Here is a 60,948-nt window from a genome sequence, read left to right on the forward strand (position 1 = left end):
AGAAAGTTCCCAGCAGACGCTGGGGCCTGGAGAGATGGCTCAGCAGTTAACAGTGCTGGATGCTCTTCCAGAGGACCTGGGTTCAGTCTCCAACACCTATATGGCAGCTCACAACTGCCGGTAACTCCAGTCTCAGGAGATCTGACATTCTCTTCTGGCCTTTCTGAACAATGTATGTAGGTGGTATATGGACATAGGTGCAGGCAAAACACACATACACGGTTAAAAAGATCATAACACAAAATAAAAAACATAAAGAAGAAAAAACCCACTGTGCTGGTTGGTCTTGCTTGACATACAAACTAGAGTTATCTGGAAGGAGAGAGCCTCAATTAAGGTCCAGCTGCGAGGCATTTTCTTAATTAGTTATTGACAGGGACAGACCCAGCCCATTGTGGGTGGCTCCACCCCTGGGCTAGTGGTCCTAGGTTCTATAAGAAAGCAGGCTGAGCCAGGCGATGGTGGCGCATGCCTTTAATCCCAGCACTCGGGAGGCAGAGGCAGGCGGATCTCTGTGAGTTCGAGGCTAGCCTGGTCTACAAGAGCTAGTTCCAGGACAGGCTCCAAAGCCACAGAGAAACCCTGTCTCGAAAAACAAAAAACAAAAGCAGGCTGAGTAAACCATGGGAAGCAAGCCAGTAAGCCACACCCCTCCATGACCTCTGTATCAGCTCCTGCCTCTAGATTCCTGTCCTGTTTGAGTTTTTGTCCTGGCTTCCTTCAGTGTGGAAGTGTAAGCCAAATAAACCCTTTCCCTCCCAGCTTGCTTTTGGTCATAGTGTTTCGTGGCAGCAACAGAAACCCCAACTAAGACATGCGCCTTTCATGACTCCCAGCGAGGCTTTCCCAGATCACTTCCTAGGCTTCATCTAAGCAGGTGTCACCACACTGGCTTGTCCCATTCAGCAGAGTGGCGGCCTCGCTCCAACCCCTGCTCCTATCAAGACCTCTTTCCTCTAGACAGGGGAGAATTCCTAGAGGTAGGGGAAGTGGGTATGACGCTTTGTTTCCCTTGGCTCTGAGAGAACCTTCCTTTAGCTCTTGCAGGAACTCAGAAACTTTGAATGGATATCTTAGTGGGTCAGGAGTGAGTAGGGAATTGGGATCTGTGGCCTGGGCCTAACCTGGGCTTGGGCACCTACAGGGATTCCAGGCCTCCATCCCTTCAACACTGGGTCCTGGCCTGACTCTGGGTGAGAGGTGAAGAGGGCATGCTCTGACTTCAGGCAGGAGGACCAACTGGGAGGTTTGGCCCAGACTTCCTGGGGACAGCCTATCAGGCTCAAGCTTGTTGGGATCACTACCTCCTCTGCAGGGTAGTGGTGGGATCTGACCCTAGGGATGTTTGGAAATAAGATGCCCTGCCAAGCACTGGTCTCCGTGCCCTGGATATTGGGCTGCAAGCGTCCTCGGAGAATAGCTGTGCCTCTACCGTCCTCATAGGGGAACTGTGTTTATACTGTTCCAGACTGGCTCACAGTCCAGCCTCCCAGAATGCCCTACTGAGTTCCCCAGCTCCTTCATCTCTGCTCCTTCAAACTGGGCATTATTTTCTGCAGCTAGTTGAACCCCTGCCCTAAAGTGTGGGGAGACAGGGAGCGCCTGAGCCCAGCAGAGCAGGCTCACCAAAGGATTTTTCAAACTGCAGAGACAATGAATCAGAGGAAGCCTTTGAACTTTGACTGAACTTGTTGGGGTTAGAGTTGCCCGAATTTGGCCAGATGGTCTTACAATCTCTTTAAACAGTAACATTCCATTGAGGGAGAGACTATTGCTACCACAAGTCAAAATTTTAAAAATGCCTGCATCAGGGCTGGTGGGGCTGAGTGAGGCAGGGCCCATTAGATCATAGGGGATGCAGCAGGAGACCAGAGGATGGCTCTGACTTTATCAGAGAAGAGGCCACGTGTGGCTGGCTTGGGCTTTCTAGTGTACACATCTCTGTTCCTAGCATACATTTGTTGCTCTTGGATATATAGCTGACCTGGCTGAGCCTTGGGTGACCTGTGGAATGGGGTGACAGTTTCTCACAGGGCAGTTGAGAGGCTCCATAAGTGAATATATGTTTGTCTAAAGAAAGACTATTAATCGGAGGGGTGACAGGCAGCTCATCCTCACAACTGTCATCATTACTGTGGTCAGCCCCTCACCACAGTGTGCCCTCCCCTGACCTCTCACAGTACGGAGGGAGCAATGTCAGTTGGAGCTAAGGTGCCTGGGGTTTCACAGCATATGCCCCCTGAAGCAGACACTGTCTAGGACACTCACTAGTCACCCGCCTCTTTTGCTTTGTGTGGCTGCCTCCCCAATCTTGCTGTTGGTAAGAAGTATGCATGCTGTCGGCGCTGTGCTGAGAACATGGTCTGGGATGGATCAGTTACGATATATGCAACCCCACTATGCGGTCATGGGCATCAGCAACATGGTGAGCACCTTGGGAGGCCATAGGGTACCCCAGCCTGGGTGGAGTAAAGAAGGTGCAGGTGCAGGAGGCTGTCCTGGAGGAGGCTGTGTCTGATCCTATGAAAGGCTGCCCAGAGTGGCACATGGAGGAGGGACAGCAAGAATACAAAGTGACCTTGTACAACCACGGGAAGGTTGGGCTTCCTGCTTGGCCAGGAGCCAGCAGGGTAGACACTTATGTCCCCTTTTCTGCTCACCATCAGCTGTCTGGCCATAGCACCCAGTCTGGGTAGGCGAAGATGGTTCTCACATCTGTCCCCTTCTTCCCTAGCCCAGCCAGACCACAACTTCCTGTCTTTCTCGTTCAGAGGATGAGACCGAGTGAGGCCACCAGGCTGTGCAGACTCTGACCCTGGCTTGAAGCATGGGCCAGGACATCACCGGTCACAGTCGGCTGCAGAGCTTGGCTTCTTGGTTTCTTTGAGCAAAAATTCTGCCTAGGGACATGGATTTCTGAGCAGGGCATGAACTGGAGGGAGACAGCCCTGCACCCAGGACCCTCCTGAGCCATTATGTTCTTAGGTCTGACTAAGGGAGGGGTGACAGCCTTTCCTTTCCCATCTTGATGGCCGTGCCTCATTGGTTAGTTCTTTTCTAGGTCCTTTCTCGGGGGTCAGGGTGTGGGGCAGCTGCTTGGTGGGGAAGCCGCATTGTTTGAAACACAATAGAAGTCCAGAAATAGTCCCGGCTCCTGGCTCAGCTTTTTTTTTTCTGATAAAATGTTTCATATTTACAAAAAAACATTTCTAGCATGCTGCTGTGAACCCCGTGCCCCACCCACTGGTGGGACAGAGCACATAGAGACTTCCTCTACCCCTCCGCAGGGCTCTGACACACTGAACTTGGTGCGACTCATTAGCCACTTCCTCCTTTCCTACTTTAGCATGCCCTTTCTACTCCTGGATGTGGCTAGATATGGCACTGTAGAGCTTCGTCGTGACTATGTTCTTACCCAGAGTGAGGCTGCTGAATCCTGCTTCCAGGTACCCAGGGCACAGGTGGGGCACACTCAACGGACAATGGAATTTCACCTTTATTCTCTTATTTGTACCCTCCAATGGTGTACCCATTCATGTAGGCCATTTAGGGCTAGGTGCCAGCAGGAACTGACAATCACAGAGCTTGGGCCGTGGATGGGGGTCTCACAGCCTGTGGGCACAGCACAGTCACATTGGCACAGGTTGTTTGTTTGTTTGTTTTGAAGCAGGGTCTCACATAGCCCTGATTGGGCTGGAACCCAAGTGGGTGCTCTGATCTGCCCATCCCTACCTCCCAAGACAATGGGACTAGTCTAGAGGGGACTACAGGAATGTGTCACTGTGCCTGCCACTAGGGCTCAAACCCAAGGCTTCTTGGATGCTAATAAGCACTCTACCGACTAAGCTACATCCTCATCCCACCTTGGTACAGATAGACCCTCCTCCCACATTCAGCCCCACTGCTTGCCTAATCTCCATTCACAATGTAGCTCGCTCTGGCTAGCCTGGAACTCACAGCAAACTGTCTAACTCTGCCTCTCAAGAACTTGGGTTAAAAGCATAAGCCACCATGCCCAGCCTATATTTTTTAAAAAAAAAAATTAAAAATAACCCATTCTAATCATGGAAGAAACTGTAATAAAGGTTGTATTCCCACACACAGGTTGTATGCTCCTTATCCAAAAGTGCCTCAGTAGATTTAGCCCTGGCCTGATTCTAGCCCCAGCCCCCTTCTCCAAATAAAAACAAAACAAACAAACAAACAAAACAACAACAACAAACCAACTTTGAGAGCTGTGTTTGTCCGCTGAAGAACAGAAGGCTGGAGCAGACTCCCCATCGGGGCTGATCTCGAATGTGTGTGTCTGTGTCAGAGAAATGACTGTATATTCTAAACACGTATCCCTTCTCACACGTATGCCTAGCAGTGAGGGAACAGAGGCGCAGCTCCACACTGCGGCCCTTAGCAGCCTGAGGCACCCCCTGAACTTTGGAGTCAGGCCAAATCAGAGTTTTTGCACTTGTCAGTTTATAATAAAATAGAGTAGGATTTTGTTTTGTTAAATATATTTTATTTTCTCTTCCATGCCCCTTCGTAATATTTTAATATCAGGGTTGAAGAAGTGGCTCAGTGGTTACAAGCACTTGCTACTCTTGCAGAGGACCCAGGTTTGGTTCCAGCACACACATGCTTTAAAACCACGTGTAACTCGAGCTCTAGGGAATCTGGTGTCCTCTTCCGGCCTCCACGGGCACTTGCACTTATCCAGTGCACCTACATACATGCAAGGAAAACACTTGTGCATAGAACATAAAAATAAACCTTAAAAAATTTAATTTGTATTATTTTAAATTGTGTGTGTGTCTGTGTGTCTGTGTGTAGGTATGTACATGTGAGTGTTGTCGGGGTTTCTGTCCTGCCTGGTTCCCGCAATCGTTAAGTCCCCAAGAAATAACACAGAGGTCTATATTAATAATAAACTGACTGACCCATTAGCTCAGGCTTCTTATTAACTCTTATAACTTATATTAACCCATTACTCTTATCTATGTTAGCCACATGGTTTGGTACCTTTTTCAGCGGGGTAGGTCACATATTCCTTCAGAATATAGACAATTGTCTCGCACCATGTGAGTGCAGGGGCCCACAGAGGTCAGAGGAATTGGATCCTACTGGAGTGGTAGTGTGAGCCATTTGATATAACTGCTGGGGATTGAACTCCCGCCCTGTGGAAGAACAGTATGTCTTCCAGTATGAGTTGTCTCTCTAGCTCCAAAGTAAGTCTTTTTTTTTTCGAGATAGGGTCTCACTACATAGCTCTGACTGTCCTGGAACTCATTAGGTAGACCAGTGTGGCCTTAAGCTCACAGAGATCCATCTGCCTCCTGAGTGCTGCACACAGCTTTAGGTGTGTGCCATCACTGCCCGGCTAAAATAAGTAAATCTTATTTTTGTTTTTGTTTTTTTTTTGGGGGGGGGCAGGGTTTCTCTTTGGAACTAGCTCTTGTAGACCAGGCTAGCCTCAAACTCACAGAGATCTGCCTGCCTCTGCCTCCTGAGTGATGGGCTTAAAGGTGTGTGTCACCACTGTCTGGCTTTAAATAAAGTAAATCTTAAACAAGGATATTTTAATGTAGGCTTAAGCAAGAGGTTATAAGAGAAGGGACAGAAGGTAAGACATCCCTAGTGGAGATTCAGGCTCCTCAAGCGAGAGTCACAGTCAGTTGCCTTCACACAGCACTGACCGCATGGGGCACTTCAGTGGCTCTTCAGGTGACATCTATAAGGTTGCTAGGAACACCCTCTCTTTTCCCTCTGTGTCTTCTGATGAGTGAGGTAAGTGGGGTGGCTCTGTGGCTGTCTGGGATGGAATGAGAGTTTGATAAAGTGGAACCAGGAACCACTAGGGTTTGCACAGTCGCTTGGCAGTGCTTCTCCTGTCAATTCGCATTTTGGTGAGATTCTTGGAAAGTTTCAAAGGTGCGGCTGGGGAAGGAGAGTGGCTTTAAGCAGTGGATTGTGCTGGGTTCCTGCTTCTCTGCTGACCTGGGTTCCAGGGTGAGGGGCTCCTTTCCTTCCTCATGTCAACGGTTTCTCCTGTGTCTCTATCCTGCCTCAGAATGGCTGCAAAAAACTTCCTCTTGGTCTGGAAGTGGTCTTTGCACTGTCTTGGCAGTATCTTTTGACACATAAAAACTTCCTATTTGAGCCGGGCGGTGGTGGCGCACGCCTTTAATCCCAGCACTTGGGAGGCAGAGGCAGGCGGATCTCTGAGTTCGAGGCTAGCCTGGTCTACAAGAGCTAGTTCCAGGACAGGCTCTAGAAACTACAGGGAAACCCTGTCTCGAAAAACAAAACAAAACAAAACAAAGAAAAAAAACTTCCTATTTGGATAACTGGCTAATTTCTTTCTCTTTTTGAGATAAGTTCTTACTATGTCACTTTGGCCGACCTGGAACTAAGAGCAGAAAGACCACACATTTAGAGATCTGCCTACCTCTGCCTCCTGAGGTCTGGATTAAAGGTGCATGCCATCATGCCTGTCTGTGCTTAGAGATCCTTAATGCTACTTCTAGGTCATTTTCAGGACTGTGCACAACATGACACCATAACCTGTGTGTCCTGAAGTGCTTGGGAATGGAAGGGAACTCTTGTGATGCTGGTACACTGTAAGCAAGGGCTTTACCACGGAGCCACAACCCTTGCTTTACCACAAAGCCGCAGCTCTAGCCCCATGGCAGGTTTCCTGTGGGTACTTGGAAAGTACCTGCAGCACGGGCCATGGGGATTTTTATTATTATTATTATTTTTAAATTTATTTAGGCAGGATCTTGCTGTGTAGCTTCAGCTGGCCAGAAATTAATTTATAATCTTCTGCCTCACCTCCAGATCATTGAGATTATAGGAGCAAACCACTAGTCCTGGATTGCCATGGGAGTTTAATTTAAAAAAAAAAAGCACAGAGCTAGGAGCCCTGGGAGATGTATGTGGCTGGCTCTCTGGTGTGGGATGAGGGAGGCCCATAGAAGAGAGACTGTGGAGCCTGGCCTTGGCCTTTCCACCCCAGTCTGACACTCCCCTCCTCAAATCCTTCCACCCCTTGGAGGAAACAGGACAGACATCAGACCTGCTCTGCCCTGAGCCTTACAGAGTCCCTGCCAACCGAATCCTGGCCTCCACCCTGGCCAAGTTTCCACAAACAGGAAGCAGAGGCTCAGGGATGCTGGTCTACCTATCGCACACACAGTTGACACAATAGCAGGGGCCAGACAACAGTCAGGGCCCTGAAAACAAACCAGCGACCTGAGGACCTGAGCAGGACCCTTGGTGGATCTCTGTGAGGTCTGCCCCCTCAGGGCTTGTGCCTAGTGGAGGTCATCTGAGATGAGGGCCTGGAGCAGTCAAATAGTCCTTTTGATGACGTTTAACAACTTGTTTGGGCTCCTGGGCAAGAATGAGGGCCAAAGAGGTCAGGCAACCTATAGGCTGGTTAGGCTCCTTCTATGACCTGCTGTGGTCACCAGGTCCTGCTGGGCTAGGGACCTAGAATTCCTGCTCCCCTTCTCCAGCCAGCCTGCCCAGGTTTTGCTTCCAAGATTTGCTCAGTTACTGATCCTTCTCTCTAGGCCGGTAACAGATATTTGACATTACCAGTAGCATTTTAGTGTTTTTCTTTTTTCTTTTTTTATGAAAGCCCTGGAAAAGTCCCTTGGTCTCCTTTCCCCTTGGGTTTAAAAGATTCCCATGACAGGGCACACAGGAGAAGGTCAGCTAGGAGGAAGGGCTGGGATCTTAGACCATACCAAGCTGCCCAGGCAGGCAGGCTGCGCTTTCTTCTGAATCCAGTCTGAAGCTGGACGAGGCTCAGGGTCAGTAAGAGAAAGATTTAGCGGGAAGCTAGGGGGGCCCAAAAGGCTTCTGACCCTATTCTCTCCAGCAGCGTTCACCTTGCCCCGTTTCCTGCTAAATTTAACCCAGGCTCCTGCGGCGGCCTGCGGTTAACCATGCAATTTTTGACCAGGAGTGGATCTTTACACTCTCTTCCGACAATTCCTTCAGCTGTCCACAGGGTCCACTCCGCGTCCCGGCACCGGAGAGCTTCCTGGAGGTGGCGGGAGGTTGGGCTTTTGTCCCTTACTTGTTGCAGGGTAGAACTGGACCGCTGGACTGAAGAGCTTCGGGGGCTGGATGACGTGGCCGGGCACCTGGGGACACCGCCCATTCCTTCCTGTGTTGCGGGGACAGAAGGAGGGACCGAGCCCACAGAGGGGCTGCGCACGCGCCGGACGCGCCGCTCTGCTTAGGAAATGACTGAGCCAGAAGCCCCGGCAGAGTCGGACCCGCCCCTGAAGAGGTCCCACCCACCCAGGTCCGGCCAGACACGCCCCTAGCGAAGTCCCGCCCCTGCCAAATCACAGGCAAGGCTTACTCCAGCATTACAAGCCCCGCGCCTCCTCTCTAGGCCCCGCCCACATAAAAAATCCTCACAGACCACGCCTCTCCTCCCCATCGACCCGCCCCGTTCCCTCTACGACCCGCCCCGCTCCGCGGACGCTGCTCGCTGGCTACCAGCCTAAGGGAGGAGAGGAGCCTCGGGCGGGCTCTGGCGCGACCCGACTGCAAAGGCACTCGGTTGGGGTCTGAGTTGCGGGCGCGGGCGCCATCAAAGTCGGAGTCGGGACCGGGCAGCCAAGGGCTCGGAGCGTAGTGCTCCGGGCGGGTGGCGGGGAGCTTATGGCGGAGCCCACGGCGCGACACCTGTCGCTGCCCTCGGGACTGCTGGAGCTTTGCGCGTTGCTGGGCGCCTCTCAGGACAGCCTCCGCGGCCTGGAGCAGGTAAGGAGCAGAAGGGGAAACTGAGGCGGGGTGGAGGTCAGAGCGGCGCCCGCCGGGTGAGCACGGGGCTGGCCTCGGTGGCTACGCACCCCTGTGGTGCGGATGCCTCAGGGTCGAGCCCCAGCTGTAGTGGGGTGAGCGCTGGCTCAGGCCAGGGGAGATAGGCAGCTGGCCATCCTTCCCTCCCTCCGCGCCCACCAACCTCTCGGGGCGGGGACCAGCTGGACTAGTTAGTACCTAGAGTTTGTGGTGGTGCAGACATGCTTCTGTGCATTGAAGCGTTGAAGCGTTCCTCCGCCCTCAGGATGCCACCATCTGGGGCGAGGTGCTGGCCCAGCGGGGACCCGAGGAGTTCATGGTCAACTAGACCAGGTCCTTTCCGAGTAGCGACTAAATGGTTCCCTTCATCGCAGAGCGCCACTGCCTCCTAAGTAGTGGATTCTGTACTGTGCACTGAATAGTGAGGTTTCAGGTGTTAGAATCAACCACTAGCTTTGAATATTCCGCTTTTAGTAGAGCTAGCTGCATAGCCGTTTTCTTCACTTGCCGTGCAGCCCCTCCTCCCTTCCCTCCAGCAGCCAAAGAACGGGCTTATCTTCCTGTCTCCCCAAACAGAGTCTTCTGAACACCTCATTCTCCTTACTTCTGTTCTGTATTTTCCCATTTTCTTAATTCTGAAACCCAAGTTGTTTTCTCCCAATCCATTGGTGCCTCTCTTTTTCCTTTGATCCAGCATGATTGTGAACTGTCATTTTCTCCAGAGATTTTCCTAGTGTCCCGTTAAGTGTCTAGATAAATCCTCTGAGTGTTTACACGTGACAACATGGAAAAGCATAAAGACATGCATTCTGATTGACAGTTGACTATCCGGGGAAAATGAATAGTGGAGGCAAAATGGATGTCACCAAGGAGAGTTACATGTTAATAAAAGTAACCAAATGAGTGTTAAACCATTTGACAAATGACCCATCAGTGGCATTAATCCACATGGAAATGATTCAGAGTGTCCCTCCTACAATTCTCATCCCTCCATCCCTTCTAAAGCCAGTTTGTCCTCTGTGCAGCTCCACTGTCTTTCTGCCTCTCGTTTACCAAACGGAACTGCCTTCTTTTTCTTAGTATCGGAAATAACCTGGTTTCACTTGTGGTCTTCTGGGTATCCATGCCTCTGCTTCCTGTGTCTCGCAGTGTACTTCTTGCCTGCTCAGTATGAGGCAATGCCTTCGAGAATGGGCTGAGTCAGCCTGGGTATTCACAGTGGTACTTTCCTGAATTAGGCAGGTGGTGATAGCCCCCAGGTTAAGTGAGAGGGGGAGGTTTCCTTTTAGTTTTCCCCATAGTGTACTCTTGCAAGATTTCAAAGAGAGCAACAAAACAAAACAAAACAGGATTAAAAAAAAACAACAACAACAGTCCAGGATTAGGGGGAACAAAGAGAGTTGAGAGGTGGGCTGAACTTTGGGGTAATTTCACTTTATATCAACATTAGTGTTATAGTTAGCTAGTTTAATTTTTGTAGCAATTCTCTTTTGAATGTGCAAGGCTTTAAAATAATTTTTAAATTTGCTTTTTAAGATTGTCATTTAACAGCCTGGTGGTGGGGGCACTAGCCTTTAATCCCAGCACTCGGGAGGCAGGTCTCTGAGTTTGAGGCCAGCCTGGTCTACACAGTGAATTCTAGTACAGCCAGGAGTACTCAGAAAAACCCTGTCTTGAAAAACAAAACAAGAATTGGAGAGATGGCTCAGCAGTTAAGAGCACTGGATGCTCTTCCAGAGGACCTGGGTTCAATTCCCAGCACCCACATGGCAGCTCACAACTGTCAGTAACTCCATTTCTAGGGAATCCGACACCCTCATACAGATATTTACAGGCAAAATGCCAGTGTACATTAAATAAATAAGTAAATAAATAAATAAATCAAAAACAGCAAAAAAAAAAAAAAAACCCAAAAAATTGGCACTTCACTAGGTGTGGTGACTTGCTTTTGTAATCCTAACCCTTGGGAGACTGAGGCAGGAGGATTGCTGTGAGTCCTAAGTAGGCCAGCCTAGGCTACCAAGTGAGACCCTGTCTTACAAAACAAAACAAACAAAAACCTTTAGAGCCTGGTGGCACAAATCTGTAATCCTAGCACTTGGAGAGTGGAAGCAGGAGGATCAGGAAGGAGCTCGGGCTAGCCTTGACTACATGGTAGATTCAGCAGCTAGCCTGAGCTATGAGAGACCCTGTCTCAAAAATTAAGTTATCATTTTTCTGTGGTTTGGGTATTCCTATTTGGTGACACATGAAAACAGAAGACAAGAAGTCTGAGAACTATCCAGTTTAAGGTCAAGGGACATAGTGCCCTGCTTGTTTCTTAGAGGGAGTCCTAACTCTGTTTCATTTCTTGGGTGGGGGTGGGGGACTAGTCATTTTGTTGGAAATCCTGCCAAGTGTTTCAGGGTTGAGCAGTCCCCCTGTGAATCACTGTGTTTGGTTTTGATTTCCTCCACCCCCTGGCCGAGGATGGAGCCCTGCTGGTTGTTGGAATGTGAGAGGATCCACTATCAACTCAGCCGAGGGTGGATGACTTGCTCACACTGCCTTCTGCACCATTCCAGTGGAGTGGCTTTCTGCTCTGTGGGCAACAGTACCAATGAAGCTTCCTGGACGATGAGGGTGTCCTTCATCTGCACTGTCCTACATTGTGGTCATTGGCCCCACGTGGCCACCCAACCCTGGAAGTATGGCCAACACACTGAGGGACTGGATTTCACATTTATTTATTTGAATTTAAAAAGAAAAACTTAAATATTTTCCTTTATTTCGTGTGCATGGGTGTTTTGCTTGTATGTATGTATGTATGTATGTATGTGCATCATGTGTATGCAGTGCCTGCAGAGGCCAGAGAGAACATCAGATTTCCTGGAACTGGAGTTCTAATTGATTGTGAGCTGCCATCTAGATCCTGGAATCTGAACCTGGGTGCTGGGTCCCCTGGAAGAACAGCCAGTGAGTGCTCTTAACTGTGGAGCCATCTTTCCTGCCTAGTTTTAATTCATTTAGATTTCAGTGGACTCCTGCTGGTGACTGTGTTGGGTAGTAGCATCTGTGAATTTCCTTTATTTCTCTAGTGAGAGCCAATCCTTCAGGGAGAAGAAACACTCCTTTGTAACATGACTTAGAAATAAATCTGTCACCCGTGAGTAAGGCGGCTCTGGGTTTTTGCTTTTTAATTAGCTTTGAAAGAGATGGTCATTGGATAGAGATTTAATAAACAGGAATGCGGGCAATAAGCCTCTGTCTGGCTCAGTTTGGGCTGGCAGAGGTTAGGCTCTGTGACACTGGCTGTCTTCTTATCCTTGCAGTGAGAGCAGCCACACCATGTATCACCAGATAGCTTACATACAGTATACTCTTGATGGCTGGACCTTCCATTTGAAGGAATATATATATATATATATATATATATATATATATATGTATACACACACACATATATATATGTATATGTATACACACACACACACACACACACACACACACACACACACACACACACACACATATATATATATATATATATATATATATATATATATTGGGAGACAGGGTTTCCCTGTGTAGCCCTGCCTGTCTGTCCTGGAACTCGCTCTGTAGACTGGACTGGCCTCAGACTCAGAGATTCACCTGCCTCTGCCTCCTGAGTGCTGGGATTAAGTGGCATGCACCACTATCACCTGACTGTGGAATTTATTCCAACTGAGGAACCAGATGTGTGCAGCTGTTTCAGTGACTCTGTTCATTCGTTGTCTCCCTCACTCCCAGTAGGATGAGATGTTTACAGTGATCCAGATGTCTTCAGAGGGATTGGGTAGATGCATTATTGGGTGTTCACTCGGTTAATACTATATAACTGTGACGAAAGCTGACTAACCTCACCACAAAGTTAAACATCAAGGCAACAGTTAGAATTGAGAAACTACATTATGAAAACGTGTCTCAAGCTTGTGTGTTAAGAATGTAAGGAAGTACCCTAGGCTCTGCAGAAAAGCCTGGAATTACAGAGAAGGCTTTCCTAGTCTAGTGTATCCCTCAAGGTGTTCATTGCTATTTTTTTTTGAATGGTAAAATATCTTGTTAATCCAATCAGAAAGACCAAAAAGTTTTTCATGGATAATGGCTGCCGAGACAGTATGATTTTTAAAAAATAATTTATTTTTATTTGCATTAGTGTTTTGCCTGCATGTATGTCTGTGTGAGGGTGTCATGGGTGATGGGAATAATGTGAGGGTGTCATGGGTGACTGGAAGAACAGTCAGTGCTCTTAACCCCTGAGCCATCTCTCCAGCCCCCAAGACCGTAGGATTTTTTTTTTTTTTTGAGACAGGATCTCTCCAAGTAACTCTGGCTGTCCTGGAACTTGCCATGCAGACCAGACTGGCCTTGAACTTACAGAGATCCTCCTGCTTCTGCCTCTTGGGTCCTGAGATTAAAGGGGTGAACCATTGTGCTGACAGTCTAGAGTCATTGCAGAGATGAGAACCTCATTTGAAAAATGCCTCCATAAGATCTGGGTGTAGGCAAGCCTATAGGGCATTTTCTTAATTACTGATTGATTGGGGAGAGCCCAGCCCACTGTGGGTAGAGCCATCCCTGGACTGGTGGTCCTGGGTTCTGTAAGAAAGCGGATTGAACAAGCCATGAGAGCAACACCCCTCATGGACTCTTCATCAGCCCTTGGCTCCAAGTTCCTGTCCTGTTTGATTTCCTGTCCTCAGTTCCTTTGATGATGAACTATGATGGGGAAGCATAATCCAAACAAACCCTTTCCTTCCCTTGCTCATAGTGTTTTATCACTGCAGCAGTAGCCTTAACTAAGACACCAACCATGCCTGACTGAGCACATTATTCAAATTATTTTTCAGATCTATTTTTTAATGTTTATGGGTGTTTTGTCTGTGTGTACATCTGTGTACCAGATGTGTACAGTGCTCAAGGAGGACTAAGAGGGTGTTAGGTCCCCTGGGACTGGAGTTAGAGATGATTGTTTGCTTCCCCGGTGGGTGCTGGGAATTGAACATGCAACTTCTGGAACGGCAGCCAGTGTGCTTAACTGCTGAGCCATCTCTGCAGACATCTGAGCGCACCACTTTACGAGACTTAAGAGAGGATGACACAAGGCATCGGCTTTGGTGTGATGACAATCCAGACTGACTGGAGGCTCAGAGTTTATCCGGTGCCAGAAATACAAACCCAGGGAAAGCATCCCCTGGGAGCCGTTGGCGCTGGATGAGGTCACAGAACTGTATCATATCCTCTGACTTTCCTACCCTCACAACCTCGATGATGGAGTAGTGTCAGTGGGGCAGAGAAACCCAAAGCACTGGGAAGTCGAGGTCTGCAAGGAGACTCTGGGGGAGGTGGTGACCCTGGAGGGGAGGTCTAGGAGGAGGCCTTGTGGGCACTCTGGTGGGACAGGTCTGCAGCAGCTCACCCTCTGGCTCCTGTCTAGTAAATGAGTGAGCACTGAGGGTCTTTCTGGTGAGGAGGTGGAGCAGGCAGGAAGTTGGAGTGTGTCAGGTCATTGAAGAGCATCAGAGTCAGATGCAGAGGTCTGGAATACTTCAAGACCCCTGAGAGGATAAGCTATGGATGGCATCGGTGTACCTTGGCCTGGGGCATGGGCTATCATTTTGCTCAGGGGTACACAATACTGTGATACATGTCCACGCGTGATCTGCACCTGAGAAGGGATAATGATGGTGACATTCAGACACTTGAGTGGGGTTCAGGGACAGCTAGGTGTGTGCAGGGCCTCTGCCTCTCTCCAGGTCCCTGGTGTGTTTGGGAGATCTGGTGGCTCCCTGAAGAGTCTGAATGTGGACTGGCGGCAGCCTGGTCACCACCACACCAGGTGGGTGAGCTGTCTTCACCGGTCAGGTAGAGCCATGAGAGGTTTACTTCTGGGGCACGTGAGCCCACTCTGAGACACAGGCTGTCAGGTGCTGGTTTGCAGATGTGACGCCACGGATGGCAGTGAGCCCTGCTCAGGCTGTGACAAGGTGGAGTTTGCAAATGGCGGGAGGATGATGCAATGTCCACAGGTTGGAATCCTATGTCCCCAAACCCAGACTCTTTCATCCTCAGTAAAGACATCAGGGGGCTTCCACTTCCTGAGGCCTGCCCTCTGCTTTTCTCTGTGTTTCGCTGTGTGTTAGTTCTAAGAGAAGCCATTCTTTAACAGCTAAGAAAAAAGTAAAGAAAAACTGTAGGTGGAAGAAAGGGGTTTTTGGAAATCAGCCGTTCAACTTTGAACCTGAAAGGTGCCCCCCAATCCTCAGTGGGGGCTCAGGGAGGCCAGCTGGAGTGTCTGCACTGGCAGAGCCTGGGAGCTGTCTGCCTCTGCTGCGGTTATACCTTCACATGGAGGGCACTCCAGGAACTGGGAGTTGGCTTAAGGGCTCCAAGCTGGGAAGAGGGCCCTGCGATGAGCCAGGCAGGAGCACTGAGCAGAGGAAGGCTGGATTCAAGGGAGTCCCAGAACACAGTCTCCCATGTTACATGGGGCACATTTTGTTGTTCCTGCACCTGTGATTGACAAGGAGATGATTCTTGGTGTAGGGACGCCTCCCTCTGTCCCTGTAGCCCTAAGGGAAGCAGAGGTGGAGGGTCGTGTTTTAACATCAGCCCTACGGACTCTGGTAGCAGACTTTCCGCCTCTATGACTAGAGACATGGATGTTGCAGTTTTGATTCTTAATCCCACGGGTCTGTGTCCACCAAAGGTGAAGAGGTCAGTGAGAACAGAGAGTTCAGTCTCTTTGCTGACAGAACGTGTTGCTCACAGAACAGCCTTGGGTGGAGGGAGCTCTCATTCCTTCCTCTGATTCCCCCCCACACACACTTTAAAATTTATTTTGTGTGTGCCACATGTGGGGACATTTTAGTGCCGTCATGTGTGTAGAAGTCACATCTTGTGGGAACTGGGTCTCTCCTTCCACCACATGGGTTCTGGTGATGGCCGTTCGCAGGTCCTCAAGCTTGGTAGCAAATGCCTTTACCTGCTGAGCTGTCTTGCTCTCCTACCCCACTTTTTTATGAGTCCTTTAGCTCAGCTGACCTAAGCTCACTGTGTCTCTGAGAATGACCTTGAAGTCAGGTCCTCCTTACTTTTCCTCCCAGGTTGTTGGGGGTCACAGATCTGTGCCACCATGCCTACGCGATCCTCTGGCTTTTACTAAATATTGACCTGCGGTTGTTCCTTTCTTTGCCTGTCATGATCTCATTGCTTTTGGGACAGTGCCCTTCCCAAGGTGTCAATGATTGCCCAATCGCCACCCATGCCTGGCATTCTATACCGGCTTTGCTTCACTGTGCAGTACTGGATGGAGCTCATAGTAAGCAAGTGTTCTACCACTGAGCTACAGCACAGCCTTCCAATTGGGGCTTAAGAGAATTTGGGTGGCCTCTCCAGCTTTTACTGATTCCAGGGAACCATGCGCCCAATGGAGAGAGATGTTGTCCCTTGCACTCTGTCTGCCAAGGCCTTGCCCTCTTCTCTGCTTATCTGCCCAGATTGTCAGAGACTGGGTAGAATGTGAGCAGTGTCCCAGGGGACCTGAGAAGTATCACAGTGACGCAGGTGCTTGTGCATTATGACAAGGTTGAGAGTGTCTCTGTCTGCCCTCTCACCACTCTGGGCAGGGCACACATGAGTGCTCCCAGGGGCTTCCCCTTGACTGAGTCCTTGACCCATGTGCTTGCCTAAGGGCCCCCGCTCAGTCCAGAGAGGAAAATGCAGATGGAGTGGCTTGCTTTCAGCAGCTCAGAGCAGAGCCAGGATTTGAACTTGTGACTGTGTATCACGGAACCCAGCTCTGAACTGTGGTGCTTGGTACCAACAAGATAAGAAGCTTCTGAATTCCTAGCCTGTGGGGCACACATGGGGCCTGGGAAGTTCTGGGAAGAGTCACCTGCTGACCGGAGCCTTCAAGGACAGGGTTCTCTGCTAGAGCCTGTGTGCGTGGAGGAGAAGCAGAGATGTGAACAGGCTGCCCACCTAGAAAGGGTGTCATGAATGAGGGTGGACACATGCAGTCACTTTTTCTTTTTGCATTTAGCTGTGCTAACATGTATGTGGCTACGTGTGTGTTTTTGCCCACACACACTCATGCATATGGAGGTCACAGGTTGATGTTGGATATCTTCCTTGATCACCTTTTCCGCTTTAGCTACTGAGCAGGGTTTCCCACTGAACCTGTAGCTCACTGATTCACCTGACCTGGCTAGCCCGTTTGCCCTAGGAATCCCCTCTCTCTGCCTCTTGAGCTCTGGGACTATGGCTGGGCGCTGGGATCTAAACTCCAGTACTCGTATTTGTACAGCTTTACCCTCCGTACCATCTCCCCAGCCACACTTACAGTGACTCCTGTTTTCCCTCTCTTAGATTGCCCAGAAACGAGGAGCAAAGAACCCCTCTTCCCTCGCCCCTGAAGTTCTGTCTGTGTTCGTGCCTCCTTTCACCGCAAAAGACGATGGCCAGGTGCCTGGGAACAGCTGTACTCTCAGCAAAGCCAGGAGGCGGTCCTTCCGGAAGAAGAGGGAAAAGCCCAGGATGGAGACCTGGAAGAGTCACCCCGTAGACTTGAAGGGGCCCGATTCTGAGGACATTACCATCCCAGGGGGCGTGGACCTCCTTGCCCTGCCCCAGCTGTGCTTCCCAGGTACACTTTGGTGGCAGCCTGTGGTGGGTGTCCTTTTGCTGCCTCCTCACTGAGTGTTCTGCTCCAGAGCTCTCCACACTGGGGGCAACAGAGGGTTAGATAATGGGATTCGGCTTGCTTTTTTCCTTCCTTCCTTCCTTCCTTCCTTCCTTCCTTCCTTCCTTCCTTTTCTTTTCTTCCTTCCTTTTTTTTGTCAGTGTTTTTTGAGGTGGGATCTTTCTCTGTATTCTAGACTGGCTGAAACTCTTAATCCTCCTGCCTCAGCCTCCCAGTTTTGCGATCACAGATATACTCGTGGCACCTAGAAAGTCAGTCTTTTTAACTTCTGGGGAAGTTAAAGCTAGAGAAGCCAGGAGGGCGCCTGCCCCTCCCTCTCTTTCCCCTGCTTCCTGTTTATTAAAACAAGAGGAACAGGTTGCCATTTATCTCTGAGCACACCAGTGCCAATCGAGGAGATGTGTGTCTGGGTCTCATGTCCCTGCTGGCCTTAAGAAACATTAAATGACTTGTGTGGCATGCCCAGTCCAAAGGCTGGATCATGTTCTGTCTCTGGTCCGCCCTCAAGCCCGCTGCCCTTTCCTGGCTGCAAGAGTCATAACCGAGAAATAAATATACAGGTGAATCTGCTGTGCCTAGAAGCAGGGTGTGTGTGGTGGAGGGACTGTCAAAAACTGCAGGCTGGGGAACTTTTGAAGAAAGGAGCTGGCTAGAACAGACCTGGGGGCAGAACGTGGTTTGAGCATCAAAGCCCCTGGCGGTTACTAGGTGAAGTTTATTTATATGTTACCTAGGTCTTTGTTGCAGAAAGCAGCCACCCGGGCTTCCCCCTTCTTTCTGATCTGCCTGCAGGGGGCGTCTGTGTGACTTCGGAACCAAAAGAGGATTACATCCATTTCCTGGTCCTCACGGATGTCTGTGGGAACAGAACCTACGGTGTGGTCGCCCAGTACTACCGACCCCTGCATGTAGGTGGATCTGTTTCTGTCCTCTGAGCTCGGGATGGGCCTTCTTTGTTGTTGTTTATTGTCGTGTAAGAATACGCTTGCTACTTTTCCAGCCATTGCGTGACTCTGAGACATTCGTTCCCAGCACATACAACCTCCGGAACTTTCCATCTCCCAGCTCCGGCTCGCTCAGCTCCCCTCCTCTTGCCCCACCAACCACTCAGCCGCTTTCTGTCTCTGGATTTGTCTTCGGAGCACTCCATGATGTGGAACTGCCTGGTGCTGGTCTTTTTGCAATAGAGTCTGTCACTGAGGGCTGTGCTGTGTGTCCCTTTGTGTTCTAGTCGTATGTCTCTGTTCATCCCAAAGCTGGAGGTCTCCAGGGTGGCTCCCTGGCCCTTGCTGAAAACCCTCCAGTGCTGCATGGTGTGACCCATTGCAGGACACGTCTATACAGACCGGAAGGCTGGAGTTGGTGGAGACCCCTTCCTTACATGTCATTTCTGTAGGAGATGCCAACTTTCGGCAGTCTAGGCCTGTATTGTCAGCACAGGAGGTGACATGTCCTTGCTGCCCTTTGTCCAGGATGAATATTGTTTCTACAATGGCAAGACCCACTGGGAGCCCAGCGTGAGCTCAGCTAGACGCTTTGTGCCGTTCGCCGTGTGCGTGGTGTCTCGGTTCCCATACTACAATTCCCTCAAGGACTGCCTCTCCTGGTATGTTGGGGCCAGTGTTGTTAATAAGCCTTAGGTCTGGTGGGCCATGGTCGGGTGGTCCCAGGAGCACTGTGGGAAGCCTGGGGTTTCCATCAATACATGTGGAATCAGAATGGCAGGAAGAAGGCAGCACTAAGGGCTTCAGTTTTATTATTTTTTTCTTAAAAGAGTGTAGCTGGGTATGGCCGTGCATGCCTTTCTTTATCACAACACTTGGAAGCTGAGGCTGGAGGATTACTTTGAGTTTGAGACCAATCTGTTCTACATAGTGAATTCCAGGCCACGCCTGGGCTACAGAGTAGGACCCTGTCTCAACAACAAATAATAAAAATAAAATAAAATAAAAAGAGATGTATATGAAGAGAAACTCCAGGCCTCATGACCTGAGAGAATCGGCAGGCTGTCATTACTGGATGACTTATTGACATTCACAAATATGTCGAATCCTGGCAGCATCAATAATCCTTTCTGCTGCTATTGGGTGGGAGTTCTGAGGACAAGGGTTAGAGGTGTAGCTCAGCTGGTAGATTGTTTGCCTACCATGCCCAAAGCCCTGGGTTACATCTGCATAAACCCAGCCTGGTAGCTCGTATCATCCCAGCACTGGAGAGGCAGAGGCAGTAACATCAAATGGAATCCTTAGCTACTTAGGGAGTTTGAGACTAGCCTGGGCCACATTTAAAAAGGTCATGGTCTGGGATTGGCGCTACCAGTTTGACTAAAGACAGGTGGCAGGCAGCATGATTTTCCCTTTCCCAAGACAAAAGAGCAGTCCTCAGACTCACTGAGTGGCTAAATGGCACTTGGTGTCTTCTCAGGGACACTTGTTGTAGACTCTACACTTAGGTCACAGAGCGAGACAAAAGCGTGCTGGCCAAGCAGGAATCTCTGTGAATTCCCAGCATGCATATTTGGATTCCAGAGTTTTCATGGTTCACTTTGCAAACAGAGCTGCCTCTTGGGCATAGTTCAGTCTGATGTCTGCTGTAGACAGTGTCGTTGTAGAACAGAGAACTTGGTTGGTAAAGTCTGCCAGCCCAGGGAATGGTGAGGGGCCTTAGGACTGGTCCCTCCTCACCTCCTCACCGACGCTACTTATTCCTTGGAAGCAGACAGCTCTGCTTCTTCCCAGGCCCTGTGCCACAGAGCAGGCGGTGCATTTTACCCTTTGCTGTCGGAAGCTCACGGCTGAGGACAGGTGCTTTCTTATTCTTCCCGGGTCAGTTCTAGGTGCCAATTCAGTGCTTGACTGATCACGTGGTGGCACTCCCTCCTGCTGGGTGCCAGTGCAAGCATGTGACCTCAGAAGGTTCCTGTCGTGCTTTCTGAGTTCCCTCCTTCTGTGGCCATGGCTGCCCTGTCAGAAGTGGAGAACAGCTAGAGAGGAGCAAAGGACAGAAATGCAGACGCGTGCGTTCGTGCGTGTGTGCGTGTGTGTGTGTGTGTGTGTGTGTGTGTGTGTGTATTGGGGGGGTTGAGGACTTGGGGGGTGGCCCACATCTGCCATCTCAGCCCTCCTGGCAAGAGTTCAAGTCATCCTTAACTGGCAAGTTTGAGGCCAGTGTGGGCTACAGGTGATTCTACCTCAACCAACCAGAGTGGCATGTCTAAACAGGCTTTGGATACACAACAGAAAGAACACATTTGTGTTGGGGACAGTAGATTATAGGCAGTTTTACTTTAAAAATTTTACATTGATGTTATTATATTTTTATAATAAATTCAAGTATGGAATATTGGCTTTTCTACATCCTGACATAAGACCTGTGAATAGTTATTATTTGGTATTTATGGACAAGTAGAAGTTCTTTGAACTGTGGTTGTGATAGATGGGTTGTCTTTCCTGGGGGGGGGCTGCCTGACAAGGAGGGACCCCATGAGTACTCAGCCCTATGGACACCACACATCTTCACTCATCCATAACCTCCAGGCTCTTGCCTAGCTCCTTAGGCAGGGTCACTTTCTCTTCTGGTCAGATTTCCCTCCTTTGGGCTAACTTGCCACTGAACCAGTCCCCTCAGGTACCACCATGCGATTATGAAGATGAAGGTTTTTTTGAGGTGCAGTGGGGTAGTGGCAAAGCCTTGCCGTGTCTGTGTGGGTTCCCCACTTATATCCCATGTGACTACGTCCAAGCTCTCCTGCCCCTCAGTCCATTCCCATGGGACAGACCTCTGCCCCCAGGCTATCACAGAATCTCTGTGTGTAGCCTAGGCTGGTTCTCCCTGCCTTAGCCTGAGTGCTGGGATCACAGTCATGGGCTCCACACCTGGCCACCCCTTACATTTTAAAGTTTTACTTTCAAAGCCTGAATGCACCAGGCAGGTGTGATGGTGCAGGCCTTTAATTCAGACACTTGGGAAGCAGAGGCAGGTGGATCTCTGTGAGAGTGAGGCCAGTCTGGTCTCCAGAGTGAGTTTCAGGACAGCCAGGGCTCTGTTGCACAGAGAAGCCCTGTCTCGAAAAACAAAACAAAAACGCACTGTGGAACCTTCCTCGAGCAGTTCAAAGTCTTGTGTTCCTAGTCTTCTCCACTGAAGCATAGCGTGCAAGCAGTTACACACACACTTTCTAGCCCAAATTATTAGCACCCAAAACCAAAGTAGCCGAGGGTGACAATCAGACTGTTGTTTAATTTTGTGGCTTTTCTTTAAATTTCAGTCTCTTGACTCATCTGAAGCTCTGCAAAGACTTTGAAGTTGACAATCACATAAAAGATTTTGCTGCAAGACTGTCGTTAATACCCAGCCCACCACCAGGGCCGCTCCACTTGGTAAATGAGACCCGGAACCAGGCTGAGTCTTTCTGTCATGTGTCGAAGATCGTTGAGTCAGAATACTTTAAACCATTTCCAGTTTCATCCATGTTTAACCTGTTCTCCGGACATCGCTTTCCTGGAGTTCTCATTGAATGGTTTTACATACTCATCTCTACAGGAAAAAGTTCGATATTTGGACTGGGGGTTTGCCTGAGAGGCTTGTGCCCGGTGTGGGATGGGTCTGTTTAGTATTAACTCACAAGATCATTTCTCGCTCTTCAGAAACTATGAGCTCAACTTTCAGCCTAAGGAAGTCCTTTGCTTTTACCTAAAAGCTTTCATTTCATTTATTTGTCTTGGGAATTGGGTGTGGGGCTTTTTTGTCTTTTCTCCTATATATCCAACTGATAAAAGTAGCCAGCCTCCTGGCCTCTGTTCTTAGGAGAGCCATTATGTTGTTTAAACAGCAGGTAGGTATTTCCCCAACTGGGTTCCTGCCCAAGAAATTTTACTAGTGTCTTTCAGGCTGCCAGGAACCCCCAGTGAAGCTGTGTTAGTTACTCTTCTCATGGCTGGAATAAAATGCTGATAGAAACAGCAGCATAAGAGAAGGAGGGCTGCAGGGACTGTCCCATCCCCCTGGGAGCCAGGAAGGCACGGTGCTGTTCCCGGCAGTAAGAGTGTGTGTGGCTGTGGCTTCTTTCATCTTGCTGGGTCAGGAGGCAGAGGCTCTACTGGAACCAGGCCTGGGCTTTGGTGACCAAAGGCCTGCCCATAATTCGATACTTCGGTCATCCAGCCCTCATTTCAAGACAGGGTTTCTCTGTGTAGCCCTGGCTGTCTTGGAACTCTCTATGTAGACCAGGCTGGCCTCGAACTCAGAGATCTACCTGTCTCTGCTTCCTGAGTACTGGAGTACTGGGATTAAAGGCATGCACTGCCACGGCCTGGCTCTCACCACAGTTTCTAATGTGCCCAGTTGTTGAGTGTGGGGCATTTTGATCTCTGTTGTAGACAACACTCTGAATTAACAGTGGTTCTTGATCTTCATAGATATTTAACATGAAGCCGCTGCAAGTTGTGTTTCCTTCTCGAGCCGACCCCGAGAGCCCCATCATCGACCTGGACCTTCACCTGCCCCTGCTGTGCTTCCGACCTGAGAAGGTGTTGCAGGTGTGTGGATGCCAGGAGCATTGCTTGCTAGACAGGATTAAATTGCATTTTATAGTGCAGGCCACGGCTTCGGTGCAGCTCAGGGATGGGGCTTCAGCCTCTCGGTGTGAACCCCAGGACTGCCAAAAATAACGAAACCAGGAACCCATGCACTCAAAGTATTCATGCCCTGTGCCTAAATCCGACACTTGCTGCTGCACACATTCCTGTAAGCAGCCTTAGCTTCGGTTTTGGTAAACAGAGTCAGGGATGAGGCTAAAAGCAACCTCTGGTCCTGGGGGAGGGGAGAGGGGTTTCCCATGTGCAGCCCAAAGCAGCCAGAAGCAAGCGGAAGCCAACAGCGTTCTTGCTCCCCTAGATCCTGACCTGCATCTTGACGGAGCAGCGCATCGTGTTCTTCTCCTCAGACTGGGCCCTGTTGACGCTCATCGCCGAGTGCTTCGTGGTCTACCTCCACCCCCTGCAGTGGCAGCACACCTTTGTGCCCATCCTGTCGGGTCAGATGCTGGACTTCGTCATGGCTCCTACATCTTTCCTCATGGGCTGTCACCTGGACCACTTTGAAGAAGTCAGAAAGGTTAGGGAGGGAGCTCAGACTCGGGGGAATGAACCCTCGTGACTCCGTCGTACAGCTGGTGGGAAACTGTATTCCGAGATACTCTGTGTCTCCCGTGTGCAGCCTGTGCAGTGAGAGGCCAAGGAAGGACGTGCTTGCAGTCCTGGAGTGCATTGTCATTCTGTCTGCAGGCTGCCGTTCTCTGGGCATCACGAGGCACTTGTATACACATGCACAGACAACACAGTCTCTTCCGTCCCTGCACCATGTGCACACACTGTGCGGTCTCATTTGCTCTGTCTCTTGGTCTAGGGATGTGTTTGAAATCAAGACCCCTGCAATTCAAGGACCAGAGTCTTGTGTTAGCCTCCCTTCTGTTAGCTTAGGTTCAGAGTGGTACCTGCGACTTGCAGCAGGCTCAGTGGGGACAGACATCTGGGCACTGGAGTGCTGTGATCTCCAACCTCTGCTGGTAATTAGCTGTGTAACTTGGGTGAACCAGTCCCTCCCTCAGCCCCTTTCCACATCTGTGAAGGGAGGCAGGGGCATGTTCTTGTAGGCAGGGCTGTCACATGACTGACTTGTAGATGGCCACTCTGCTATCACTGCAGCATGCTTCCTGCTTTGTTGTAAGTGCATCCATTGCACGTTGTTAACACATGGCATGCACGTGCATGCAGCAAGCTGCTCACAGTATCAGGAGGGGCACCTGTGGGTCTGGTGTAGAGAGAAAAAGAGAGAAAAGGGATGGGGGAGGAAGTGTTAGTTTGAGAGACAGACTTGCTATAGCTCAGGCGGGTTCAGAACTCACTGTTGCAGCCCTTGAACTTATGATCTCCTAACTCAGCCTCAGGAGTTACGGGTTGTACGTACCACCATGCCCTGCATTTAACTTTTTTCCTGGGCACTTTGGGTATGGACAAAAGCAGCGAAGGGAGCACACCGCACACCGAGCGTGTCTCACCCTCCCAGTGGTCTGCTGTCTGCCTGTTTCAGTTTCCTTGTCCTCCACACGTTTCCTAGAAATTTAAAGGAAATTCCCCGCCCCCCACCCCATAAGCTGCCCCATTTCTCCTGTGAGGGCGGACGGGTGAGCAGGCCTCTGTGTTCTTGCCAAACCCAGTGACTCAGTGTTAAAAAATAGCTTAGGAAAAGGCTGTTCAGACCTCCCCAGGACGGCTAGGGACAGAAAACCTCGCCCTGTGTGCCATGTGGACCAGAAAAAAAAGGGGCAGTACTAGGAGGTTTAAAATGGTGTTTCTTTTTTATGTCATTCATGAAAAGCTGTCTTGTTTGGGCTCCTTGGACAGGAAGCTGTTTTTTTTTCTCTTTTATATATGTATTTACTTAGTAATGCTGGTTAGGAATCTTGCAGGAAACTTGCTGGGTGATTTATTTATTCTGGAAGATTCCAAGAGCAGCATTTTGGGTGTGTTTGGTGTTATGCTTCTCCTGGATGGGATCACAGAGAAGAGCTGGGAGGGTCCCTATACAGTCATAACCCGGCCACATTTTGTGCACAGCTGGCCTCGGCACAGAGGGTAACATTGTGCACCTAGCCAGGGACCCATGTCTGCTCATTCAGACATTGGTATCTTCTAAGTGTCCCTGTCTCTTTCTGCAGGCTTGGGAGTCTTGGGGTCCAGTACCACTAATGCCTAGTACCTGCCCTCAGAGATAAGACTTTAAGAGCCCTGTGATATGCATTTTTTTCAGAAATTCCACCACTGTATTGAGGGCACTCAGCCTTGTAGTCTGGGCCCTGGGTGGCAGAGCTGACTGGACACTGGGCATTGAGTGTGGGGAGTGTATTTGTGGAGTTCTGGAATGTTCCTTCAAGGCGCCGTGAAGTACTCCATGTAGTATTTGTCCTAGGGTGGTGGAAACTTGTCAACTACCTTGGTGACACGACTCAGAGAAGGCCGATGGCCATCTACGTGTGAACCGCTCACTTTTCACAAGGGAGGGGATTCTGACCCCTGGTGCAGTCCAGGACATCCTCCAAGACACTGCTGAGTGGCAGGAACACTGAGTGAGCCACTCCCAGGGTGTCCTTAGAGTGGTCAGAGCCATAGAGACCCAGAGCAGAAGGCCGCGGGCCAACGGAAGGAAGAAGCGGCAAGAGAGCATTGAATGGGGGCAGAGTTTCCGCCTGGGGACGGGTGCAAGTTTGGAGATGGGCAGCAGTGAAGGCTGCAGAGTGGGCAGAACCAACAGTGTCATAAAGTGCACACAGCCACTATTCATTAGACTTCCCCACCACAGAACTCCCAGCATCCTGCACGCCCGCCGAGGTGTTTGCACTGGGCCGGGTGGCGGAACACGGGTACCGTTCTCAGCAAATGCAAACACTGTCGTGGCTTTTTAAAAGTGTGCGCAGACTCAGACTCATACCTCGACCTCTGTCTTCCAGGAGGCGGATGGTTTGGTCCTGATAGACATTGACCACGGGAGCGTCACCTGCTCTACGTCCTCTGACAGCGACGTCGATATCCCTAATGTCCCCCTTGTGCTGGCACAGACCTTCATTCAGAGGTAACGCGGGACGGCTTGTGTTGGAGCACACGTATGTCCCAATTCTCTGTTTGCCACTTCTCAAATTTGTTATCCTCATAGATATTTTTCATACTTGGGTTTTGGACATTATTTTTTGAAATTGTATTACTATTTATTTTTGGTGTTTTGAGATAGGGTCTCATTGTATAGCTCTGGCTGGCCTCTAACTCACAGAGATCTGCCTGCCTTTGTCTCCCGAATGCTGCGATTAAAGGTGTGTGCCACTCTGCCCCGTTGTGAATATTCTTACACAAAAGTGATTTGTCTTTATTCAGATCTTGTCTAAATATGAATCGCGGCCTAACGGAGGCAGGGCACATTGGAAACCCAGGAAGGTTCCAAGAAACTTCTCAATGCTGTGTCCATTGCCCCTGGGCCCTGTGCTGGGGTCTCCTAAGCTCGCTCGCTCATTCATTCATTCATTCATTCATTCATACATTCATTAGGTATATGTGGGACATTATGAAGTGCTTCGATTCAGCTAGAGCTGCACCAGTGACGGCAGCAATGCCCTCTGTGCTGTGATACTCAGGGTGGTCATCTTGAGAGTGACCTCCTCCTGTGTTTTACCTCCTTGCCTTGTTTCTTGACTGTGTGCTGGTTCTTTGGAGTTGGCTCAGTGGGAACGTTCTCCCCAGAGGGCTAATTCACAGATATTCAATGCTCTGAGGGCCCTGAGAGCTCCACAGTGCAGAGGCCCCCATCCTTGGGTGGCTTGGGGGTGCCTGCGCTGGTAAGTCAGGAGGTGGCTGCACTGTGGCATCAGCCTTCCCTGGCCCTGGTCCCAGGCTGGGCAGGTGTCACACACAATACCCTGCTCCCTTGAGTCATACTGTTCCTGCTCTGCTCTAGAACTGTTGTCCTTGGGAGCCATAGGAAATGGTAGCGAGAGAGACCCTGCTGTTCAGTTCATGACTGCAGAGTTACATATTGGCCCTCAGGCAGCAGAAGCAACAGCGGGTCACACTGGGCGTAGCTTGAACATCTAATACCTCAAAGCCTGACTCCACAGTGACACACTTCCTCCAACAAGGCCTCACCTCCTAATGGTGCCACTCCCTATGGGCCAAGCATCCAAACACCACAGCAGTCAAGGCTGGCCTCAACTCCCAGTCTTCCTAGTTCTAACTCTGAGTGCTGAGGTACAGATGTGCACCACCGCTCTCCGGGCCTCTTTGGTCCTTCTGTTGGGGGTCTGGAACCCTGGTCTGGGAGGCCTGAGCATGCTTGCTGGGCTTTCCTGACCTCTCACTCTGGCCTGCTGGGCAGTCTTTTTGCCTGGATGGAGTCCGCTGTGTATTGGTGGAGCGTCCCTAATCAGGAACTCCAAGAGTTAAATACTTCAGAATCTGTCACATTTTGAGTGCTGACTCAGTGCCAGCAGAGGGAAATGCGTCACCTGATCTCCTGTGACAGGTCACATTAAAAACCCAGGTTTACCAACATCCTGTGGGAAAGGGCCTTCATCTGTGTGACTGACGTAAATGAATTCAGTGTTTAGGTTTGGGCACAGCCTGAGATGTCTCACTGGGTGTGGGCAGGTATTCAGAATCTCACACTTGAGACACCTCTGCTCTCAAAGTTGGCTTCTTTCTGTTTTATTTGGGGTGTGGTGGGACTAGAACCCAGGGCCTCAGGACATACTAGGCCAGGCCAGCACTCTAGACACTAAGCCCCACTCTACTAAATAAAGCATTATGGATAAGGAACACTCAACCTAAGTACAGAAGTCAACCCCTGCCCCCATGTCTTCTGTAATTAGAAGGTTTTTGCACTTGTTTGTTTGTTTTTGCTTTTCAGGGTTTCTCTGTAGCTGGAGCCTGTTCTGGAACTAGCTCTTGTAGACCAGGCTGGCCTTGAACTCACAGATCCGCCTGCCTCTGCCTCCTGAGTACTGGAGGTGCCACCATCACCCAGCTGCACTTTTAAAAAAATAGTTTATAGGTATTTTGCCAGCATGTATGTCTGTGTACCCTGTATGTGTCTTGTGCCTAAGGGTGACAGAAGAGGGCACTGGGTCCCCTGAGACTACAGTCACAGACTGTTGTAAGCCACTGTGTGGGTGCTGGAGATTGAACCCCGGGCCTCTGGAAGAGCAGCAAGCCCTCTCACCTACTCAGCCATCTCTACAGCCCCCATCATCAGAAGTTTGAAAGACTCCAAAGTTGGGTTGGAGAGATGGTTCAGCCGTTAAGAGCACTGGTTGCTCTTCCAGAGGACCCGGTTCAATTCCCAGCACCTACATGACAGCTCACCACTGTCTGTAACTCCAGTTCCAGGGAATCCAACACTTTCACATAGGCATTCATTGCAGGCAAAACACCAATGCACGTAAAATACAAATAAATACATTAAAAAGTAATGTTTGAAAAGAAAGGCTCCAAAGTCAAGGTAGGGGAACGTGGGGGGGGGGGGCGGTTTGCCCTTCATGGCTGTGGGAGCTAGGGTCATGGCTATCCTGCAGCCACCTTGGAGTTTGGGTTGGACTCTTGAGTGGGTTCTTACATTCCTCCTGATAAGCAGGGCTACTCCCCTGGCAGGGGGCAAGAGTCATTCCAAGCCAGCCTAGCTATTTGCTTTGGCTGGAGAATCCAAGTGCAGAGGTGTGGGGTTGGGTCTCTGCTCTGGCAGGGCCCACAGAGTGAGCCTGTAGGAGGAAGCATCTCACAGGGGTTCAGTACAGGAACATTGTTTTGTAAACCTGACAGGTCCCTATACTTCTAAGCCTGATCCAGGCCCTTGTGGGGCCTCCTCCTAAAAGACAGAGCATGTGTGTTGAAGGAACAGCAGGACCCACCTACATTACACATCTATTCAGAGATATTTGGCCAGGGAGACATAGGGCAGTGGTCTTTTCTCCCAGATTCCCCTAGAGATGCTGATGAGAAGTGTCCATCACCTTAGGTCAGGGATAAGGGCCCTTTTCTCAGTTGTGCTGTCTGTGTGCGCGTGCATGTGTATGCATGTTTGCGTGCGCGCGCACGCGTGTGTGTGTGTGTGTGTGTGTGTGTGTGTGTGTGTGTGTGTGTGTGTGTGTGTGGGATGAGGTTCTATAGGGAGCGGGTAGCTTCTTATACCCAACCATCCCTGAACAGAAGGCTCAGAACAAGCCACATCACAGGTAACACCATGGTGTGTCCCATGCAGGGAAGTGGCTGGTATTCTGTCCCTGCTGTGCCCTGCTCTGTGTTTGGCGTTAACATGCAGTTGTCATGACTCTGTTAGGTGGGAAGGTCCCAAAAGGCCTCACCAGTCAGGTCAGTTAGGGCGGCACTCCCACTCGTCAGCTCCTCAGGGTGTTAGCAATGAGTCCAGAACATCACCCCAACCTGCACCAGCTGCTTATGGTCCATGTTGGGTCCTGCAATCTTACTATGCTCATGGAGGGCACCCATGAGCCTCTCCTCCACCTCACCCCAGGAGCCCCCACTACCTTGTGTCTTCTCACATTCATAGCTACACCACATGGGATCTGTGTTGTCCCCCTTATCACCTCTCATTATGTAGCCAACTTCTCTTGTTTTCTGTCTCCCCTACTCTGGCACAAGCTGCATGCAGTAGGGCCCACCCTCAGGACCGTGCCTGGCCTACACTGGGCACACGAGGAACATTTGTGGAACAAATGTGTGTTGCTTCTGTCCGTCTAAAATAGCAGGCTTATTTGCTGACGCCCAGAGCCTACCCTTGGGCAAATCTCATATCCTTGAACTGCTGGAGATCGTGCTCAGGGCTAAGTCCCTAAGCCCCTCTCAAAAGCACGGGCTTGTGTGGTAATGGGAAGGCCAGGCCCAATGCTTGGTGGTGGCTCTTGGTGAGTCCCTGTCTGTGCTTGAGGACTTGCAGATGAGCCGGTGGCCAGCTTCCTCCTAGGCCATGAATGATGGCACTTGGGACATGTAATGCAGGGCACAGAGTGGCTTCTGGTCCTACCTGGTCAAGGGATGCTGCTAGATCAAAGGATGCAGTGGTTGACAGTCCTGGCAGCCATGACACAGGAAGTACTTGTTTCCTGGAAGGAGATCTGCTCCTTTTAGTTAGGCCTTCAGGTGATGATATTTGGAGGTGAATGAACTTTTCTTGTCTGGAGTTTGTAACACTCCCCCACACTGTTGACAGACACCAGAGCATCTTCAAGTACCCATCTGCTTTGCTTCTGCTCATGTCACACCCAGCCACTCAGCTTGGTCTGCCCTTTTCCAGAGTCCAGAGCCTCCAGCTGCATCCAGACTTGCACCTGGCCCACCTGAGCTCCAGCACAGACTTGAACGAGGGCCTCGCCCGCCGCCGAGCCTGGCAACAGACGCTCAACTGCAAGATCCAGCATATCACCCTCCAGCTGCTTGTTGGCATCTTCAGGTATTTCAGAGCTCATCACAGCATCTGGGCTTGGCCACTGAGCTCATTCCCCAGCCTTTCCTCGTGACCAGAGCAGATAGTCTCCACCCTGCCCAAGCATCCTCCCAGCCTTGACTCTGTCTCTCTCTCATCACTGGCCACTTGGATGGCAGTTTGCAAGGTGGCTTTCTGAGAGATGCTGCCTGCATACAGAGTCAGTGTCTGTGTGTGCTGGCTGAGGGCTCAGGGTCTGTCAAGGGAGGGTCTGTTCCTGAAGCTAATTACGAGATAGTTGGCCATTTCCGCGGGACTCAGAAACCGGATGGTGCAGCGTCCAAAGCGCTCAGGACAGATGAGTGTGCCGGCTTTACTGCTAGGAAGCTCTTTACCATTGCCCACTGCCTGGTGTGTGCCAGCGCTACCTAAGCCCTGGACTGGCATTTGCCAAGTAGTCGGGTGAAGTTTGTGTGTTGAACGTGACACAGTACAGGAGCCGAGCTGTCACTTAAGGACTTACGTTACAACCTGGGACCCTTTCTTCCAGCTTTTCTCTTTCTCTTGCTGCATCCCTTCCCCCTCTAGCTGCTTGCTCCCTGCATCCCTAGCAAAGGAGGCTCTGAGGCAGGCTCTGGTCTGTTCTGGAGGGGTGTCCGCTCAGGAGGGGTTAACACAAAACCATGGTGTTCTCTGTGCTCTGTTTCCAAACTGAAACTTAAACACTCTGTCTTTTTTAATGTCTTCACATACATAAAGCAAAATTTTTGTTGTTGTTGTTTTTGAGATAGGGTCTCTCTGTGTACTCTGGCTGTCCTGGAACTCCCTGTGTAGACCAGGCTGGCCTCGAACTCACAGAGATCCACCTGCCTCTGCCTCCCGAGTGCTGGGATTAAAGGTGTGCGCCACCATGGCCCAGCTACATAAAGCAAACTTATTAGGGAAACTAATGGGGTGGTGTGTCAGAGATGGACTGTATTATTCCTTTGCTTAGAGTGTGATCCTGTGATGTTTCTTTCCTTCTTTGGAGACAAATCTTTTATGGTTGAGGTGGCCAGATATCTTAATTTTTTAAAGATTTATTTATTTATTATGTATACAGTGTTCTGTCTGCATATACACTTGCAGGCAAGAAGAGGGCACCAGATCTCATTACAGATGGTTGTGAGCCACCATGTGGTTGCTGGGAATTGAACTCAAGACCTCTGGAAGAGCAACCAGTGCTCTTAACCTCTGAGCCATCTCTCCAGCCCCATGGGTGTCTTTATTTATTTATTTTTTTAACAACAACAAAATACCTTCTAGCCGAGTGTAACCCCAGAATTTGGGCAGAGGTAGGAAGATCAGTAGTGCAAGACCGTCCTCTGGGTTTGGGGCCAGTTTGTGGTATATGAGACTATTCTCCCCACTCCCAAACAAAGCAACCAGCAAATGAGATTCCAGACTGTAAAACTCTATATCGCTCGATGAATGGATTTTTACTCACTGGTGGGGAGATACCAGGCACATCCATCTGGCTACACCTGCAGGCCATCGGCTATTTATATGTCCCTGTGGATTGTCAACTGAAGTCCCACAAACTTATCACGTGAGACAGGTTATGCAGCAGAGGAGGAGGGACTTGTCCCGGACAGGCTAGTAGTTGAAGCGTTGGCGGCATCTACATGCCCTCCACCCTCAAACTGACGAGCACCATAGCTGATTATTGAGTCTTAATTGGTGTAAAGAGCTGAGGCTCAAGGAGGAGGCGGCAGCACTGTCTCCCGGCTTCCTCCTAGTTGGAGAAGTGATGGCGATCACATAGTCCATCCTGATGCTGTCGTTCTGGGGAAGCAGTAAGTTGTGAAGAGTGTGTTTCTCGGCATCATTCTGCTGCTAGAAGACAGTGTGCTTTTGCACGTTTGTGGTTCAGCACATGACCCTCCTTCTCTTTGCTAGGGAAGTGAAGAATCACTTGAATTATGAGCACCGCGTGTTCAACAGCGAGGAGTTTCTCAAGACGCGAGCAGCAGGGGACCAGCAGTTTTATAAGCAGGTGAGAGGGTGGGGCTCAGGTGGCACCACCCACTCACTTCTCTGTTGAAACATCTCTCGAAGAAGGCATTTTCGGGATCTTGTCCTGTCTCATCAACTGTATTTGCTTTTTCAGAAAGAATGTTTTTGCCTGGTTTTCATTCCTTGGCGACCTCAGTTTTAAATTAGCTTTGGAGTATAGTCTATTTTAAATAAGAGACAGTTATAGGCATGTGGGTTTGGTGGACTGTGGCACATGTGCAGACGTGGGTGACCATGCCCTCAATCAGAGCATCAGTCCCCTTTCCCTGCCACCATTCTCCGGCCTTGCAGCTTCTGCTCTGTCTATGAGGAGAGCTTGGCCCATCTTCCACTGACACACTGCTGGTCCTTTCTTTCTCTCAGGGACTGACCCAAGCTGTTTCTCAGCAGCTCCCTCAACATTATTCTAGAGTTGGGGTGGAGCCCCCCCCCCCTTTGAGACAGGGTTTCTCTTTGTAACTGCCCTACCTCTGAGGTTCAAGCTGGCCTCAAACTCACAGAGATCTGCCTGCCTCTGCCTCCCAACTGCTGGGATTAAAGACATGCACCATTACTGCCTGGCAAACCCACTGTTTCTGCCCATCCCTTAATGACTGGTTTGTCCATCATACAAAGCGTGCAGGGCTTTGATCTGGTCGGCATCCCTGTGGAGCCCCTGTGGGTTTGTTTTGACACCTTTGAGGTGGGAAGAGTCGTCCGTCTCCAGGGTCTAGGTTACACCATTCACTGGGTAACGTGATGGTGTGACTCCCACATGACTCTCGTGTGCCTCTCTGCCCCTTTTTTGCCCTGCGACCCTCTTAGTGTCTTCTGCTCTCTTATAGTGATCCAGGTCAGTTTGTGGTCCTGCCCATCTGGGACAAGGCTATCCATACTAACTCTAGTTATTCACAGAGTGTTACTGTTCATCTTTTTTACATGGTCTATTTCTTCCCTGCATCTTCCTACACTGTTTTGACTCTGAGCTCCTAGTGTGGATCTTTCTGGATCTTCATCCTCCCTGTAGATCTGGGCACCTTTTACCTCCTTTTCCTGCCTATGTTGGGGGTTGCCTGTAGTCCGAGAATTTCCTTGCCAGATGGCACACCCATACATTTGGGTAGAAACAGCCTCAGTGCTACGGAGTCCTCTGTGGAGTCAGGGCCTTGGGGCTGTGTGGTTCCTGACCTGGCCGAGGCAGCCTGTGTGCTGTGGAATATCCCGAGGTCCCTGGGTCCAGGGACACATACACTACAGGCCCAGCTGTTGTAGTGGCCGGGTGGCCTGGGCTTCTTAGCTTTTGTTTTCCCATGTGCCGGTGCCAAGTACTTAAGAACCTGTTGCGGGCCCAGAGAGATGGCTCAGTGGTTAAGAGCGCATACTGCTTTCTAGTGGGTGCAGTTCTCAATACCCTCCTTGTGAGACTCACCCTAATCTCGGATCCAGGGGGATCTGACCCCTCTGGCCTGTGCCGGCACCTACACTCATGTGCATGTACCCACAGACACATAATTTAAAATAATACAGTTTAAAAAGAAGCCATCGTGAAGCTCCCTGTCATTACAGGCTCCTTCCTAGAGCCTGCGCAGGAGAGGCCATTCCTCAGCGGGGCGGCTGCAGGCTCTGGATGGAGGCCAGAGGACCACAAGCACAGTCTGACAGCTTCTCTCACTCGCATGCAGGTTTTGGATACCTACATGTTCCACTCCTTTCTGAAGGCCCGGCTCAACGGCAGGATGGATGCCTTTGCTCGGATGGACCTTGACACCCAGTCTGAGGAGGACAGGTGCTTCACTTTGTCCCATGTGCATGGCTTTCTGGGGACTGAGGGCTCATGTGTCACAGCTCTTTTAGGACATGCAAATGATCAGTTTGGCAGGATATTGAACAATTAATTCACCGAGAGCCTTCAAATATGCAGCCTCCTCTGTGTGTCCGTTTCATGGGGGCAGCTTTTGTGTGCCTGGCCTAGCATCCTGTACCACACCCTGATCTCTGTCCAGCTTCATTTTTTTCCCATGCTTCCCTACTCAAGAAGCCTATTTTTTCCCCCTGCCTTTTCCTAATTTCATGCAGGTATCAGCCCTGTCCATCTCTGGGATTGAGGGCTCTCCAAGACCCTCTGTTCTTTCCCCTGAGCTGCTTGAGGCTGCATTTAGTGACAGGTTCTCCCCCTGTGCGTGGCTCTGTCCCCTTGCTTGTCACTCTGGGTGTGGTGGCCTCGGAGGCTCACACTTTTCATCTTTGTGCCCACGCAGTGAACTTTTGCTGTTCCCTAGGATAGACAGGATGCTCATCAGTCCCAGGAGACCAACCGTGGAGAAGATGGCCTCTAGGAAGGCTTCGCCTCTGCATATCACCCACAGACGCATGGTGGTCAGCATGCCCAACCTGCAGGATATCTCCCTGCCCGAGCTGCCACCCAGGAACTCGTCGCTTCGGATAATGGACACCTCAAGCTGTAAAAGCAGCAGTCCAGGTGAGTCCTCCTGCATGTACTTTCCCAACACTGCAGTCAGTAGATCGTAGATGGTTCAGAGGGAAGGAATATGCTTAAAATCTTAAACTTTTTTGGTCAGGTGTGGTAGTGAACACCTGTAATCCTAACAACTCAGGAGGCTGGGGCAGGATTGGTGCTTTTGAGTTTGGGGCCAGACTCCTGGATTTCCGGCTACCTTATGTGAGTGTACTCATTGTGAGACTCCTGAAATTCTGCCTCTGTAAAAATAGAAAAAAAAACCAAACCGTTTTCTTTCTTTCTTTCTTTCTTTCTTTCTTTCTTTCTTTCTTTCTTTCTTTCTTTTGTTTTTGTTTTTTTGAGATAGGGTTTCTCTGTGTAACAATCCTAGCTGTCCTGGAACTAGCTCTTGTAGACCAGGCTGGCCCCAAACTCACAGAGATCCACCACCTACCTCTGCCTCTCAAGTGCTGGGATTAAAGGCATGTGCCACCACTGCCTGGCTTATGTGTATTTTAGAAAAGATTATTTTGTGTCCATGCCAGCCTCATTTGTGTGTGTGTGTGTGTGTGTGTGTGTGTGTATGCACGCACGTGCACACATGTTTGTATGTTATACATATAGGATATATGTCTATATTTGCGGATGTGTAATAAAATGCCCCTGTTTAGGTACCAGTCCCTTCCTAAAGGATGCAGGTAGATATTTACAAGCTATGTTGCATTTCTGTAAACTTCCCTGAGGCACACCCTGTTCTGTGTTGTATCATTTACTTGTACGCTAAGCCCCACTGAGTCCTTAATTGGTGGGAGAAACTGCTGGGGGGCCAGGCCCTTGACAGCTGCTGTCCCTCACTCAGGCTGCAGCTAACTTCAGGAAGCTGTGAGTCCCCAGAGAGCTGCTGTCTGCAGAGACAGTATGCAAATGAGAACTCAGAGTTTTAGGAGCTGGGAGCCCTTCTCTAGCAACTTCCTGGCTGTGTGACCCCAAGCAGACCAGTTCCATTTCTGAGCCTGCAATGGATCCCCTGGGCGTGGCAGGTGTGTGCACACTCACTCTGGGACACAGCCTACCTTTTCTGTCCTCCTCTGGAGGATTCCCTAGCCACCCCCCACCCCTGCACATCACAGGCCCCACCCTCCTCCAGCTTCCATAGCTGGGGCACCACCGCCAGCCTTGGGAGCTCCCAGGAGGAGAGGAGCTTCCCGATCAGTGTTTAGTCTCCAGGAGGCTTTGGAGGGAACTGGTTTAATTTCTGCCTGTGGCACTTAAGAGTTCTGTTCTCTTCAGTCCTCACCATCTGCATCTCTGCGGTAGGAGCCCCATGCTACCGCTGCTGTCTGGAGCCACTGTTCAGGGGACAAACACCTGCAAAGGCTGAGCCCTGCATGGCAGATATAACTTAGCTTAGGTTATTTGCTTAGTCTTCAGAGTCCAGTCCCAGCATTTTCACTTCAAAACTATTCATAGTTTTGAAGACATAATTGTCCCAAGGAGAATAGTTGTTACTGAGAACAAAATGGGCTCTTCTTCTCCTTCACCCCAAGGGTATGGGGAATATCTTGAAAGAGGCACATGGGCTTATGTCCAAAGCATGCTGTGACATGATAGGGACCCCTCTGCCTTTTCCAGGACCATAATAATTACATGCATTTTTCCTTTGATTTCTTTTTCCAGTTCTCAAAGTGACCCCGAAGTCAACGTATACATTCAAGATCCCTGAGATCCACTTCCCGCTGCTGAGCCAGTGTGTTCAGACCTACTACACAGACCTCACCACTCTCCTGAGCAAGGCCATGGGCCTGCTGGGCCCTGGTGACTCTCTGCTTCTGGCCAGGTACTTCTACCTGCGGGGCCTTATCCACGCGAGGCAGGGGCAGCTGCTGAGCGCCCTCTTGGATTTCCAGAACCTGTACAAGACCGACATAGGGATCTTCCCAGCCGACCTTGTTAAGAGCATGGTAGAATCCATGTCAGCCTCCGAGTGGGCCCAGGCTGAGCGGACTCCAGAGCTGAGGCGGCTCATCACAGAGGTCTTGGACAAGCCGGGCGAGGCCCCCAAAGCAGATGACGCCGTGAAGAACTTCGAACTGCCCAAGAAGCACATGCAACTGAACGACTTCGTGAAGCGGGTCCAGGAGTCGGGGATCGTGAAAGACACTGTCATCATCCATCGCCTGTTTGAGGCACTGACCATGGGTAAGAGGACCCCACAGCTGCTCCGATGCCCTCTGGGTCTCCGGGTCTCTAGCTACAATTCGATCCACTAAAGATCAAAAGGATAAAAAAGAGCTGTGTCTGCACTGAACACAGACAGCATTTTCCCCCCTTGTCACTGTCCCGTAAGCCAAGGCTATTTGTTTGTTTTTTTGTTTATTTATTTAATTTTATATGCATTGGTGTTATGCCATGGGTGTCAGTCCCCTGGACCTGGGGTTCCAGACAGTTGTGAGCCCCCATGTGGGAATTGAACCCGGGTCCTCTGGAAGAGCAGTCAGTGTGTTTAACCACCAAGTCATCTCTCCACCCCAAGCCAAGGCTTCTCGAACTTGCAGTCACGGCCACTTTCACTGAAGAATCTTCCATGAGACCCAGGTGTTTAGGAATATAAACCAGGTGTGCAAACAAACACTTGCTGGCAATTAGTCATAAAGAAATACGTTTTAATTTAATTATGTTGTATACAATATAAAATTAACCTTGATTAAAGACAAAAGCAAGGCTGGGATGTGGCTCAGTTGGCAGAGTGCCTGCTTAGCACACCTGAACCCCGGTTCCTAGAATAATCATACCTGTTACCCCAGCCCCAGAGATGGGGAGATGATACAATCAGAGGTTCAGAGTTATCCTTGCTTATCCCCCCTTGAGAACAACCCGAAGCTATCTCAAAATCTTTATTTAAAAAAAAAAGCAAATTTCCAAATTAATGAGATGAATATACTTTGTGTGTGTGTGTGTGTGTGTGTGTGTGTGGTTTTTCGAGACAGGGTTTCTCAATGTAGCCTTTGCTGTCCTGGAACTTGCTCTGTAGACCAGGCTGTCCTCAAACTCACGAAGACCCACCTGCTTCTGTCTCCCAAGTGCAAGGGTTAAAGGAATATACCACCATGCCTGGCCAAGAATTAAATTTTGAAGATTAGTCTTGTGGCTCATGCCTTCAGTCTTGGCCCTTGGGAAACTGAGGTAGGAGGAACTATGAGTTTAAGGCCAGCCTTGACAACATAGTGAATTCTAGGTCAGTCTGGACTATAGAGACAGATCCTGTCTTAGAAGAAAAAAAATTAAATCTTGTAAAATCTTTTTTTTAATATTTATTTATTTATTTATTATGTATACAATATTCTGTCTGTGTGTATGTCTGCAGGCCAGAAGAGGGCACCAGACCTCATTACAGATGGTTGTGAGCCACCATGTGGTTGCCGGGAATTGAACTCAGGACCTTTGGAAGAGCAGGCAATGCTCTTAACCACTGAGCCATCTCTCCAGCCCGTAAAATCTTAACTGAATGTTTGATTCTGCAAGGCACAACCCATCTTTGGTGTTTTTAAAGTTGATATTCTGATTTTGTGATCCTCAGTGTTTAGAATTCCGCTTTGCATAAGTACTTAGTAAAAAAAATGGTAGATGTATTTTTAGGTTTGTTTCAGAAATTATTTGAAGTTCTATTCTAATCCCAAGTCAGGAATTAGACTTAATGACTTTCTTTAAATGAAACTCAAATCAGCAACTCCAGCTTAGAAAAGCAATTTTAGAGTAAGCTATTCTAAGACGACGCAGTGCAAAGACCTGCTAGCTTGCTGCTTCCACGTGGAGTCTCCATCTTCCGTAATTAAACCAGTGGGTGTCGGCAAGAGCACACGCCCTTGTATGTTAAAGACATTAGTCAGTCACAGTGTTTCGGGCAACTTTTGCTGGTGTTACGTGACATGACGGCGTACACAGCACGAAGTGCACACATGTTCTGACCCAGAGCTGCAGGTGAAGTTGTATGATACAGCATGGCTGAGGTCTACGTGAGGCTGGCTGTCTCTGCAGTTGCATCTGACCCAGTGGCTGTGCCGTGGCTGCACAGCTGTGCCTCAGAATTCTCTCTCTCCCTCTCTCCCTCTCTCCCTCTCTCTCTCTCTCTCTCTCTCTCACACACACACACACACACACACACACACACACACACAAAGGGGTGGGCAGTGTGCCAGGTGCCAGGGCAGCCCACCTGATTAAGAAGGTCTTGGTACCTTTTACTACAAGGCCCATGTTTCTTGGGTTTAGCTGTGCTGTGTCCCTAGTGAAGCACTGTCCCCAATCCAGGCTCTGCTTTCTGTTTCGCTCAAAATCCATGATGACAAGATGTCTCCCAACAGCACACAGGTGATGTTTTACACTCACGGACTGTGTCCCGCCCGCCATCTCTGGAAGTCTGAAATCCTATTTTATTTCTCACTGATCCATGTTGGCTGTACTGACACGTGCGTCTGTTCTGTCTGTCTGCTGGCCATGCTGGAGGGAGCGTAGCTCATCTGTCATCTTTTTGTTATTGTTTGTTTGTTTGTTTTTCGAGGCAGGTTTCTCTGTGGCTTTGGAACCTGTCCTGGAGCTCACTTTGTAGACCAGGCTGGCCTCGAACTCACAGAGATCCGCCTGTCTCTGCCTCTGGAGTGCTGGGATTAAAGGCGTGCGCCACCACCACCCACTTCATCTGTCATCTTGGAACTGAGAGGTGTCCTGTGACTTCACCTTTCCAGACACTGAAAGGGAGGGCCGTGACATCTGTCCCTCAAGAGTCTGTGTGGGTTGGTTCCTCTGCTGAGAGTTGGAAGCTTGCTTGGGCCGAGTGTCAGCACCCCAACTGTGTGCTGCCCCACCTGTGAGCTCTGCTGCACACTGCCTGGCAGTATGAACCTCATTGTCACAGTGATCTTCCTGTCTAATGTGAGCTAGCACCGCCCAGCTGGTGACCTCAACCGTCTGTCCCCATGCTGGCTTCTTCCCGTGAATTATAATCTCAGCCTTTGCCTGAGTTTTATTTTGGGACAGTCTCTCTCTCTCTGCTGTTGACTTGAGTGGGCTTCTTGTGTTCTGGACATCTTCACCTTGCCAGGGCGGGCACTGCCAGGGCGGGCACACCAGGCGTCACCCCTGGCCGTGCTATGAGCACTGCAGAGAACATGAATGGGCTGACCATGAACTGCCGCAGGAAGGCTTGGACCTGTGTGCGCTTCCCAGCTGCTGAAGCTCTTGAATGCCCTGCTCTCTGCTGTCCAGGCCAGTCCCGTCAGCCCATCCACACGTGCTGCCGCCACAGATCCCACCAACTGCAGCTAAAAAAAATACTTGGAGCATGTGCTTTTTACCGAGCATGGGGGTGGTCCCTGCGTTGTTAGAGAATGCTGCATGGGGTGTCCCCTGCATTGTTAGAGAATGCTACATGGGGATGTTCCCTGCATTGTTAGAGAATGCTGCATGGGGGTGTTCCCTGTGTTGTTAGAGAATGCTGCATGGGGGTGTTCCCTGCATTTAGAGAATGCTGCATGGGGATGTTCCCTGCATTGTTAGAGAATGCTGCATGGGGGTGTTCCCTGCATTTAGAGAATGCTGCATGGGGATGTTCCCTGCATTGTTAGAGAATGCTGCATGGGGGTGTTCCCTGCATTGTTAGAGAATGCTGCATGGGAGTGTTCCCTGCATTGTTAGGGAAGGCTGCATGGGGCTGTTCACCTGCATGTTGAGGGGAGAGGAAGGGTGTTCTGGTGTGACAGGATGAGACTGTACAGAGGCACGTAACTGCATGGCCTGCTTGGGGGCAGTGCTTGCTATGGCTGGAGAATGGGGCGTGAAAGGAAGGAGGGGGCAGTCTTAGGGAACTAGAGGTCTAATACGGTTGAACAGTCTGGAAAGGTCTGGGTGAGGAGCAGGAAGGTCCACTTGTGCTTTAGGAAAGCAATTTGGGGGCCGAGGAAAGCAGCCCAGGTGTTGGGAGGTGGCAGCGGCAGTGAGAAGTGTTGGTCTGTGCAGGGCGGAGGGCCCGAGGCACAGTAGAGGGCACAGAGCAACAGGCTCAGGACACTTGAGCCAGGTAGGACCAGGCCGAGGGAGATGGGGAGAGCAAAGAGCTTGAGCCAGCAGGTCTCAGAAGATGAGTGTGGGCAACAGTTGTACCCCAGAAGAAAGCGCCTTATATGCCAGGCATAGCAAAGCGCACCTAGAATCTCAGCATGCAGAGTCTAAGACGGCAGGAGCAGTACGGGTGCCCAGTGAGTTCCAGACTAGCCTCAGAAACAGAACAACTCTGTCTCAAAAAAAGAGTGTTCTTGTTGCAGTTACTGTGACTACCTGTAGGTCAGATGGCCATCCCTCTGTGGGCTAGAAGAGACGATGGCCTCTACCTAAATCTTCTGCCCCACAAGCTGGGGGTAGGTAGGCAAAGGCCCTCAGCGAAACTTTTGGTTCAGAGTCCTGGGTACTGGTGCCACCTACTGCCTGACTTGAGTAGTGCATGCTTGAGGCATGAGGCCCTATGAACTCTCTCTTGTTAAATCCAGGACACGAAAAACAGATTGACCCTGAAACATTCAGAGACTTCTACACCTGCTGGAAGGAGACGGAAGCAGAGGCACAAGAGGTCAGCCTGCCTGCACTGCTGATGGACCATCTGGATAAGAACGAGTGTGTGTATAAGCTGTCGAGCTCCGTGAAGACCAACCGCGGCGTTGGCAAGATCGCCATGACTCAGAAACGCCTGTTCCTGCTCCCCGAGGGGAGGCCGGACTACGTGGAGATCGCCACTTTCAGGAACATAGAGGTGAGGCTGCCATGATTTCAAGTGCAGGATGCAACCATTCCCCAGGCTGTGTGCCCCCGGTTACCTTTAGCACCTTGGGGTGGTAGTCCTCACCTGATTCCACTGCAGTGACCATGTATAGAGGTGCAAGGTAAGGCTGGCTATGACTGTCTCCCAAAGATGGGAGGTTAGGAATGAATTCCTCTCAGCGAGATGGCTACATGCTGCCCACCGGTAGCCACTGTTTCCCAGTGTGTCTATGGTGTGTCCCACAGTGCCTACTGGGGTTTCTGGGTCCATGCTTCTTATTAGTTTACATAGTTTATTTGCTTTTTGAGATAGGGTCTTGCTATGTAGCTCATGCTGACTTTGAACTTGCAATCTTCCTGTCTCAGCCACCAGAATGTTGGGATTATAGGCATATTCTACCACACACCTGGGCACATTTTTTTTATTTATTTGTTTGTTTGTTTGTTTTCTGAAACAGGGTTTCTCTGTGTAGCTTTAGAGCCTGTCCTAGAACTCGCTTTGTAGACCAGGCTGGCCTTGAACCCACAAAGATCTGCCTGCCTCTGCCTCCTGAGTGCTGGGATTAAAGGAGTGTGCCACCACGGCCCAGCTTTTTTTTTTTTTTTTTTTTTTTTTTTTTAAGATTTATTTATTACATCACAGTGTACTGCCTGCATGTTTGCCTTCACACCAGAAGAGGGCGCCAGAACCACCATGTGGTTGCTGGAAATTGAACTCAAGACCTCTGAAAGTTAAGTGATCTTAACCTAAGTCATCTCTACAACCTAGTTGGTTGGTTTTTTGAGAGCAGGTCTCTCTGTGTAACCTTGGCTGTCCTGAACTATGTAGTGCTCACAGACAACTACCTGGAGTGTTGGGATGAAAGGCGTATGCTGCCATGGCTGGCCATGCTACATTACTCCAGAGGAGGAGGTCTGAGTACTAGTGTACTGGTGTGTGTCATTAATCCCAGCACTCAGGACTCAGAGGCAGGAGTTCCGCACATTCTAGGCTAGTGTGGGCAACAGAGTGAGACCCTGTCTCAAAAAAAGAAAGAAAGAGCTGGGTGGTGGCAGCATACACCTTTAATCCCAGTGCTTGGGAGACAGAGGCAGGTGGATCCCTGATTTCAAGGCCAGTCTGGTCTACAGAGGGAGTTCCAGGTCAGAGAAATTCTGCCTCAAAAAAACAAAGCAAACTACCACCAACAAAAACAAAGAAACAAAAAAGGCAAGAAAAAAAAACCAGGTCTGAATTGGAACCCTGACAGGCTTATTTCGTACCTTATATTTAACAATTACTGTCCAACACTCGAGGCCTAGGAGAGGTGGGGTGGGGGTGTCATGTTCTCAGCTACTGAGGTCACAGCAGGAAGAAGGGCCAAGACCAGTGACCACTGAGATGCCCACAAGGCCTGCAGCTGACGTCCCTGGCTCGCTCCAGAAGTCCCCTGGGAAAGCAAAGGGCTGTAAGGTGCCCACGTGCCCAACATCATGGCCAAACTTGTCCTCCATGCCTTGAGACTGCCCCTTCCCTCCTGCTACCAACCCAGGCTTCTTCTCTGCGACGTCATGTTCTCGTCCTCCCGTAGGAAGTCAAAAACACCACAGTGGTCTTTCTCCTCCTGAAGATACCCACCTTAAAGATCAAGACGGTGGCCAAGAAGGAAGTCTTTGAGGCTAACCTGAAGTCCGAATGTGACCTGTGGCACCTGATGGTGAAGGAGATGTGGGCCGGGAAGAAGCTGGCAGACGACCACAAGGTCTGAGGCGGGGGCGGTCCTGTGGGCACGGGTGGCACCAGGTCCTGCAGGGGGCACCGAGAGCTCACCGCTCAGGCCTGGCATCACTGGGCAGGGGAGTTCTACTATCTGAAGGGACACAGAAGCTGCTGTGGCTCTGTGACCTCACTTGAGGCCACGTGGCGTTTGAGGTTGGTGTGAGGAGGAGCCCATGAAGGATGCAGCCCACATTGCCTCAGTTTCCCTTGGTGCACCCTCGGTTCTGGTGTCTTCCCAGTGAATGGTGGGGAGGGTTGGGGTGTGTGTGCATCATCTAAATGCCAAGAAAACATGTGTCAAGCAAGCCAGGTATGGGAGCATGCGTCCATTATCCCAGTACTCAGGAGGCTAAGCTAGGAAGGCCTGGAGTTTGAGGCCACCCTGGACTATAGAGCAAGACCATGTCTTGAACAATTACATAACCTAACCAAAACAATGGACGGAGGCCATCATCAGAGCACTCACACAGAGGAACTGGTAATCAGGGTATGTGGAGACTTGTAGCCCCACTAGTCACCAGAAACGTCTTAGAAGGAACAGGCTGGCTAGTGGCGCGGGTGGGCCCCCACTTGTAATGGGTTATTCCTGTCATGGATTGGGAGTGGACTCTGACCTCTCTAAAGGTTCTGTATTCCATGATCTCTGGCCCAGCCATTTGGTTCTACACCCCCTGTGCTATGCAGATTAGCTATGCAATGGCAAAAACCCATGGCCTGACTGTTCTCCCACCTGTCACTGGGTACAGTCACAGCGCTGCTCTCTTAGTGTGGTTGGCAGGGGCAGGGGCGAGGAGGCATGAGATCCTGCCTGCCTCATTTAGAGAAGAAAATGCGCTGGCTCCCGGAGTCAACAATCAGGGTTTATTGTAACTCTGAGCAAAAGATGACGCGACCCCAACTCCCAGCTCCTCACCCACTGGCCCTCCAGTGAGTGGACGGGGCTGACACATGCCCACTTCTGCCCTAGGACCCGCAGTATGTCCAGCAAGCACTGACCAATGTCTTGCTCATGGATGCCGTGGTTGGCACGCTGCAATCCTCCAGCGCCGTTCACGCCGCCTCCAAGCTGGCCTACTTTGACAAGATGAAGAACGAAAGTGAGTTCTGTGTGCGCAAGGCCATGCCTCTGGATCTCGTAAGCATTTGCCTCGGGCTTTTCTTCTGGCTGGCTCTATCAGTTAGAACCCACCAAACTTCCTTGCTCTCTCTTCTATTTTTGCTTACTTTTGGGGGATAGGGTCTTGCTGTGTAGACCACCTGAATGCAACTCATGATCCTCTTGCCCCCGTCTCCTGAATGCTGGCATTACACACCCAACTCTATTTTGTTGATTTGGAGGGTGTGTTTTTGGTGTGTGTGTGTGTGTGTGTGTGTGTGTGTGTGTGTGTGATGTGTGGACACACAGGCCACATCATGTGTGTGAAGGTCAGAGTCACTTCTCTTCCTAACACAGTGTGGGTCTCCAGGATAGAACTCACTAGCAAGCCTGGGGGCAAAGTGCCTAAACACTAAGCAATCTCACCGGTCCTACGTTCCTACTTTGAGTTCCACTATTGTTCCCTTGTTTGCTTTTTTATTGTTTGTGTGAGACAGGGGTGGATTCTAGCATAGGCTACCCTGGAACTCAGTATATAGCCCAGGCAGGCCTTGAATTTACAATCCTCCTGCCCCAGTGAGTGTTAGGATTATAGATGTTTTTAGGATTTTTTTTAAAATCACATGATGGCTTTCATTGTCACTGAACCCTGGACCATGTGGCTCCTCCTTGTCACACACTGGCTCCTTGTTTCTGTCCTGGGTGGTGTTCCATTTTACACCTACACTGCATGTCCTGACCAACTGCAGAGTTTCCAGGCTGGCTCAGCAGATGAGAAATGTCTGGAAGGCTACTGAGTTACTGATAGCCTTTCTGGTCAATGTTGGGGATGTGTCGGGTCCACACCTGCCAGACATCCATGGCTTCTCTGCACCTGGTTGGTCTGCTGCTGGATGGACTAAGCACCAGTCTTGTGTAGCTCAGGCTGGTCTTGACCTGACTCTGTACCTGAAGATGACTTTAAACTCTGATCCTCCTGCCTCCACCTCCCAGGTGCTGGCATTACTGTGCCTCAGTGCCCAGCATCTCCTTATCTTTACTGTGGCCAGTTTCTTGGAACAGAAATCTCCAGCATCTTTCCTGCTCATTTCTGTTTGGCTCTCCCATTCTGAAGCCATACAGAGGTCCATATTTCAAGTCTAGGACCAGTAGGTTAAGAATATGTCTTGCGCCTTCTGGGCTTCTGCTTTGTTTTCATTTTAAATGTCCTGCAGCTTCCTGCTTTGAGACCCGTAGATAGGAAACCTATCGAGGCCACAGAAAGTGTGAAGTTAAACAATAGGAAGTTCAGCTCGGGACACAGACGGATGAAGCAGGACTGTCTGCAGATACCATTCAGGTCCTATTGATGCTGAGCTGTCCCTCTCCTCCTGGACCCTTTAACGTGTGGCATTTGCAGAGTGGTGACACCCTCCTTGTGATGGCTCTGAGACCCACTCTGCAGGAGGAATCCCCACACCTGCTTAGCATCATCTCTGGGCTCCCGGTGGGGCCATTTGTTCGCTCTCTCTGTGATCTCATCTATCCTGGGTGTTTCCCACACTTGGAAGCCCTCCTGAGTCCATCCTTTCTCCTAGTCCAGTGTCTCGGTTCCTTCATGAGCCAGCTTGTGCCGCCACTTCACTCCTTTAAGGAAACTGTATTTTGTATGATGTGTGTGGTGCGCTTCTATCTCTCTCTCTCTCTCTCTCTCTCTCTCTCTCTCTCTCTCTCTCTCTCTCTCTCTGTGTGTGTGTGTGTGTGTGTGTGTGTGTGTGTGAATGCCACGGGGTGTGTACGCAGGTTGGAGGACAACCTCAGGTGTCGGTCCTCACCTTCCACTTTGCTTCAGGTGGGGGGGGTTGTCTCATTTTTGTTGTTTGCTGTTTTTGTTGTTTTGTTGTTTGCTGCTGTGTGTGTTAGGCTAGCTGTATGTTGGGGGGAGGGGGAGGGTCTCCTGTCTTTGCTCTCTGTCTGTCCATAGGAATACTGGGATTGCAGAGCCACACACTTGCACCCTGCTTTCCATGGGTCCTCATTCTTGTACAGCAAGCACGTAACACACCGAGCCGCCTCCCAGTCCTTCCTCTAATGGCTCTAACTGTGTCGCTTGACAGCGGTGCACTTCCTATAGCTCGTCTTCTGTAGTGGACACCGAGGTTCCATCTGCCTTCCGCCTGGCGAAGGCGGCTGTGAAGGCCTGCGCACGTTCCTGTCATCGTCGCTCCTGGGTGTGGAGTCAGGTTTTAAAAATAGCTGTCCAGGAATTAGAAAACACCCCAGGCTGTGTGCTTACTCACCTTGGCATACCTTCATCTTGCCCTTGGTAACATCTGTCCCTGTCTGTGTGGCCCTGACACTTCCTGGCCATAGAACCTGCTCCTGCCTGATCTGGGACAGCAGCCAGGAGGCTCAGGTGCTCCACGTTGCCTGGAGACCCACGGAGCCTCCAGGAGCTCTGTCTGCCGGTCCTGGGTCTCGACACAACTGCTCTTTTCCTCAGATGGGAATAAAATCAAATAAACACTGCACTTCAGCTGTTTATATAACTCTAAACGCAGGCCTTCTCGCTTCCAGCAGTTTATGGACCCGCTTTCTAGCTCCTCTGTAAACAGTTTACAGAGTTGCCATGGGAACGCCCAGCACCCGCTCTGTCATCATCACCTTGTTCCCTGTGGCCCAGGAGACGCCATCTGAGCTCAGGTCACAGCACGCTGAGCTCCTAGCCCTGGTTTAAGAGATCCAGAAATACCTTCTAGTGCGTGGCTTAGCAAAGTGAAGACTCGAGACACGACAGGCTTGATGCAGAAGCACTGGGAGCGCTTGTGATGGAAGGTTTAAAAATACACAAAATGAAAGGAGAGCCCCAGGCAGCAGGTGGAATGGCAGTGGCAGAGGGTCCCATCGTCGCATCCTGCGCTGCTGGAGCTCAGAGCTGTTATTTGTTTTGAGAAATGAGGACAATAGCAATCACATCAGATGTGTGGGTTAATGAGAAAGGGAGGGTGGGGGGAGAAGCCATCAGCAAGTCCCCAAGGCATCGTCCCCACTGCAGTGCAGGTGACTCATGGGGGCTGGAGGCTAGGAGGTAACTCAGGGTTAGCAGGAGAGTCCCTCACCCTGGCAGGTAGTCCCAGAAACCCCCAGGGAAGGTGGTGTTTGCATCACCTAGGAACAAGAGTTTGATTGTGCAGGAAGAGATGCAAGGGTCACCCATGTTTATCCTGGCATCATATGCGGAGTCTTAGTCATGGAGCCAGACAGATGAATGGGTAAGGAAGATGTGACCCAGGGCTGGAAAGATGGCTCGCTATGTAAAGGCGTGTGTTGCCAAGCCTGCCGACATGGTTGAAGGAGAGACTGACTCCTATTGTTTTCTGATCTCCACATGTGTTCTAAGGTGTACGCGTCACACGCAAAATGTTAAAAGAAAATGTGACATATACACAATGGCGTTCCCTTCAACCAGGAGAACATGTGTAGCAGCTGCCTTCTTGGTCCTGCTCCCCATCAGGGATGAGGCCAGAGGGCATCTTGGATGGTACTATCCCTAACGCTGACTTTCAACAGCGCCCCCTTCAGGCCGCATGTGTTGTTTTTAACCTAGTGGGAGAGCTTGTGAGTCACTGCTGTCCTACTTTCCGAGTCTGGTGACCCGACTCACGTGCTTGTGTTTCAGCACCCGTGGCAGTCCCAAAGACAACCTCGGAGACCCTAAAACACAAGATTAACCCTTCAGCAGGAGAGACCGCTCCCCAAGCTGTTGACGTCTTGCTGTATACTCCAGGTAAGGCAACCTCTCACTGCTCCTGGTTGCGATGAACTTAGATTTGGGTTGGAGGTCACCCTGGCAGCAGTGAAGGGAAAGCCCTGTGCTAGAAGCAGGGAGGGTGTTTTATTTTTGACTGTAGGACAGAATCCTGAGCCACAGGGCAAAGCTGTCTTGACCACTCTGCCCACTCGGCCTTGCGGCACCCTATACTTGGGCAACAACGTAGTTTTAGGGACCCAGAATGCTCATTCCCTGCCCTCTGCAGTATGCAGCAATTCAGGTATTGTGTGCCCTCAGCTCTTGTCTTTGGTTGAGGAGGTGAATGGTTGTAAACCGTGGGGTAGTGGGACAGCCTAGCTCCGTACTGGAAGCTGGAGCCCTGCCCACTTCAGCCAGTCACCACATCAATTCCAAGTGAATGGAAGTCGAGATGAAAAAAGGCACTTACAGGCTAGTGGACCAGCACACCCAACAGCACAGGCATGACCAGACCTGGTTACCGAAGGACTCATGCATTTGACTACATTAAGGGTTTCTGGGCTGGTTAGGTGGCTAACTGGGTGAGGGTGTTTGCCTGCCAACAACCCTGAGAACCTGAGTTTGATCCCTGGAACCCACATAGTGGAAGGAGAAACTGACTCCCCAAAGTAGTCCCCGAACTTCCACTTAAGTGTGCTCTACACACACACACACACACACACACACACACACACACACACACATCAGAGTTGGAGCTCAGGGACTGTGCTGGCAAGTGTGTTCCATGGCATGACATCATGAGGGGGCTCCCATCCAGCCATCCAGAGCACAACTCCCCGAGGGAGAACCAGGTGTTCCAGTATTGCCAAGAGACACATACCTCATGAAAGAGGCCACCCTAGCTCTGACACCCATCGGCCTTGTGACCAGTTAGGGCAAGGCCAGGAGAGCCACACTCTAGAGTCAGGCTGGACACAGTGACATTGGCCTGTAGTCCTCGCTGCACCAGAAGCTAGGGTAGGACAACACTAGCCTGGGGAACAAAGCAAACCCTCATCTCAACAAAGAGAAACATCCCTCAGAGGGCTCAAATGAATTACAATTTATGCCAGGCTGGACGTGCTGGTGCAAATCTATAATATCAGCGTCCAGGAAGCTGAGGCAGGAGGATAATCACAAGTTCAAGGCCAGTCTGAGCTATATGAAACTCCATCTTAAAAACCCTAAATAAATAGATACCAACTAAATAAATAGATAATAGGCAAAGGCACCCTGCTCCACACTGTGGGTAGATGTGGAAATCGGTGGGCACACCGTATCTTGGTTTCCCTCACGCTGCCTGCTTACCTGTGGGTCCTGGTGCAACAGTACATCCCCACTCCACACAGTTCAGTCTGTCCCTTCCAGGAGCTCACAGGACCCCAAACTCTCCAGGGAGGATGGCACTCTGCCATCTCCACATCGCTGCACTTGGCCCTGCACTGGTATTCTGTGGCTGTCTGCAGCACAGCTGAGTGGTAGGAGGCAGCCCCTCCTACTGCTACTGATCTGACTGAAAAGTTTTGGGGCTACTTTCCTCTTCAGGGCGCCTTGACCCTGCAGAGAAGGTTGAAGATGCACACCCCAAGTTGTGGTGTGCCCTGAATGAAGGCAAAGTGGTTGTGTTTGATGCTTCCTCCTGGACCATCCACCAGCATCGCTTTAAAGTGGGTGCCTCCAAAGTGGTGAGTGCAGCGCCCTTAACCCAGTGTGATGTTCAAAGTGATTCACCAGACAGCGTGTCCCCTAGCATCACTGAGAACCCCTGATGACACGCCATCTGCAGAGGCCCTGATGGCTCGATTGGCCATTCCTACTATCCATCTTCATTACTGCAAATCCAGCCACCTGCTCAAACTTGTCTTTACCCCCAGATCATTGCTCTCGGTGCCTCTCTGGTGATCCAGACCCATTAGAAATGTCAGGGCTCACCCCACCCTTCTGTCTTGGCTTCCTTTAGAACTGTATGGTGATGGCAGAGCACAGCCAGGTGTGGGTGGGCTCCGAGGACTCCGTCATCTACATCATCAATGTCCACAGCATGTCCTGCAACAAACAGCTCACGGACCACCGTGCAGCGGTCACTGGCTTGGTGGTGCACAGTGGGAAGAAGCCCAGGTACCAGGGCCTGTTGGGGTAGGAAAGGGAAGAGCTTGGCTTCTAGGGGTGTGGGAGGTAAGGGGTCCTGGGCCTCGCCAGGCAAGAAGTGTCGGGAAGGAGAGTCGGCAGGAGACATGTGTGCTCTGCTTCTGCTTGTGTGCAAAGACAAAGGAGCCTTGAGACAACAAAACCAGCATGGTGGCCACCGGCTCTCGGCCTCACAGCTAAGATTACTTAGACCAGCCCATGCTTTTGGCCAAAACTGGAAAGGGTGCGCCCAGGAAGTGCTGGTTGTGGCTGGTTTTCTTGTTTTCCAGACATCAGAAATCTGGCTTTGTAGGAGAGACGATCTCTAAAATGCCATTGTGGGACATGGCTCCCTCAGGCCCCGAGAGTCACCAGAAGGCCAGCTCTCTGCAGGCTGATGGGGGCACTTCCCCCCCCCCCCACTGAATCTGTAGCTAGTGTTGCACGTGTCCTGGGAGGGTCTGGAGCCCTGTTCACCTTCATTTTCAAACCCATCCAGCTTGCTTCAAGGGGCTTCACCCTCTCTGCCAAACCATGCGTGGCAGAAAGCTCTGGGCTGGCCTCACTGGAGGGTGAACAGGCAAGAGTTCTCCCGTCACAGAGAAACCTTTCACCCAGGGGTTCCTGACTCTGTGGCCCCCAATTCTAAGGCCAAACCACCTTGGGAGAGATTTGACCCAGAAAACTCTCAGATTATCCTAGCCAGTGTGAGGGTTCAGGGAGGGTATAGATGCTACCCAGGACATTGGTGGGAGCTGGGGGATGGACCTCAAGTTGAAGCGCCCCTCACCTACTCACCCACCAGTGGAGCCAGCATCCAGAGGCAGGTTTGGGAAAGTCCAGGGAGGTCCCTGCCTCAAGGCCACTGTTTCCTGGCTCACTTGTCCATGTCACATCTGGATGGACAGTCTCCCTGTTTACTGGTCTCCCAAAACCACCTTGACAGAAAGCCGCAGCAGTGGGGTGGGAAGCTTCATCTTGCCTCCCCAGATATGACGGTTGCCTTGGTACCTCCTGGCTCATAGATGCATTAGTCCAACCTCGTCGTACCACAGCCTTCACAGTGTGTGGCCATCTCTGGGCTCAGGTTTCCCATTTGTAAAGACATCAAGTGCTATTAGGTCAGGGCCTACTGTAATGATGGTATTGTCAACTCGGCTACGGGTCTCTGCAGAGACTCCACTTCCAAATCAGGTCATATTCTGAGGTGCTGGGTACATGCTTCCACTGTGCCACTTCTCAGGGACACAGTGCAACCCATGATACCAGCTTGTGTCATACTCTTTACTTTCCTAAGAATGCCAACTTCCGCCGGGAGGTGGTGGCGGCACACGTCTTTAATCCCAGCACTCGGGAGACAGATGTTGGCAGATCTCTGTGAGTTTGAGGCCAGCTTGGTCTACAGTGCAAGTTCCGGGACAGACTCCAAAGCTACACAGAGAAATCCTGCCACGAACTCCCCACTGCTGCGCACCGCACCCCCGTGTCTGCGTTTGGTGCACTGGCACCCAGTTCGCGAGATTCGGGCAAGGGGCTGGAGGTTAAAATACACAGACACATACAGAGAGACAGCGACACGGGTCATCCTTGAATTCCCCAAGAATGCCCCCTTTTATTGTGTTCAGGGGCAGATTATATAGAGATAGCCACGCCCCAGCCAAACCCACCAGAAACCACTCTCCTGCCATCAGGAACTCCTGAAGGTCTCGTGCTCAGATCAAGGGATTACAAGAAATTCAGGATCTGGGGTCTCACTGCTCCCAACATCTCCCCCCTAAATTTTTTATAAAACAGAAGACCCTCCTGACCACACAGCCCTTTGGTCACTTTGATTGAACCTGTACTCAGAAGAGAGTGACAGCATCTCCCCAGGAGAATACTGGCTTTTAGAGAACACAAGAGAGCAACTTAAGCCTGTAAGACAGGTAGATTCAAGTATCCCAGAGATTGTTGGTTCCTCATAATATTTCCCACACACCCTCTTCCCGTCAAGTGAACAGAGGTGTGTGATCATATCAGACTCGGGACTTTTAGGAATGGCTTTGCCATGGCCCCAGGAGCAGTCAGAAACCACTGCTCCTTCATCAGTCCCCTAAATAACATACCCCGGCTGCCATACCCCCGTGGCACATTCATTCTTGTCAGCTGAGTGTATGGAAGACACCTTTTCGCTCGTGCACCTCTTTGGCTTCCCTAGCAGCCCAGCTGATCCTGCTTCAGCTAAGTGACCATATGCTGCATTATCATGGGTTGTCTGATCTTATACAGGATTTAAAGATGAATGTCCATGGCAACAGGCGTTAAGATTGCCAGCAGTAGGGTCCCCAGTCACCACTGGACCCAACCTCCCATTTGAGCTATGGTATTCAACCATCCCTTTGGCTAAACAGTACAATCTGGTGTGCCAACTAACATTTCGACGGTTATTCAAGTAACCACTAAGTTGTTTCACCACATAAGAGGCATTAGCAATATTAACAGATGTCATACAAATGGAATGATAAGTGTGAACAAGACATCTGTTGTACTAGCCATAAGTCCACCTGCTCCTACAATAGGGCAGTCTCTTGATTTAAATTCGCTCTGCCACAGACTCTTGGGCGTGCAGAGCCTAGAACTGCCTCTGCCTTTTCCTTGCCCTGCTGCTGCCCAGTGGGGTCTGCGCCCCAGCTTGTCTCAGCTCCAGCACTTGTTGTTGCGTTTGCTGATACTTCAGGCACAGCTGTGGCATCCGCCAGGCTAGGCACCAACTGGGTTGAGGCAATGTGCCTTCCACCACAGCCACCTAGCAAAGCTCTGCTCCAGCTGCCTTCTAGCCCCAGCTGCATTCGTTCTGGGTCCAAACTGGTGCATGGAGTGGAGCGGAACTCAGGAAAGCAGGCTTGCTGCTCTGAAACCACTAAAGGGGCCCCACTTAAACAATCTTTTAGGGAATTTGGGCGTTATCAATCTGTCTGGCTACTTCCTGCTGAGCTGGGACGCTGCATTCTTGGGGGTATTTACTGCAACATTTCAGGAGGTCTCGGTGATTCAAACCACATGAATCTCAAATCCTCAGGTTCTCATCGTCTGGAGACAAAAACAGAACCTCTTTTCCAAAACATCAAATTCTTAAGCCCATATTTTAAAGTCAAAATACCTTTCTTAGCAGTTCCTAGAATCAAATGTCTTTTTCCAGTCCAGAACACAAAAGACAACACAACATATACATCTGTACACATTTATCTGTACACATTCTATCTTTTCCCAATACATACATCCCCTCCGGCTGGGGACAACCCTGTTCGTTTACCCCTCTTTCTCAGTTGACTTCCACTTGCTGCCAAGCCTAGCGAAGGACATGAGGATTAACACATATACCCCAATCCACCCTCCCCTTCTGAGGGCAACCTCTCAGCGTTCCCTAGTTCCCGAATCTCGGCTGGGACCTCCAAATGCCGTGCACTTTTACCCTGTTACCAAGCTTCGGGCAAGAGGGCTGGAGGTTAAAATACACAGACACACAGACAGACAGCGACACGGATCATCCTTGAATTCCCCAAGAATGCCCCCTTTATTGTGTTCAGGGGCAGATTATATAGAGATAGCCACGCCCCAGCCAAACCCACCAGAAACCACTCTCCTGCCATCAGGAACTCCTGAAGGTCTCGTGCTCAGAGCAGCTGTAGGCTCTCAGATCAGGGGATTACAAGAAATTCAGGATCTGGGGTTTCACTGCTCCCAACACCCCGCCACCACCAAAATGAAAGAGTACCTTGCAGCTAGGTCAGACCTGACAGAGCAATCCTCAGGGGAGGCCCAAGAGCAAGGCAGGGTCTTTAGCTGTGTGGAGTAGCCCCAGTTCTGGCAATGTCTGCCTAGCCTGTCTTTTATGCTACCCCCTAGCCAGCCCCTGTTCCCTAAAACAGTGCCAGAAGTGTTTCTCTTCTCCCAGGTCCAGTTGGACATTTAGTGCTTTCGTGAGAATGGCAGGAGCTGGGGCAGTGCAGGAGTCACGGGTAGTACTGGCCACTGCATACCCCACTGCTACCGCGGATGGCCACCCCGGATACTGGCGAGCCTGCCCTCCCTAGTCCTTCTGAGTTGGACAGCTCTGCTTAGGACGTGGTGCAGTGAATGGTGACACTGGGGTTCTGCTCTGAGACCCCATCGGGCTCACAGTGGCTTAGAATGGGGAGCCCGACACCCAAGACCCTGTTCTGTTCCTGGTGTGTCACACCGGTTTATCATTATCTCCACTGTCAGTGGTGCATGGTGCCACCTGACCTCTTAAATGCATACGTGTATGTTCGATCCTTCAGTGAGGTCTACTCCTGTAGCCTGGACGGGACGGTCCTGGCATGGAATGTCAGCACATTGCGAGTGACCAGCCGGTTCCAGCTGCCATACGGTGACCTCATGTCCATCAGCCTGCATGGTGACCGCCTGTGGTGTTGTAAGTTTTCAGGCCGTCAGCCAGTGAGCATGATGCCCTCATCCTGCTCTGGGTTGAGCCCCCTCCCCTTCATTGTAGACATTCCCAGCTTTGATTTTCAAAGGTTCCTCCTCTCCTAGCGATCGTGCTGCCCTAGTAGCTTGGCTTGCCACTCTCCAGGTTTTCTCTCCATTCCCTACAGGCTGGTGGTTGGCTGCCATCCTGCTACGTGCCTGCCACTTCCTAGCTCCTTCTTGGTAACCTGCTTATGGCTGGGAGGGGGTGGGGGAATAAGGGAGGTTAGCCTTGCCCAGGGACCCTGGGTTGCCCTTTGCAACCTCTTCTGCCGTGTGTGCCACACTTGCCTCTGAAGGCAAGCCTGGCCGGGCTGAGCGACTGCCACTTATATCATTCCTAGCCCATTCCTGGAACCCCAGTGTCTAGAGCTTAGTTAGTCTGACAGTTTGCCAAGGGGTGATGGGAGGGGTGGGTTCTAGGCTATTTCAGAACATCCTGGGGTATGGGAGTTGCCTGTGGTGTGAGGCCTCCCCACAAACAGATATGAGGGCTCTCCAACGGCACCCTTTCTGCATGCTCTTCCTTGCTCTGTCTCTTCCTCCTGTTTCCATCTCCGTCTGTTCTCCCAGGGTCCCACATAGATCATGCTGGCCTCACATTCTCTAGGTGGCTGTGGCTCATCTTACACTTGTGATCCCCCTGCCTCCACCTCCAGCGCTGGGGTCACAGGAGTGTCACCGCACACAGACTGCTGGCCTGCTCTCTCGTCCCTCCTTGCCTGCCTGCTGCTGTCCTTACTGAGTATTTTAATCTCTGCTTTCTTCTCAGCTTCCCTCTCCACCTCCCTCTCGCCTGGGTGCTCTTAAGGGTGGCCCCGCGTGGCCTCACATCACTGGGCAGTCAGCAGGCCTTCCAGGAAATTAAGAAAACTTATTTTGCCAGGATGCGTTATCATTCCTGGTGAGTCCTGGCACCCAGGTTTCTTCTTGCTTGCTATGCTTGAGAGCATCTCCCAGGACTGGGCTTGGGCTCCTGACCACCATGAAGTGACAGTCATGGAATGGGAAGTACCCTGTCTGTTAGATGTTAGAGCATCTTGTAGGAACTGTGAAACCAGCCTCATGGCGGTTGCAAGGAAAGACCCCAGCTGGGCAGGCAGTACCTGCCTAGGGAGACCCAGGTGATAGTACCCCTGTATCTCCTGAGTTCTCTGTCTGTCTCTCCTTCTAACCCTTTGCTCCTTGAGCATGCTCCTCTGCCCATCCCTCCTCTTGGTCCTTCCTCCCACAGGTACAGGCCGCAGCATCGTGGTGGTGACAATGCAGGGGTTCCATCGTCATGAGCTGAAGATCAAGAACTCCGACCAGGCACCAGTCCCCTTGCTGGCCTTCCAGCTTCTGCCTGAGGTACTCCAGGCCTGTGTGCTGAAGTCCAGGCTTGGGCTGTCTTGGTCACAGTGCCATTGTCCCACGGTGATTTCTATCCCAGAAGGAGCAGTTGTGGGTGGCCGGCGCAGGGTGCAGTGATCTGTATGTCTGGAGCATGAAGGACCTGGGCCAGCCTCCGCAGAAGACCCCCGTGCCAGACTGCACCGAGATTAGCTGTATAATCCGAGTGAAGAGGCAGGTGAGGTGTGGGTGTCCAGCCACCTGAGAACATCCCCTCGGGCTCCTCCTTCCTTCCTTAGGGGGAACAAGGCAGGCTGTCATGGGCCCAGGCTTCATAGCACTCAGTCTGGGGAATGACAAACAGCCTTCCTTCCCACCAGAGCTGAAGGCCGAGTCAGTGCCAGTCCCAGGGGTTGGCAGGGTGGCCACTTCTCAGTGGAGACCTGCCTTTCACACAGATTCTGGTGTTGAGGCCACGCGTGATCATCCTGGCTCGTGGCCGCACCTCTTCCATCTGGCTTAATCCTCCCAGGGCAGCTTCTGTGTCTCCTAAGGGTGCAGTTTGCTGAAGCCTGGCTGGCCCCGTCCCACCTAGGACTCTTATCTCCATACCACTTCCCATTCTGACAGCGTGTGAGTTTCTGGGAGACACTATGCAACATGGCAGTCTATCCGGTTTACAGCTTTCCCACATCCAGAGTTCTAGCCCTCTCTGTCACTGACTAGGCAGTAAAGGCCTGCGGAAAGAGCTTAAGAAGGTTTCTGTAGCTGTCTTGGGGTTTCTGGTTCATGACCAGCAGACCCATGGCTTTGGGGCTTCTGGTGAGGAACACTGTGGTGAGTGCCTGTAGGAGGAGACTGCTGAGGTCCTGGCTAGGAAGCAAACAGCAGGAAGGGACTGGGATCCTACGTCCCCTTTAGGGCACCTTCACTGACCTCAGACCTCCCACAAAGCCCTACCTTCTGCAGGGTTTAGCATGTCCTAGGAGAGCCAGGCTGGGGTACTGGAGAACACTCATTCCAAATGTAGCAATAAGGATATGAATGGGGTCTGTCCTGGGGCCTCCGCCTCTGTAAAATATAGTAGTGGAACAGGCCAAGAGTAGACAGTCCCAACCCCAAAGGGAGAAACTGGAACGGAAAAAAAAAAGAGGTGACAGGTCCCAGCCCTGCCTAACACGTGGCAAGGAAATACCACGGGGTGTGCCCCATTCCACAGAAGCTTAGCTGGTGAGTCAGCGATCTCCAGTGTGTGACCTTGAGGTCAGACAGCCCTTGCTCACCACGCAAGCGGTCCTCCCGCAATTATAATGGAGGCTGACCTCAGCAGGTCTCAAGTTCAGAGGGCAGTGTTAGCTATGAGCACATTGTCCCCTGGATTTCAGGCCTGAAGGTCTGTCCTAGGCCCACCAGGTAGCCCAGCCTCCTGGCCAGCAGGAAGGACATGAGTTTGGGGGGCATCTGAGCACTCAGCTTCAAGGAGTACCCCTGTTTCTTCCCTACAGATCTGGGTGGGTGGCAGGGGGCTGTCGCAGGGAAGACCCAGAGGGAAAATCTTTGTGATGGACGTGGAGAAGATGACAGTGGAGAAGGAGCTGGTGGCACATGCTGACACTGTGAAGACCCTGTGCTCCGCTGAGGACCGCTATGTGCTGAGTGGAGCGGGCCGCGAGGAGGGCAAGATCGCCATCTGGAAAGTGGAGTGAGACCTCCGTGCCTTGTGAGAGGGCGCCTCCCCCCCCCAGTCGCGTCCGCGGCCAGTTGGGGCTCATCGTCTACTCCCAAGGGCCTTGGCTTCCGACTGCTACCTTGGGTGAGCAGCTACATCTTACAGCGATAACCTCCACTGTGAAGTTACCTCAATTACCTAGAATCTTCCAGAATCCACAACTGGGAGCCAGCACCACAGCTGCCAATTTAGCTGTACCACCCGTGACCTCCAGTCCTCATGCCTGGCCTCTCTTCGCTCGCTCTTCATCTGTTTACTCTGCCAACACTTGGCTGAAGCGTGGCCAGGGCTGGTGTGTGGCAGTCGGCCACAGTACCTTTCAGGTTCCATTGACTTCCTGCTTCCAGAGAGGCTCCTGAGTATCTGAGGTGAACACTGACAGAACCTGCTTGAGCTAGCCAGGAAAGGGACAGTACTGCTCAGGTTTGTCTGTGCAGAAACTGGGCAGCTGAGTGGCTCGGTCTTTGCATTAAAGTTTTAATGAAGAAGAAACAATTGCAGGCAGGAAGCGCGTCCCAGAAGCGCACACACGCGGAGCTGCCTCACTGGCTCACCATGCACCTGCATTTTGTGTGTCTCCTGCACGTGCACACAGAGCCTCTCTCCTGAACCGCAGATCGCTGTCTACTCCGCTCCAGTTTCACACCGCTCCAGTTTCATTCTGGAAGTGTTCTGTGTGGATGCTGGGCCCAGAGAGGACAAGACCTGTTCCCCATGTATCCTCCTGTGAGCTCTGCTTGGAGCCCTCTGGATCCCAACTCGGGTTTTCAGGACTCCATGTGCACCACGTTAGAGGTGGTCACTGAAGGGTTGCCAGTGGTCTGTCTCTGGCCAGGCCAGGGTCCAGAGGTACTTGAGCTCTTGCGAGCGGAGATGTGGGTCCAAGCTTGGAGGGTCTGTGCCACCAACTGCTGCTTCCCTTGAGGCGTGGCTCCCGTGAACACTGTGCAGAGGATGCCTCGGAGCCACACCCCTCCCTAGAGTCTGTGCTCCTCGAGGGGTGCTCCAGATGTCCAGAAAGACAATGTGGCCAGCAGTCAAGAGCACAGGCTCAGCCAGTCTCTGTAAATACAGGAAGCCTGGTGTAAAAGTCCATCGTAAATGGATTCTAAGTTATTTAATGCCAGTCCACGTGTGACCAGGTGTTTACAATGTGTGGATTAATATAATAAATCCTTTTTGTTAATAAATGCTGCTTGTTTTATTCAGCTGCTGTGAGCTGGTAGAGAGGTCTCGAAACTGGAAGGCTGTTTTCCTTTTCTTCTTTGCAGGGCCTGTGGAAGCAGGTCTCTTCCTGCCAGACAAGGGTTCTAGCACTGAGCCATGCCCTCGCATCTTGGGAGCTGTCTTGAAGGGGATCGTTTTCACTTTTGAGACAAGGTCTAATTCTGTAGCCCAGGATGGCCCCAACCTCCACTCTCAGTCACCCAAGCGCTGGGGTGGCAGGCATGCCAACCGCCCCTGGCACACACGGGAAGCTGTTTTTAGCTTCTCCATTCATTCTAAGTACCAATCAGGTTGTTCCAACTCAAGACTTCACCTCTCTCATTTGTGGAAACAATTTCTAAGGTCTCACAAGGAACAACTGACTGGCACAAAGCACCAGAGGCTTTAGGGGACGGTCATTTACATCAGGAGGAGCTTCAACAGTGATAGGACACTGGCCAAGGGGCTTGGAGTGAGCACATGGCTCCGTATTTGTGTAAGAGCCTTGTGAGGGATAACTGAGATAGACAAGTGCACTTTGATGCCTTTGTTTCTTCTCTGCCTTGGACATGAATGGTTCCTTTGGCCATGTGGCTCCTCCATGTTGTGTTGTGACCCAGGCATGCATCAGGCTGAGGAAGCCTTGGGTTTGTGTGTTATTAAGAGGGGCAGCCTGGATCATGGGCAAGGCTGATGGACCAGGATGACTTGCGCTGGCTGGGGACCTGGCCAAGAGACCAGAACGCTGTGCAGCAGTACTGGCTCCTTTGAGCAGGGCTGCGAATGGAGACAGGCAAGGTCATGTTGAAGACACAGCACATGGCTGGGCACCCAGGAACTGCTCAGCAGGTACGTCCTCCTGGGCTGTGAACTGGGCTCTCTAGCAAGAGAAGATGTGCTAACTACGGTAGATGGTTGAATGGTGGCCCTCCAATAGCTCTGTCTACGCCCTAACCCTCTGGATCCATGCATGTAGCCTTATGTGGAAGGAGTCTTTGTAGATGTGCTCTTGGGGCTTTTGAACTGTGGTCCCTGGCCATGTCCTGAGGTAGTGACACCTGCATGGGGCTCATGTGAAGATAGGGCAAAGGCAGGAAGGACAGCTGAAGGCCTGGAGATACTTGGAGCCGCCCCAAGTGGGATGAGGCAGGAAGGTGTCTGCTGGAGCTTTAGAGGGACTGCGGCCATGCTGCACCTTGATTCTAGACTTATGCAGAGCTATGGGCAAGCGGTTTCTGTTGTCTCAGTCCTCTGGCTGTGACCACTTATTACAGTGGCCATGGACACTCACATGGCTGCCGCTTACTGAGCATGCTCTGGCTGGTGCTTGCCAGGTGTAGGCCCACCCTTGTGTCTGGTCCTAACACCTGAATGACCAGAAACGCAGCAAAGTGCCTCTCCCCCTCACTCCTCAGAATCAGGGTGTCCTGGCTACAGTACTGAGCACTGAAAACTGACCCCAGGACTCAGGAAGTGAAGGCAGGGGACGTAAGTCATAAGACTTGGTAAGATTGGCTGTGTTAATAGAGACATGAAAAAAGACTAACACGTGGACAAAGCCCAGACTGAAGATGGAGGCTGTGGCATCTTTCAGTGGTGAGTGGAACCCGAGGGTGTAGGAGC

General features: G+C 50.9%; 1 protein-coding gene across 1 annotated transcript; it reads left to right on the forward strand.

The window, feature by feature from the left end:
- Nucleotides 1–8,502: 8,502 nt before the first annotated feature.
- Nucleotides 8,503–59,309, forward strand: Dennd3 (DENN domain containing 3). Its single transcript, XM_038343314.1, has 23 exons — nt 8,503–8,778; nt 17,209–17,485; nt 18,335–18,450; nt 19,015–19,148; nt 21,810–21,921; nt 22,960–23,079; nt 23,438–23,656; nt 26,049–26,170; nt 30,392–30,547; nt 32,459–32,555; nt 34,237–34,340; nt 34,834–35,033; nt 36,690–37,211; nt 41,552–41,811; nt 43,391–43,561; nt 44,546–44,675; nt 48,333–48,440; nt 49,989–50,128; nt 50,404–50,561; nt 54,872–55,005; nt 56,293–56,408; nt 56,491–56,628; nt 57,896–59,309. Exons 1-23 carry the CDS (start codon nt 8,677–8,679, stop codon nt 58,094–58,096), a joined length of 3,837 nt encoding a protein of 1,278 aa, XP_038199242.1. The 5' UTR covers nt 8,503–8,676; the 3' UTR covers nt 58,097–59,309.
- The last annotated feature ends 1,639 nt before the right edge of the window (nt 59,310–60,948 follow it).

This window comes from Arvicola amphibius, chromosome 9, assembly GCF_903992535.2.
Source record: "Arvicola amphibius chromosome 9, mArvAmp1.2, whole genome shotgun sequence".
In the NCBI taxonomy this organism is placed as follows: domain Eukaryota; kingdom Metazoa; phylum Chordata; class Mammalia; order Rodentia; family Cricetidae; genus Arvicola; species Arvicola amphibius.

Excerpts from the sequence above, each read along its gene's own strand:
- Dennd3 (XM_038343314.1), top strand. The coding sequence starts at position 8,677 with ATGGCGGAGCCCACGGCGCGACACCTGTCGCTGCCCTCGGGACTGCTG. Across the intron at positions 23,080-23,437 it reads GACCTGAGAAGGTGTTGCAG|ATCCTGACCTGCATCTTGAC; the intron begins GTGTGTGGATGC and ends TTGCTCCCCTAG. Across the intron at positions 37,212-41,551 it reads GTTTGAGGCACTGACCATGG|GACACGAAAAACAGATTGAC; the intron begins GTAAGAGGACCC and ends TGTTAAATCCAG.